Source organism: Malania oleifera, chromosome 1 (genome assembly GCF_029873635.1).
Source record: "Malania oleifera isolate guangnan ecotype guangnan chromosome 1, ASM2987363v1, whole genome shotgun sequence".
NCBI lineage: Eukaryota > Viridiplantae > Streptophyta > Magnoliopsida > Santalales > Ximeniaceae > Malania > Malania oleifera.
The window spans coordinates 41288599-41360687 of NC_080417.1; the positions used below are offsets into that span (position 1 = coordinate 41288599).

General features: G+C 35.8%; 1 protein-coding gene across 1 annotated transcript; it reads right to left on the bottom strand.

Moving 5' to 3' along the window:
* Window positions 1–19472: 19472 nt before the first annotated feature.
* On the bottom strand, window positions 19473–46230 carry LOC131157718 (probable serine protease EDA2). The gene is made up of 12 exons (XM_058112066.1): window positions 45782–46230; window positions 45135–45260; window positions 44292–44447; window positions 26587–26769; window positions 26095–26211; window positions 25015–25068; window positions 24859–24930; window positions 23706–23911; window positions 23445–23539; window positions 21453–21527; window positions 20751–20834; window positions 19473–19837 (listed from the first exon to the last, which is right to left on the bottom strand). Exons 1-12 carry the CDS (start codon window positions 45962–45964, stop codon window positions 19722–19724), a joined length of 1467 nt encoding a protein of 488 aa, XP_057968049.1. The 5' UTR covers window positions 45965–46230; the 3' UTR covers window positions 19473–19721.
* Window positions 46231–72089: the final 25859 nt, after the last annotated feature.

Below are 72089 nucleotides of genomic sequence, written 5' to 3' on the forward strand. Positions count from 1 at the left end.
AACATCTCTGAGAAAGATTTTGGAAAAGAATGGATATTAGATTCAGGATGTTCCTTCTATATGTGTCCATTGAAAAACTAGTTTGAATCCTTTACATGTTTAGAAGGGAATCATGTTGTCCTAGGAAACAATAAGTCCTGTAAAATACAGGGTATTGGGACAGTGAGGCTTTTAATGCATGATGAGATTGAAAGAGTGCTAAGAGATGTGAGGTGTATACCTGAGTTGAAGAGAAACTTGATTTCTCTTGGTAGCTTAGATAAGACAGGGTACACGTTTAAGTCTAAAGGAGGTAGCCTGAGAGTATGTAAAGGATCACTTGTAATGATGAAAGGGGTGCTAAAGAATGAGTTGTACACATTGGTAGGAAAGACAATGATAGGTGAGGCTTCACCTATCAATCACAGGGGGTAAAAGATCAGGTTTCCTTGTGGCACAAGAGGCTATGACATGTTAGCCAATAGGGCCTAAAGGAGTTAGAGAAACAGGGGCTGCTTGGGGATAGGAAACTTGAGGAAATGTCATTCTGTGAGGAGTGTGTCTTGGGTAAGTCTACCAGGGTTAGTTCTAAGAAGTCCACTTATACCACAAAACAGACTCTTGATTACATACATTCAGACTAGTGGGGGCTTACCAAGGTTAGTTCTCATGGTAGTTCTAGGTATTTTCTGTCAATAATAGATGACTTTTCTAGGAAAGTATGAGTTCATGTTTTAAAATATAAAAGTGATACTTTTGAGAAGTTTAAAGAATGGAAAACCTTAGTTGAAACTCAGGTTGGTAGAAAAGTTAAAATACTAAGAACAGCCAATGGATTAGAATACTTGTCAAATGAATTTTCTGAATTTTGTAAAGTTGAGGGCATTGCTAGACATAGGACTGTTAAGGAAACTCTCCAACATAATGGATTAGCTGAAAGAATGAATAGGACCATTCTTGAAAGGGTAAGATGTATGCTAGCCACTTCAGGTCCGCCCAAGACTTTCTGGGCAGAGGTTGTTACCACTGTTGTATACCTTATTAATAGGTGTCCTTCCTCAACTCTCAACTTTAAAACTCCTCAAGAAATTTGGTCTGGTAAGGCAGCTAATTATCAGGGATTAAAAGTGTTTGGGTGCATAGCCTATGCCCACATTAGAACTGATAAATTAGAGCCTAGGGCTATTAAATGCATTTTTGTGGGATACCTAGAGGGGGTTAAAGGCTATAAACTTTGGTTTACAGAACCTGATAAACAAAAATGTATTATTAGCAGGGATGTAGTTTTTAATGAAGCTGCCATAGAGGGGGGGGGGGGGGAACTATAAAATTTAGATGAATTTGCCAAGTACTTTGATACCAGTAACCTGCAGTTTGAGGTGGAGCAACCCTCTACTTCTCACAGCTGTTCAGAAACAGATGCTGTAGATTCTAAGTTGCAAAACTTAGAAACAAAAATTTTTGGATCAAGTAAAACCTACCTTCTAGCAAGGGATAGGGAGAGATTGTAACGACCTCAAATTTCTTATCATTTTTCATCATTATATATATATAAATATATACACCATAAACAGTCCTACACAGCGGAAACATATATCATGAAACCATTTATACATAAACTGTACAATACCAGATTCTAGAATATACAAACCATACAAAAATGCCACTCCAGTATCATTTATCCCAAAAACATACACAATTCTGCCAAAAACTCACCCTATAACCAGGGTGGCCAAACACTCTCTCTATCTGCAAGCCCGATCTGCTCGCCTATCTGGCTTACCTGAAAAATGTTAGAATAAAGGGGTGAGTCGACGCTCAGTAAGTGGAAATATGCTATCACTAGTGTGTGGCAACTAAGTTGAAGATACTTTTAAAATAATAACTGAACTGCAATGTAATAAATCATCTGTAAAACATATCTTTATTTCACAATTTAAAACATATTGTATCATCTGTTCTTCTACTTTTCATACTGGTAATATCATACTATTCTGTAAAACTGTACACACACACACACACATATATATATATATATATATATATATAAAACAGTGCTTTTATCCCTAGGACTTTGTACGTCATGATTTGACCCCTCATGATAGGATTGTGCGGCCCGTAGGCAGGACTCTATCTGGTCGGCCGTCCAGATAAGTCATCATACTCTACACTACCTCAGGCCGGCCAAACTGCATCCTCTCCTAAGCTCGGGACTGGCTACTACCTCATCAAACCGGCCCCCTCAACCCAGTGTACTAGGGAGCTGCATACTCTCCGAGCACGGCTGACGGTACCCACATACTATCTGAGCTATGTGGTTGCACTCTATCTTTATCTAGCAACGGTACCGTGCTCTGTAATCTGTATCTGTCTGTGTAACTTTCCTCAAGGATCTGATATTATATACATATATACATATATATACTTTTTTACTGTTTTCATCGTGTTTACAAAATTACCATAACTCTGTCTTTCTGTACTGTAAATACTGTATCTGTAGCATCTTGATGCTACCTCTGTATATCTATCTGTGTATTCTATATATACACTCTGTCTGTGTTCTGTATGTTATGGTAATAGGAAAAACATGGCATGTTATAACACTGTATATATGTATATACTGTTCTGTAATAAACTGTAATATAAAATACTGATCTGAACATCTGTATACATGTATTTAGATATATGTATATAACCGTTTCATGAACTATTCATATAAAACTGTATATGCATGTACATTTCTCTGTGAATATAAATATATCTCTGTATCATCTCATATGCTGGAAAACCATATTAAATGATATATACTATCTATATCTTTGTATTCAGTATAGTGTGATGTTTCATAACAACTGTATAAATTCATTCTTCACATGAAAAGTCTACTTAGGCCACACAAATATTTATGCTCATTTTCTATAAAAACAGTATAATAGACTGACATAAAAATATGCTTATGGAATCTCTATTAACTCTATTAAAACTCTTAGCATAACATATTTCCTTTACCTCAACTTTGAAAAGTCCCTATAAAAATCTGGTTCTATACCCGCAAGATTCCTAGATTAACCTCCTGAAAACACAATATCCTAGAACAAAATATTATTATTTTTCCGCCTATGTCATTTCTTATAACTACCATAAAACCAAAAACTTAATAAAAGACCTTACATAGAATTTGGGATGAAATCCAACTTCATTTTCTCGACGATCCACTCTGGCAAACTTGTAGGGAATTTCACCAGGAGCGTCGTGGTAGCCTCGGATCGTCGATCCTGCGACTGGTGGGGTTGGAAACGAAGAGAGAAGGGGGAGAAAGTCGTAGGGAGAGAGAGAGAGAGAGAGAGAGAGAGAGAGAGAGAGAGAGAGAGAGAGGAGAGAGAGATTTCGTAAAAATGAAAATTTTCCTCGGATTCCGTATATATATAAACGGGGGATTTCGTCGACGAGACCCTGTGTTCGTCGACGAGTCCTTCACAAATTTCGTTGACGAGGCCCTGTATTCGTCAACAAAATTCAGACTGCCTCAGAACCCCTCTCGGTATTTTCTCATCGACGAAGCCCTGTGTTCGTCGACGAAATTCTGAAGACATTCGTTGATGAGACCCTGTGTTCGTCGACAAAGTCTACGGCCTCCTTCTGTTTCTGTATCTATTTTCCTCTCTCTTTAATATTTGAATATCAATATTTTTCTAGGTCGTTATAGAGGAGGGTCATAAGGCCTCCTCAAAGGTATAAGGAAGTTGATATGATAGCTTTTGCTCTTTCTGTTGCTAAAACAGAAATTGAGGTGGAGCCTAAGACTTTTAGAGAGACCATGGATAGTAAAAAGGCTAAGAAATGGATTCTTGCAATGCAAGAAGAAATGAAGTCTCTAAACAAGAATAAGACATGGGTGATGGTGCCTAGACCGAAAAAACATAAGCTTGTAGGATCCAAGTGGATCTTTAAGAGGAAAGAGGGAATCCCTGGAATTGAACCACCTAGGTATAAAGTTAGGTTAGTGGCTAAGGAATTTACACAAAGGGAAGGGGTAGATTATAATGAAATATTTTCCCCTATTGTGAGACATAGTTCAATTAGAATTCTATTATCTTCTGCTGTTGTAAATAACTTGCATTTGGAACAAGTTGATGTTAAAACTGCTTTCTTGCATGGTAATTTAGAGGAAACAGTTTATATGCAACCTCCCGAGGACTTTGATACAAAAATAAATAAAAATCATATATGTTTATTAAAGAAATCTTTATGTGGGCTGAAACAATCACCTAGACAATGGTATGAAAGATTTGATTCTTACATGATTCAAAATAATTTCTATAGAAGCAATTATGATAGCTGGTCTATTATAAATCATGTGATGAATGTCATATATATATTATTATATGTTGATAACATGTTGATTGCTTGTGAAGGCTTGGATATGATAAATCAAGTTAAATGCATGCCTAAATCTGAATTTGAAATGAAAGATTTAGAACCTGCTAAAAGAATACTTGACATGGAAACAACTAGAGAAAGGGATAAAAATCTTCTTTACTTGTCTCAAAAGTCTTATATTTCAAAGGTGTTAAAAAGATTTAGAATGAGTCATGTTAAACTTACTTCTGTCCTGATGCACAACATGTTAAATTGTGTAGGAAATAGTGTCTTAAAACTGAAAATGAGTCACTGTTTATGAATAAAATACCTTATGGTAGTATGGTTGTTAGTGTAATGTATGCTATGGTATGTTCTAAACCTGATCTATCTTATGTTGTAAGTCAAGTGAGTAGATTTATGAGCAAACCTGGAAAACCACATTGGCATGCCTTGAAACAAATTTTTCAATACTTGTTTGGAACAAAATAACAAGGATTAATATTTGAAAAAAAAAAGATATGCATTGTGAAATAAGGTTAAAAGGATATGTAGATTTTGACTATGCTGGAAATTTAGATACCAGGAAGTCTTTGTCTGGTATGGTCTTTTCTTTTTTAGGTAATGCTGTTAGTTGGAAATCACACATGCAATTGGTGGTAGCTTTGTCTACCACGAAGGCTGAATATATAGCTATGACTGAAGCCTTTAAGGAGGCTATATGGATAAAAGGGTTGTGTTTAGAATTATGAATGTATAGTGGAATCGTCATAGTTTATTGTGACAATCAAAACACTATTCATTTGACTAGGAATCATGTTTATCATGATAGGTCCAAGCATATAGATGTTAGGCTGCATTTTGTGAGGGATATTATTTCTAGTGGTGAAATAGAAGTAAGAAAAATTCCAACAGAGGATAATCCCTCTGATATAATGACTAAGGTACTGATATAATGACTAAGGTAGTACCAAAATCTAAGTTTGAACATTGTTCAAACTTAATTAACTTAGGAAGTTGCTAGTGTTTGTTTTGCAGAAACTACCATAGGAGAAGCAAGGGTAGAGCAAGGATTACAAGCTTGTCAAGGTAGAGAATTGTTGGAGTGTCAAGCTTATTGGGACAAATCTGGGTCGTCAATTGCAGCGGAGATCTAATGGCTGCAATCTATTTTCATTTATGGGCATTTGTGTAATTTTTAGTCACTTGTATTTTATGTATAAAATACAACCAGCAGTGCTGGTTCTAGAGTCTTTGGCCAGCCAGCAAAATAGATTGTAAATTATTTTGGAGGGGATTTTTGGGAGAATCAGGAGAAATAAGATGGGGAAGTCGAGAGCTCTTTGGAGAAGAGGGTTAGGGTTCTTGGGATGCTTCTTGGGCTAATTCTTGGAGGAGATTGGTAAGCCCGAAAGGTGAGATCTGTATTGTGCAAGATGTAGTTCCACCATTTAATAAAGTTGATCTGAGGTGAGTTCCTGCCATGGATGTAGGCCAATTTTTGGGCCGAACCACATAAATGTGTTCTTGTGTTTGATCTTATGTTTATGGTTTATTACGTATATTTCCTTAAATCTTGTGATTTTTCGGTGGAGAGAAATTTTTCTTGATCATTTTTGGCAAAAGTAGATTTCAGTTGTGTTGTTTGTGGTTGCTGATCTAATTTATGTAAAGGATTTGTTTAGAATCTTTAAATAAAGAATCTGCAATCAGGTTATATCACAACATAGTATTTATTAATTCATCATTAACTTGAATGATATTTATGCAGGTATATCTTATAAAATGAAGTGGACGCAATACTCTTTTGAATAATGTACAGATAAAAGTTCGGATTGTCTCTCTCTTTCTCAAACCCAGGGGATTGCATCTATGGGGCTAGATTCAGCAGTTATAGCTTATTTCATTATTATAATGCAGGTTCTTTTGAACCTTTGGCCCCTAATGTTAGGAAATTGAATGGGCAGGAACAGTATCACACAGCTAAAATAAGAAATGAGAAAATAGGAATTGACACCAAGATTTACGTGGAAAACCCTCAAAAAAATCGAGGGAAAAACCACGAGTAAGAGTATAAGGAATCTACTATGAAAAATAATGATACAACTTCTCTCTAATTACAAGAGGAGAACAATGATACCTCTCTCTTGAATTAGGAGTACACAAATCTCACTAGAAACAATAGGCTTCAACAAGGACACTTTTTTAGGAGAGTACTTGATTTCTCTCTTTTTTAAGTTGGAGTTGGAGATGCTTGGGATGAATTGGAACTCCTAGTAGGCATCTCTATTTATATTAGAGAGTACTGCCCACCTTTGTTGAATTCTCCTTTCTGTAGCACACCTTTGTAGACTTAGGCAGCCACCTTTGTAGACTTGTGTGGCCACCAAATGAATAGTGCAACCACCATATAAATAGTACAACCACCATATGAATAGTATAGCCCCTATGTTGGACTTTGAATGCTAGAAATGACTTTAAATTTAACATTCTCCCACTTAAAGTCATTTTCAAACTTTCTTTTTTTCATCCTTTCTAGTCTTGCCTGTTCCATGCCACTTATGCTTCTGTTAGGCCATAAGAGGATCTACACCATATGAACTTGTCAGTGTTGATTGGTTTTTTCATAACATCTGCTAGGTTGTCTTTGGTGTGAATCTTTTGTATGTCCACACTTCCTTTTTCTATAACTTCTCGAGCGAAGTGATACTGTACTCCGATGTGTTTTGTCCTAAAATGAAAAGTCAGATTCCTTGCAATATGTAAGGCACTCTGACTATCACAATATAGATAAATTTTCTCTTAATTGTGTCCGAGTTCTTCCAATAGTATTTTAATCCATATTGCCTCCTTGCAAGCTTACATAGCTGCCATGTATTTAGCTTCAGTCGTTGACAATGCCACAACAGTCTGCAACTTTGATATCCAACTTACTGCTCCTCCTGCAAGAGTAAACATATAACTTGTAGTGGATTTTTTTTTTTTTTGTCAAGATCACTTACAAAATCTGAATCAACATATCCATTAACAATGAATTCTGATCCTCCATAACATATGCAACATCTGGGGCCTCTTTGATGTATCTTAGGACCCTCTTCACAAGATTCCAATGCTCTCTACCAAGATTCGCCATAAATTGACTAACCGTACCAATTGCTTGAGCAATATCTGGTTTTGTACAAATCATAGCGTACATTAGGCTTCCCACTACTAATGCATACGACACTCAAGATAATCCCATCCTCTCCGCTTTGTTGCTAGGACACATACTTGAGGATAATTTATAATTGACAGAAAGTAGGGTAGAAATTAGCTTACAATCTTGCATGTTGAAGTGTCGCAAAACTTTTTTCAAATAATTCTTTTGAGAAAGCCAAATCTTCTTGCCTTTTCTATCTCGGTTAATTTGCATCTCTAAAATCTTGTTTGCTGGTCCCAAATCTTTCATATCAAACTCCCTAGCCAATTGTGCTTTCAATTCTTGGACTTTTTCTTTGTTGGGTCCTACAACCAACATATCATCCACATACAATAATAAAATAATAAAATCATTATTACCAAAACTCTTCTAGTACTTACAATTGTTTGCACCGAGTCTATTGTATATGAGGCTAGTTATGAAGGAATCAAATCTCTAGTACCAAAATCTTGGTGCATGCTTTAAGTTGTACATAGATTTGGTTGACCTACAAATCAAGTTTTCTTTTCCTTTTTCTTCAAAACCTTCTGGTTGGAGCATGTAAATCTCTTCTTCAAGTTCTCCATGAATAAAAGCAGTTTTCACATCTAACTGCTCTAGATATAAATCAAACACAACACACATAGCCAATACAGTTCTGATAGTAGTAAGTCTAACAATTGGAGAAAATATATCATTAAAATCAATACCTTCTTTCTGAGCATGCCCTTTCACTACCAATCTTGCACGATATTGTTTCACCTGATCATTGCCATCTTGCTTGATCGTGTAGACCCATTTATTTCCAATGGCTTTATGTCCATGTGATAATGGAATAAGCTCCCATGTATTATTTCTGTACAAGGTTTCAATTTCTTCCTACATTGCTATCATCTACAAAGAAACATTAGTGCTACTAATAGCCTCATGGAAAGTTGATGGTCTCCATCTTCTATTAGAAGACAATTTGTAGTATTGATTTCCATGACATAATCTGAATGCCATGATGGTTTCCTTCTTTCACGTACTGAACGTCAAACTTCCGTATCATTAGCCTCATTTGGTTCTTGTTCCTCATACTCCGGTGCGGCTTCAGAAGAATCTTTATTTTCTTCTATCTGAACAGTAGTAGTCGTTTCCAAAGTGCTATTGTTTCTTTATTTTGCAATTCATTTTCTGCAAAAATCACATCCTTGTTGACTATAACCTTGCGGGCAATAGGATCCCACAGGTGATACCCCTTGACTTCGTTAGCATAACCAAAGAATATGCATTTCCTGGACTTTGGGTTCAATTTAGTTATTTCATGTGCATTATACATTACATATGTAGGACATCCAAATATGTGAAGAGAAGAATACTGGGTTGGCTTACCAATCCACATCTCTATTAGTGTCTTCAAACCAATTGCTATTAACGGTGATTGATTTATCACATAACAAGTGATTTTGACTGGTTCAACCCATAATGACTTGGCTAGATCTGCAGTCTTTAACATGACTCTAGTCCTTTCCAATATGGTTCTGTTCATCCGCTCTGCTATGCCACTTTGCTAAGGTGTATGCACAACAGTAAACTGGCTTTGAATACCCTCTTGCTTGCAAAATGAAATAAAATTGTCGTATTTATATTCTCCTCCATTATCTGTCCTTAAACACTTGATTCTTTTTCCAGATTCAAGTTCCACCTGCGCTTTGAATTCTTTGAGCACTAGAAACACATTTGATTTCCTCTTGATTGGATACACCCATAATCTCGTAGAGTAGTCATCAATAAATGATACAAAATAATGTGCTCCTCCAAGGGATGGAACTAGTGATTCCCATGTATCAAAATGAATCAAGTCTAGAATGTGTTTGCTTCTGGCAGTAGATCTTTCAAATTTTAATTTATGTTGCTTACTTATAACACAATGCACACAGGAAGGTAGACTTACTGATTTGAGTCCGAGAAAAAGATTACGTTTTAAAGGAATCTTCAGACCACGTTCAGACATGTGGCCAAGTTTGCGATGCCACATTATCGTTGATTCTTCCTGGGTCGATGCAACTGATGCGTCTCCCTATTGAATAGTATTTCTCAACAGTGTGTATAGATTTTCCATGATCTTTTCTACCTTCATCAATACAAGCGCGCCTTTGACAACCTTCAAGATCCCATTTTCAATAAAGGTCTTACAGCTGAGGTCATCTAACTGTCCAAGAGACAGTAAATTTTTATTCAAGCCCTTCACATGTCGTACCCTTTGAATAATGTGAATTGTATCGTCATACATCTTCAGTTTGATATTACCAATACTAACGATCTCTAAGGCATGATCATTGCCCATGAACACAGATCTGCCCGAAACAAGTTCATATGAGTGGGACCAGTCTCACTAAGAGATCATGTGCCAGGTTGCTCCAGAATCCATGATCCATACATTAGTGAGTTTCTTACCACCTTTAGAGACAGTTTCCGCTTCACTGTACAAGATTTCACCATCACTGGAAGTACTCGCAGTGCATCCTTGAGAAATGATCTCCTCAAAAGCTTTCCCTGCATTCTTCTTCTTATGCCAACAATCCATCGAGATGTGCCCCATTTTGCCACAATTGTAGCATTTAAAATTCTTCTTACTCCTTGACTTTGATCTACCATGATTGTGACTCCCACTAGAACCACGTTCTGTTGATGTTCCTCTTATCATTTGTTTTTGCGCCTGAATTCCTCTTCCAGAACAGCCACCGCAACATCATCAAAGACTAGATTATCTGATTGAATATTATTTGTAATGTTGATGATGAATTGATCATACGAATTTGGTGGACTTTGGAGTAGAAGCTTTGCTCGTTCGGTTGACTCAATCTTATGGCCTATCGTTGTTAGTTGGAATAACAACATATTAATATTGTTGATGTGGTATGTAACCGATGTGGACTCACTCATTTGAAGAGTATAGAGTTGCCTCTTTAAGAAGATCTTGTTATGAAATGACTTTACCTTATAGAGCTTTGTCAGTGCATCCCAAATTTCTTTTGCTGACTTCTTCTTTGCAATGCTTGATAACACCAAATTTGCTAATGTTAGATGAAGATTAGCCACAACATTGTCATCCATCTCGTTCCATTTTTCCTTAGTTATCTTTGTTGGTCTGTTTCTAATTGCCGCTAAGCAATTTTCCTTTCTCAGAACCGCCTTCATCTTCAATTTCCAAAGGGAGAAATTACCCCCATCGAACTTCTCAATTTCGTACTTTGCTGCCATTGCAGTAGATAAGATTTGCTCCTCCACTAAACCGGCTCTCACTTTTTCACCGTGATCAATACCGTATACGTGAATAGTATCGTAAATGAATGGAACCCTATACTTGAACAAATTGCGTATACGTTCACAATACTGTAAAATTATCCAGTGACACGTGTGAATAGTAACCCCAACCCAAAGGCCGTAACCCAAGGCTTTGATACCACTACTAAGAAATTGAATGGGTAGGAACAATATCACATAGTTAAAATAAGAAATGAGAAAATAAGAATCGACACCAAAATTTATGTGGAAAATCTCCAAACAAATCGAGGAAAAAACCACGGGTAAGAGTAGAATGAATCCACTATGAAAAATAATGATACAACTTCTATCTAATTACAAGAGAAGAATAATGAAACATCTCTCTTGAATTAGGAGTACACAAATCTCACTAGAAACAACAGGCTACAAGAAGGACACTTTTTTAGGAGAGTACTTGATTTCTCTCTCTTTTAAGCTGGAGTTGGAGATGCTTAGGATGAATTGGAACTCTCAGTAGGCATATCTATTTATAGTAGAGAGTACTGCCCACCTTTGTTGAATTCTCCTTTCTGTAGCACACCTTTGTAGACTTAGGCATCCACCTTTGTAAACTTGTGTAGCCACCAAATGAATAGTGCAGCCACCATATAAATAGTACAGCTACCATATGAATAGTACAGTCCCTATGTTGGACTTTGAATGTTAGAAATGACTTTACAATTCAACACCTAAGGCAGAATGATATGAACCAACAATATGGTAATCGTTTGTTTGTGCATGCCCTTGTCATATTACATTTCCTGCGGTGAATTTTTCACTCTTGAACTGCACTGTTCCCGCTCCAGAACAGTACTGAAGGGTGAAAGTGGAGATATTACTTGTTCACGCTTCAAAGAAAGCAACCATTTCCCAGACCATCTTAGTCAAATTATTGAAATAATCCAAACCCGTATTAGTAGTCGGGAGGATAAATGGATTTCGAATCTGACAAAAAAATAAAATAAAAATTATGAGTGAAATCAGCTTACCATTTTCTTCTTCCTGGGGAAAGCATGATTCTTGGCAATTCAGCAATGAGGAGCTGGAGCTGGAGCTGGAGCTGGAGCTGGATGATTTCCAAAGAAAACGGCTAAGCTATATGGGCTTGGAGAGCAAACTGCAGACCACAACTTAGCTTTTCCTACGGAAGTTGATTAGTGGACCTTCTGCCAACTAGAGTTAACCTTGATAAAATTACATAAAGTTTGTCAGAACATGGACATTTCTTGACCCATTATGTTCGATTACGTGTCAAAGTTGTGTAATTAAGTGTTTAAATGCATTAATTAAGTGTTATTATTTTAATTAAATATTTATTATGTCTAATATTTTAATGATTAAGCCCATTTGATAATTTTAAGATAATTATCCTATTTTTGTCGTAAATTTACTGATATTTGTGTTTTATTATTGCAAGATAGTTTTTAAAAATTAAAGTTGAAATTAAAATATACGTGGTGAGAGAAACCGTGTCTTGATGCAAAGAAGGTCGTGGACCATGTGACAAGGAAGCTGCATGCACGTGAAGAAGCATGCATTTAATGGGCCACTCAAAAGCATGCATGAAGAGAGGCCGTATACCATGAAATACAAGTAGAGAGGCCATGAGTGCATGGGCTTGCACTTCGTATGGGCTGGCCGTGTGAATCAAAAAGCAAAAGCGGGGCATGCGTGCATGGCTGGGCCGTGAGCTTCATATAAGGAGAGCCATGCACGTGAAGAGAAATTGAAGAGAGCCGTGCACTGTTTTTGGAAGCTGAGCCGAGCGTCAAATGAAGAACCGAGGGCATGCATGCAATGCAATAGACGTAGCTGGGCCGGCTGCTTCAAAGAAAGGCCTTGACAAGACCACATGTGGGCTTGTTGCATGCGCTGAGAAGCCGTGCGCTGGGTGTCTTGGATGCCGAATTGAGGGCCGTGAGCTTCATATAAGGAGAGCCATGCACGTGAAGAGAAATTGAAGAGAGCCGTGCACTGTTTTTGGAAGCTGAGCCGAGCGTCAAATGAAGAACCGAGGGCATGCATGCAATGCAATAGACGTAGCTGGGCGGGCTGCTTCAAAGAAAGGCCTTGACAAGACCACATGAGGGCTTGATGCATGCGCTGAGAAGCCGTGCGCTGGGTCTCTTGGATGCCGAATTGAGGGCAGCTGACCCAGAGTTTTTTCCGGTTTTATTATTAAAATGAAATAAAATATTAAATAATACTCTATTTGCGAAAAAATTTCTCAAACTAATGTTCACATAATCTCGCACTTGGTGCTGCGAGATTTAAAGCTGATGGGCAGTGGGAAGGTGACACGTGGCAGAGCAAATCTCCTACAAGATTTACCGGCTATATATATAAATTAAAATTTAAAATGCTTAGAACCAATTAAAAAAACAGAATATTTTAATTCAAAGTTAATAAAGCAAAATGTGTTTTAATTGTAAAAAAATTATAAAATATTTTCCAAAGAAGGCTTTTGAATGTACTCAATTTTTTCGATAATTGAATTAATAATTATTTGAAAAAAAATCAAAAAAATAAGTATTTTTTTAAAAATAAATATACTAAAAATAATTATAATAGATAAAATTATTTTTCTAGGTAAGTATTTTTTGTAAAAAATTCTTTTCATTGGAGCATAAATTATTTAAATCTCAAGGAGTTAAATTTTTAAAATAGTCCTATTTAATTTAGAAAATTTAAATTTTTAGAATTATTTATTCATAATGACAAACTATTATCGTAAAATTGGAGTATTAATCAAAAGAATGTGATATTTACAAAAATTTTAAAAAAAGAAATTAGAAGATATTGATAGATAATCACGAATCTAATTTTACTTACTGAATTGGCCCTAGTTAAATAAAAATGAAATAAAATTATTTCGACTTATCTGAGTGGGTAATATCCTTAAAAATCATACTTCACTCGATATAATATATATAACTCATACTCCTATTATTTTGAAAATAATTTTTTATCTATTAGCAGCGAGGTCGTCTCCGGGGTTGTGGTGGCTGCCGTCTGGGTCTGCCCTTTCCCTGTTGGTCATTTGCATCAAGGTCCTGTCCCGTTGTCCTGGATATGGATCATTTCCGCCAAGAGGTATTGTATAATCATCATACATGCGAAGCGCACGTGGTGAGAACTAATATGATGTCTCGGGACGAGAACAAGGCGGCATAGCGGGAGCATCGACCTCCTCCCCATCGAAAAGGTCGTCCAATAAAAATGACATCGATGGGGTAGCAGCAGAGTCGGATGGGGCGTCAGCCGGTCTACTTGACGGTCCGGTAATATCAGTTGTAGTGGAAGGTGCATACGGTGTTGACGGACCGAACACGTACTTCGCCTGTACAACCAATGGCGAGGATATGAGACTCATTGGATGACTAGAGGAGGCATGTCGTCCTCCTCGTATTGGAGCTGGTCGACCTCCTCGTGCTGGTACATAAGGTCGACCTCCTTGTGCCGGGATCCGTCGATCGTCCTCGTGGACGAGGTCCAGTTCAGCACTCATCAATCAGTGGACTGCAGGATCCGACGAGATCTGATCAACCTCAATCACTATGTCAACCTGCAGGATATGACAATATTTGGTTAACCCATGCATATCGTAACGTATACATAACAAAATGAATTATGGGTTAAAGTCTTCTTACGAGGCTCAAATATACAGCAACGGTCTTGTCGACGAAGTAGCATGTGATGGACCTATACCAAGTGAAGTATGGGTCATCTGGACGCATCAGACCATCCTCCGCCACTCCTGGTACGATGTAGTCTCGACGATGCTCCCAAGTAGTGTTGAATATCGCGTGCGTAGTCGACCAGTCTGTGACCCCTCAACTGCGCCCATCCATGCCATGGAGGTCATCTCCAACTATATCTACCCTCGATGTCAGAAATCGGTCAGGAATGCTCTATCGATACCCAAACTATTGCATGACTCAGTTGGGAAGATACCACTCGATAATATGAAAGCATATGAGTGGCACTTGGGGTACCCACAGGTCACTCCCGACTGCATAGTCAGGAGGCATGTCGGCTAGAATCTCAGCCGTGTAGGGCCTCCATAGGAACTGCACTTAGACATAAACAAAAGGTAAGCGAACTATAAATAACTGAAAAAAAGAAAGAGAATACCATGTGCTATATTTTAATTGGTTTGTACCTCATGCTCTCGGTGCATGTCTAACTCGAACCTATACCAGGGCAATGTGTGAAATACAACCATCGGTACCTTTAAGTCGTCGCTCCATCTGTATAAGATGAAACGTAAGTTTCCGAATGTAACGACTAGTACGTAGTACGAATTAGTATTCGTAGTACTTATAGAGTGAATGAGGAGGGATAGATGATGTTGGTACTAACCGGTACGCGAGTGGGAGTGGGTTAACCGGACGACCATCCTGACCCCTCTGAATCTGCAGGAAACCTCGCCGCGTATGAGCGAAAGAAGGAAATCTCTCCTAGACCCAAACCTGGAGTAGGCAAAGGGGGCCAGCAATCTGTGTCTTCGAGTAGTGAGCAGCGCGACACATCTCCCTGTATAGCCACACCAAAGTAGCTGACCGCCAATTGTACGAGCGACACGGTCCGAAGTCTACAAGGAGTGGAAGGAACATCAGACGCGCATAGCTGCCTGAAACATCAGAAAATATCACCCCATAGATCAAACGCCACAAGTGGGCTTGTGCGTGGCATGCTATCGTTCGTGCATATGCATCTACCGGGAGCTGACAAAATGCATCCCCCTCGAGGAACCGCATATGGATGCGTGTACCAACCAACTCGTTGTAAGGTGGAACAACTCCTAACAAACGTTCGCACATAGTACGCAGGGCGAGTCATCCCTGACGATCTGTAGGAACCTCCACTGGTCGGGTAGTACGACTAGTGACGGCTCGCCCATCAATCGGCAGCCCGAACAAAACGGCGACGTTTTGAGAAGTTTTAAGCCATTTATATAAACTCATTTCAAAAAATATAATTCAATTAGCACTTTATCACTTTAATCTACCATAGGATTAAATAACTGAATTGAGTTAAAAAAATTATTATCTCAATGCATGCTTCTTATTGTCCTATCCCCCCACAGGTATTTTTATATAATTTATTACTACCACTATGCACAATATGACCTAGAATTATGAATAAATAAAATAAATAAATTTTTCAGAAAATTTAAAACATATATTATGAAAATATCTAGCATATGATTTCAAGTGCTAAGTTAGGAAGTAAATTATAACAAAATTTAAATGATATTTAGACAAGTTCACTAATTTGAAGAGTACAAAAGATTACAAGGCAAAAGTTATACGGATAGTTATTGTCTATAATATATGAAAAGTGATGAATTTGGTTGTGATCAAAGGAGATACTAAAAATATGAAACAAAATATCAAACAAGCTATTCAAGAAACAAAAATTCATTGGAAATGGATATACATATACACAAGATATGACATATACATATACACAAGATATGACAATCACAGTATGTAATTCATACATATAAAATATGACAATCACATGTTAAATAAAAACATCAAGAATAAGATTATTTTTTATTACAAAATAATATATTTATTATTATCATTTAATAAAAACATTTTAATGTTAGTTAAAATAATAAGAACATAATTATCAATTAAAATTTTAATTAAAAATATTTTTAATTTTAGTGTAAAACATATTAGAAACTAATCATATATTTTAACATATTAATAATTATTGATGCAATATAATTCAATTTTAAAATTAAGAAAAAAATCATCTATTAATTATTGTATCTAAAATTATCAATATATCATCTCATGATTGTTGACCTATATGCATTGGATCTAAAATTATCAATATATCATCTCATGATTGTTAAATATATATATATTTAAATATCCAATACACTTATAATAAAAATTGCAATAAAAAAAATTAAATAGAAAATTGAACAAAATTAAAATACATACCTCAAATTTGGGAGTTTGAAATAAAAATCTTCAATCAACGAATTGAAGGTAATTCAGACTAAATACACTAACAAATCAACCAATCAATAAAAGAATATGTATTTTCAATTCAAAAAATAATGAGCTTAGGGTTTCAAAGGCCTTACCCCATCTCCCCCTTTTATAATCTTCCTCCTCAAGCAACTCTTACCAGCAACGTTCACAAGCAGCAACGGTAACCCAGCAACGCCAACAGTAACCTGCAGTCCAGTCTCTGCTCTCTGCAACGCGAAGAAAATTGAAGGAGGAAGGGGCAGAAGTATGGGCGAAGCAAATCTCGCAGGACCAACTTGTGAGATTTGCCACGCGTCAGCTCACGTAACTTCTGCGCAGCAAATCTCGCTGCTTGGTCCTTCGAGATTTGCTGAGCCCCGTGCCACGCGTCACCTTCTCGCTCGCTAGAACCTTAATCTCGTAGCTTGGTGCTGCGAGAAATGCAATTAAATAAACTTGTGAATCTTATTTCAAAACACCATTAGATTCAATATAAAATTAAAAACAAAAAAAAAATTGTAGCATGAGTTAGTACTTTGAGGAAATACCTACTCATACCTTTTATTAAACACATGGTGCTCAACGAGGAAAAAATAATATTTTCCCACTTTCCATTATTTGAGTACAATAACAATGTATTCGAACATTACAAAGGATAAAAAATAAAAAAAAAGAGTACAAAAAGTAGTTCCATTAGTCGTGCTGACAAATTAAAAAACTCAAGACTATTGCTTTCAATGTAATCAACTTGTTCATAACAAGTTTTTGGAGTGGAATAAAAGCACGAAAGGAGTCGAGGCTAGTTTTTGTGGTCTAACCCATACTATATGCTTGATTAATCAAGTAGAATGACCATTGAAAATGCATTTCTGATTCTTTTTCAAAGTTTGAGGTCCTTAAATGGTGGTTGAATAGGAAATGGAAAATAAAGACCAAAATGTTCAGCAGTAATGAAAATTAAACACTTAATTTTTTCTTGTCAAATCCATCCTAAATACTTGATTTTTTTTTTTTTCATGGAACTAAGCAAATACCATGACAACATTAATGACACCTCTGAACGGATTCAAACTGCAGACCACAGCTTAGCTTTTCCTGTGGAAGTTGATTAATGGACCTTCTGCCTCACCTTGATAAAATTACATAAAGTTTGTCAGAACATGGACATTTCTTGACCCATTATGTTCGATTACGTGTCAAAGTTGTTTAATTAAGTATTTAAATGCATTAATTAAGTGTTATTATTTTAATTAAATATTTATTATGTCTAATATTTTAATCATTGAGCTCATTTGATAATTTTAAGATAATTATCCCATTTTTGTCATAAATTTACCGATATTTGTGTTTTATTATTGTAAGATAATTTTTAAAAATTAAAATCGAAATTAAAATATACGTGAATCGTGCGTGAAAGAAACCGTGTCTTGATGTAAAGAAGGTCGTGAAGCACGTGACAGGGAAGCCGCACGCACGTGAAGAAGCATGCATTTAATGGGCTGTTCAAAAGCATGCATGAAGAGAGACCGTGCACAAGCCATGCATGAAATACAAGTAGAGAGGCCGTGAGTGCATGTGCACTTCGTATGGGCTGGCCATGTGAATAAACTCTGCAGCTGACCTTTGTTTTATTAGATAAATGTTTGTACCCGTACCTACAGATGCAATGACTTTGGAAGAAGAGAGAGTTGGTCGTGAGCAAGGTCCTAAATTCCAATTTCCACTCCAATTTTAAAGCTCCAAAAGTACCAAAATTCCAATAGAAATTTCATTTTTGATGTAAATTTCAATTTTAATTTGAAAAAATAGCGGAAGTCGATAGTAAAATATGAAATTTTTTTTTATGAAATTCTAAAAATGGTTGATAGACACAGTAATGTAAATTTTAGAACAAATATATCACAAGTGAAAAATACATCTATACTGTGTATGACGTTGTGAAGTGAAAAAATTATAATATAATATGCGCATCAAACATATATTTGTAAGATAACGTGCATTAAACTATTCAGTTAATAAAAAGGAATTTTATAAATAATTTAAATATTATTTATTATACAAATAATGATAATTTAGTCATGAATGGTTAAATAAAATGTTATTGTAAGTCTACTATTTTTTTATATACAACTTCAAAATCCCTCATAAAAATCTTTTGTTTCAATAAAAAAAAAAAGAAGATAAAATAAATTAAGAAAGAAATCCACTTCACTCCTAAATCTCTTTTTGAATTCTAAAGAAATTTAATTTTTTAGTTAAAATTTAAACAAGTTCGCTAAAATTTGAAATTTTGATAAGTTTCAGACAATTTTTTTTTTTGAGTTTTCATATTGTGAATAAATATAAAGAGGGAGGGATATCATATTTCTTTAACAAAAATCACGATGGTTCATAATGCAGATGCCTAATTTCATTTTTTTTTTAATCCTCGCAGGGGAAAAAATTTATCCCCGAATCCAATCTTTCAAAGTCTTCATAAACTGAATAATAATTACAGGTTCTTCATAGCTTCCGCAATCATCATTTTAAGATTGCAGGTTTTTCTTTTCACATTACCTTTATAAATTATTTTCTCCTTATAAAATTAATTTTAAAACAACACAAACGCCCTCACCAGCCCCAGAAAAATCCCCAGAGAAGGAGAATAAAAGAAGACAAGAAAACACAAAGGTACGATTGCATGACAGTAAACATGTTCTGTTTACTTTACATTGGGATTTATCTAATGCACACAACTACTCAAACAACTCATAGGAGCGACCTCTTTCAAATGAGCGATTACATGTGTCGTACGAAGACAATATAACTCGGACTCACGTTTCAAAGTACTAGGACAAATAACTCGGACTCAGGTTAGTGGACAGTACCATCTTTCACGTTATTATATGCAGCTATTTATCTCATGCAGAACTCCTCTTAGTGGCTTGGCACTCAGACAGCCACAAGTCTATGTGCTCTACAATCTGTTGCCTGACTTTGTGAACTGCATCAGGAGAGCTGCAATTCCGGGCATCGCCTGAAAAGACGAATCAGAGAGTGTATATATAAGGGATGAAAATATTATGTATAAACCCAATTGCCCAAATATTTTACGGGTACATGCTACTTTTCATCAGCAGTATATATATATATATATATATATATATATATATAAATGAGTCTCAAACGGCTGTTTATTCTTCTTGATTTTCATGCATCCATTATCACACGTGGTTCATGCCAATTGTTTTGAAAGGCAAAGCCGTAAAGCAAGGTGTTTTAACCCTTAAGAGGCAAGGCATACGTCTTAAGGGCATATTGGGGTATAGACCTTTTGAAAATTTCATTTTTGATAAAAATAAGTATAAATCACATATATTTCAAAAAAAATAATAAAAAATTAATAAAATCATAAATATAATGTGAAAAAATCAAATTGAATTTGCAAATTACTTGTCAAGCATTCAGAAATTGCATTAGTATATCCATTACGTAAATCATGACAAGAGATACCTATGACATTACTAAGTTAAAATTAATTTCAGGATCCAAGATACAACTCTAAATTATTTTAGAAAGACTGAGGTTCAAAACTTTTAGGAATCACATGCCCAAAATGTGTAAGCCTCAACTAGAAAAGCACAAAAGTTGTATCTTTTGTATAAATGCGTAAGCCTCCAGTTATAATGCATTAGCCTTTTTGGGATTTGGTATTTTAGATTGAGTCTCAAGCCCTTTAGGCATGCCATACATTGAAGCAAGCCTCAAGGCAAGCATTGGTTGAGCCTTTCAAAACATTGGTTCATGCCAATGAAACATAGCTGCAGAAACGCTTCTTATAATTAAATAATCATAATCAAGTGTAAGCTTTTCGGGGATTTAGAGGGCTTCATACTCTTGGCTGGAGTGCCTGTACTGGCACCACAAAAGCTGAAGTGAACTGCACATACCTTCAAGGTTTAAAGGAATTTGGGGACATCCTCGTAGGTCAGTTCCATGACCACAGTTATGACAAGAGATCATGTACGATGGCACTGGAAAGTTTCAGTCACAAGTCTTAGTAAATGAAGCTAAATATGAAGGAAAAAAAAATTATATCAAAGTCATATATAATCCTGAAAAATAATTCATTAAATCACATAGAAGTTAATCTACTAATTATATGTTTGGTACATGAGTAGAATGCAATCAAATTTATTACTTTGTGTATATTCTTCATTCGGCCTTTTCATTCTATTTTATTCCATTTTACAAACCAAGTGATGTGAGATTGTTCGAGTCATTGATGTATAACTATTATGATGGACCAAACACCCTAATTCTTAATCATCCCAATAGATTTATGGTCCTGAAAAATGCAAGGCGAGTAAGTCCCCATTATGTACATGTCATTCAAAGAAAAAATTGACCAATGGCTAAGAGTGTATCAAAAAATTATTTTCATATTTCATTGCACATGGTGCACATCGATCACCGCCCATAACTCTTAGGAACTGGCAAAAATGTCGGGTAGATGTTTTTTTTTTTTTTTTAAAATCTGAAACACAGGCACCATGTCTCAGTTGCCCCAACATCCATATACTAATCATACCCACAGACTAAATAAATTCCAAACATGACAATATTAATCAAAAAAGCAAATGAATACTCACAATCTGTGGATGAAGTTTGTTTGGATGCATGGCGCCAGGGATCTTGTGAGCCATTTGTAAAGACTATTTTTGAACCTGCTTATTCAAATTCCCATAAGAACACAACTTGCGGTTGAAATATCAATGATTGTTTTATTTTAATACTCAGGAAGAAATATATAGACAAGAATTTTGTTCATAAAAACTCAACCAAATCTTAGCATCCCTGAGTCAAGACAGTCATAATTTACCCTTCTATTTTTCTGAATGGACAATATAAGAAGAACACATGGAGAGAGAATGTGGCATGGTAACACTAAGCAATTAAACAATGTAGCAAACAAATCTTTAGAAAGTTGAGCAAACACAATGTACTTATTTAACAAATGAGTGAGAATGAAATAGAAGGTGAAAGAGGAAAATGTGTCCATGAAGTTTAAATAATATGGAAACATAAAATATGAGCAATTTAAAATGATAGCAAACCTCTTTTTCTTTTTATGCTAAAAGATGATAAATAAACACTAATAGAAAACAAATGAATCTTGAAAAGTTTCAAGTCCCCTTTAACTCTTTTACTTCAAATTTTCATCTTGATCAATATGCCACTCTCATATTACCTCTCCCTCACCCCTCTCTTGTTTCTCTTCACAAAAGCAACCATGATGCCCTTTTCTTATTCCACTGTACAATAGTGATTCCCTTACTCTTGAGCAAACAATTGTCCGAGTGCAAGCAAGTTCTGCAAGTTTTAAACGTATTTTCAAAATTTGATGCTTCTACTTTCAAAATCCCTAATCAGCAAGAAACCATAGAACAACATTTGCTAATTGTATCATCTTAATTGGCAAAATGCTCATGATATGTACAATGCCTAATTAAATATCAATAATCATCTAAATATGGCATTGATCATATGCTTCAAAACTTGCATACATATGTGCCAAGGAATTATGTATCTCTTTCTTACTAATCTATAAGCACTTAAACTACACATGCACACACACACACACTTACATATAAAGAGATGGTTGAACTATTTTCTTGTGGTCTAATTTTCATAATTTTGCCCTTATTTACTCATCACAACCAATGCCTTGGTAATCCTTGCATAGTCACAGAGAAACCTCAAGAGCACCGCTGAAACTAAAGCCCAAAAAGACAAGCAATAAAACTACTCTATCCCATGACAAGTGTAACTTGTCCATACAATTCTCATGTTTCCATGATTAAAATTTGCTTCCGCAAGTGAAATTATTTTTAAAAAATTTATTTATCACACAATCCCCATAAAGCACACAAGCAGCTTACTCATAGTAAGTAAACAGGCAGTTCTAGGAAAAGAAAGGTTTCATGGATACTTAAGTGGGAAAACATCCAGTTTTTAGGAAAAGAAAGAAACTTCGTGGAAGAATAGATGAAAGGGAGACCTGTACAAGGAGGACACATGGTTGGTATTTGAGTTTAACAGGAAAGATTAATGGCCCTGTGCTCCTAAGGGATCCCACCTGAGCCCATGAGGCAATTCTCTCTAATTCATCCCAAAGATCCAAGAACAACTAGGGATTATGAAATGAATCTGTCCTCCTACACCCTTGAGTTGCCGGTAGTCCATTGATTGTGGCAGATAAAATTCTTTTACAAACAAAGAATACAGATCAAATAAGATAGTAAAAAATGAGAATCAATATGGCTTCATTAGCAAGGGTTATGCAAATTGACTAAAAAGGCAAGTCCTGTGTCATTACCATTAATTTAATAGTTAATTAAAAAATTAAAATAATTATGGTAGTTTGTGGTCTACAGATACAATTATACTGAGAAAGTCATGACCCAAGATACTGGAGCCTATTTTTTTGCCAAGAAAAAAAGGACAAATATAAAGACAGATAAGGAGATAACCATCATGAGAGAGTAATCAATGAGCTAATATTAGCCAATTTTTTTCATTTCCTTTAAAGGAGAGATATTTTTTAGACAGGAAGATAAAAGTAGAGAGGATTCCATATGGACCTGCTATTTTTGTGCCTCCATAGTATATATTTGTTGCATCGACATCAGGGTAAATGCCCTCTTCAAAAACATTTTTGCAGAGGTCCAAGTGATATCTGCCACATTGCAATACTTTGTACAATAAAAGAATGTAAAATGCACAAACTCATACACTACGGAGAAATTTCTTCAATGCTCTTACCTTCAGTCAAGGGCGTGCATACAGGTGTGAGTGGTGTGTGTGTGTGTGTATGTGAGAGAGAGAGAGAGAGAGAAACATGCCTCGTGTTAATCATTGAAGAGCGGATGCTATCATTTGAAGGTGCTACTTGGAAATATGCAACCTCACTACAAACTTGGAACCACCACAACCGGTCAGAGCTGTCTTCCCCAACAGCAATGTCTTTCAGATGGTCTTGATTATATGTTTGAACTTTAGCACCAAAACTTCCAACATAGTAGTCTTTCACATATGTGGCGTATGCATCCTGCACAAAATATTTTGTTCAGGACATCGGCCCAAAAAACTGTAAAAAAAGCAGTAATTGCCTGGAAGCGAGCCAAAACAAAACCTATAAATAACAGTGATCATGATCATGATGCCAATCCCATATGTTTTTCTTCAAAACTTTTGGACAGATGAGATGGGTGAATGAATTTAATATCAATTAACGGTTAATGAAATTGTGAAACAACTTTTGCATTTGTAAGTTCATTATTAACATTATCATACTATGTTTAAAAAAATCCAAGTTTCAGGAGAATCAAATTGTGGTCAGATGTTTAAACCCAGTTTTCTTTCACAAAAAAACAGCGGTAGATTTGGGAAATATTGGCAATATTTCATCAGGAAAAAAAAATGTTCTAGAAATTGACATGCATGCAAGGAAAAAAAATATCGAAATTCTAGCAAGAAATATTGATTTTGGAGTTTGTCAGCATCGGCAGCCACATAAAATTTCCATGCCAACAAAATCATCATGTAGCTTTAAACCATTGGCCACTTTCAAACCCTTTCCAAGTGAACATTGTGCCATGACTGCAAAACATGGTTAAGTTTGTCTACTTTACTAGTTAAGACGTAGGATTGCTAATCACAGAAAAATCTTAGAACAGGGGATTATGCAACCAAAATATGAATAGCAGATAGTAAGTGTTGCTACTTTATTTGTCTCCACCAGCTGGATCATAAATTTCTTTTAGGACTGCTAATCACAGCATAATCTCTTCCCCACTCCCTGCCCCCCCGCCCCCCCTCCCCCCCCCAAAAAAAAAAAGGTAAAACAAAAAAAAAACCACCACCCGAACAAAAAAGCACAAATCAAAGTTAAAATAATTTATTAGTCAATCAGCTATTCCAACTGAATATACTCCCATGCCCTTTAAAACATCCTAATGATGAGAACCAAATGCATGCCTAGAAAGAGGAGCATACCACCAAATCCTGTCCATCCTTCTTTGCCTGACTAAGTGGGGAGCATAGTATGTCTGGATTTCCATACTGAAACTGCAAATTTCCAACACAGAAATCATTAACCTGAAAGAACAGGAAAATTGACAGCTGGAGGAAAAACTGTGCCAGTGTGCCTACCGCTGTAACTGCGGCATCTGCCAGAAAATACAGGAAATCAGCATCATTATCCAGCTGAAAAAAAAAAGAAAAAAAAAAAAAAAACACAGATAGAAGTCAAGAACCAAATAAGAATGAAAAAGAAATACCTTGTGCAGAAGTATAGTGCAGGAGTATAGTGATGCAATGCTTAGTAGTGAAGTTGGACATTTCATTATGATTTTGAAGGAAGTAAGCTGTCAATTTTCCTTCTTTTTTAGTTGAGGTCTTTAATGATTGATTACAGACATTTAATTCCAGGGACAAAAAGTTCCAGTGGTATATGGTTCAAAACACACTGCAAGCATATAGCCTTGAATATACAAGGTAGTACATATACATCATGGTTGCAGAGACATAATCTTGCACCATAAAAAAACATTAAACTACATTTTACAGGCTGCCAAGCTGCAAGAATACATGTTCAAACATAATGCCAAAATGATAGAGGAAAATTCTTAATAAAAAATAATTCTAGAAAACCATAATGAACGGGGACTCAGAAAATTCATTCATAACATCAAGTATGCACGGATTGTGACTTATGTCACTCTAACAATATTCTGGCCTTCTGTAAGTTTTCAAAGGGGCTAACTAATGGCGTAGGTACAACAATAAACGAATTTTTGTTCTATGATAACTTAATTATTAGGAACAAACATTATTGAAAATTTATTCAAGATTTTATGAATGATCAGCCTCGTCTTAGCAAGGCTTGAGCACTTGAACATGAAGGACCTTTCAACCTGCCATCTCAATATTTTAGCGGTCAGGGAAGAATACTATGACGGTCATCTAATCATGTTAGAAATCTATTCTGAGCATATTTAAGATTTTGAAATGTTTAGCACATGATTAAAACTAAAATAAACCTATTTCTTTTATATGTCAAGGAAGGCCAATTCTGTTTCTTGTCCTGCCTCATCCTTGCCCTAGTGGACAGAGAACAAGTAGAGGTTTGAAATTTTTTAAGCAGGTTGTAATAAAGGTAACCTGCACCATTTCTATCTCCAGAAAGCATACCATGATCAGTTGTTACAAGGGAAGAAAAAAATTCAAAACCTCAGCTGCACCAAAGGATGTCTTCAATGCTTTTCCATTTACTGCAAGCCTGTGCTCAACAAGTTGGTTAATCTCTTGCAGTGCAGCTTTACACTCTGTGCCAGCTGACTCACCAATCTGCATCAGAAAGAGATGGAGATGTCTTACTTGATAAGACACAGGAGGAGATTTGCAGAATAGGCAGGCTTTGCAGAATAAAACTAAGAGCTCAACAGGCATAAACTAAAAGTAAATGGCTTTTGAGGGAAATGAAACTTCACTTTTAGTAATTAAAAAGTAAATGGTTACACACACTACAGTTTGGGATTTGGGGTCAGCTTCCAAATATAAGTACACAATGTAGTCTATTTTGTTGATTTTTTGTCATGTAAATGAACTTTCCAGTGTACATGAACAGGCACACCCTTGGTGAATTCCTTTTGACCCTTCACATGAAAGCCTGGTGTTTAACTACAAGTTGAACTGTATTGATGTTCTTCAGATAAAATTCACCTGCTGGTCAAATTCAGTGAAGTTATAAACAGCAAGGACAACACCAGAACTTGCAAGACTTCCGCAAGTTAAATGAGGGAACTTTAGACGAAACCACGCACTAAGAGCTCCAGAATATGAAACACCAATGACAAACCATGGATTTTCAATGTCCGATTTGTTGAGCTTTGCATTTAAGGATTCCTACAAGACAAAATGTTATTAAAAAATGAAAAATTAGAACAGCTATATAACATCCTCCTGAAAAGAAAAAAAGGGTATCAACTTCATGTCATTGCACTGCTACAACTACTAGTATGCAAAATAAGACATAACTGCATGAATAGTATAACAAAAACTTTAAAAAAAAAAAAAGTTACCAAATTTAACAAAAAATAGAAAACATAAGAATATCCATAGTTATTGACTCTTAGAGATTGCATAACGTACACAAACAGCACACAGGCACGCGTACAAATGTAGAGATAAAAAGATTTCTCTAGATGTCCTTTTAGCAACACCATTCTTCTGAGTATAGAGGCTATAGACACAAACAGTTTGATGAATGATCACTTTTAAATAAAGAAGGAAATCCATTTTTGAATGAATTCAAGTGCATTGTCAGAACATTTAATAGTGATGCCATATTGGTTCTTTATTTCATCATAAAATTGGACAAAAACATTAGGGAAACAAAAACATTAGGGAACTCAGACCTGTATTTTAACAGATATAACTAAATCATAAGTCGTACAAAAATCATCCGCAAAAGATACAAAATATTTATAACTGGATGGGTTCTTGATTTTAGAATCCACTATTACCAACTTCTTAGCCCATGCAGGTTTTGTATGGAGATCCTAGTGACGATCAATTGTGTGATTTTGTCTTCTTCATAAGGAAACATACGCATCAAAATAATTATAACCAATACCAAAACAATCAATTCTTCAAGGACCACCCCCAAACAATTTAATGTTGCTAATTGAATTCTGCACATTGACACTATCAGTTGGCCCTTTATATGTGAAAGCCATAGAACCAGCCCACTAAACATTGCAGGACACAAAGAAAATGTTGTCCAGGCAAAGAAAAGAACACCAGACAGCAGAGAAGGAAACCTTGGCCAGAATACAGAGTAATAACAGCACACACCAAGTGGGACAATAGTGATGAATGGACATGAACTGAAAAATAAAAAAATAAGACTCAATGTGAAGCCCTAAATCCAGACAAGCAGCTGATGTCCCTGGAAGTGCTAAACAGTGTAGGACACAGAAAATATTGTCCAGCCAACCAAAAGAACACCAGAAGCAGGGAAGGAAACCTCAGCCAGAAAACAGAGTAATCACAGCACACACCAATGTGGGACAACAGTAATGAATGAGCAATGAACAAAAAAAGAAAAAGTAAGACTCAATGTGAAACCCTAAAGCCAGACAAGCAGCTGATGTTCCCTGCAGTGTTATTTTACTATGGAGAAATTTTTTGGACAATGAGCAGCACTTGGAGCAAGGGCGACCCGTGGCAAGACTCTCTAGGAGCAAGTGAATGGTACTCATTGTTTTAAATAGTTGGAAGTGGGTAGAGAATAACAGAACAGTAACAGCTGCAGCGGAAACTAGAGTAGCAGATGTTAAATAGTGGAAGGCTCAAGTACCATACGTTACAAGACAAGAAGTTGGTGTAATGGATGTGGATATTTTTAAAAGCATATATGACCTTCTCTATATTGGTATTTGCATGTTTTAATCCCTTAACCCTTCTTTGAAAGATTTTAATGTATTTTGGATCCTTTAGTGTAACTTACTAACATTATTAAGCAAATCAAATTTTACATTGGTTTAAAAATGCTATTACTCAAAAAATTATAATTTTTATTTTATTTTAAGATAATCATGTTTGCTTTGAATAAATTAATACAAAAGTATACATTAGCTTGTTAACCTATTAGGCACACAAAAACATGCAATGTTTAAAAGTTCCATTATTTTGTTAGCCATAGTTTAAAAAATCTAATAAATTTATACCACTCAGCTATACTACATAACTCAATATTAAATAACAATATAAAAAAGTTGTCACACTAGTGCGCAAGGCTTCCGTGCCATCGGGTATGATTATCTTATAATTTATCACAAATTTAATTTAAAAAAAATTATTACTAAAAAATAAATTATAAACACTTGAACAAGATTAAAACCAACTACTAATATTATCAAAATATTTTTAAAAATATTGCAAGAGGGTGGGCCTTGGATCTGTTGGCCTAACAAGGCTTAATCTCATTTCGATGATAACAAATTAAGGTTACTAAGTGTGCTTTTAAGTTAAGTTTCAGGAATCAAGTATTTGACAAAGTAAAGTGATCCTACTTGAAGAGATTGAATGAAGCTTAGAATTAAAGCTACAAGTCATGAGAAATATGAAGAATATTGAAGAGATGATCAAAGCACGAACAATTATTGAAGCAACATGAAGACTTAGGAATTTATTAGTATTTATCTTTTTAGAGTCTCATGTAAGTACTTCTAAATTTAATATTGTGTTTGAAGCTAGTAGGATTTATTCTGAACTTAAAGACTTGATTTAGAATATGGAAAATATTTTTATAAGGTCTAAAATACTATTCAAAGTTAACAAAAACAAGTTTTGGAAACAAAATGTGAAAAACACTAAGTAGTTTAGTGGTTAGGCAACTGATGATTCTTTATCAGGCGATTGATATGCTACTACGGTGTAATAAGGAAAAAGAACAGGATCAGGCGACTGAATTCTCAGGGTATATTGCATAAATTTTGAAAACTTGGTATCTCAAGAAGTTAAATGCTTCACAGCCTTAAATGAAGCTAGTTGGCTATGACATTGGAGACTAGGACACGCCAACATGGACCTGTTGTCCAAGTTAGCTAAAAAGAACTTAGTCAAGGGGTTACCTAGCACAAAGTTCATAAAATACAACGTCTATGATGCTTGCCAACTTGAGAAGCAAACCAAGACTAGCTTTAAGAAGAAGCAACATATCTCCCCTAGTAGGCCACTAGAACTAATTCATCTAGACCTGTTTGGCCCAACTAAAACACAACCTAGGAGGAAAGCAATACGCTTTTGTCATAGTTGATGACTATTCCAGGTTTACCTGGATATTATTCTTATCCTCCAAGGATGAAGTGCGTAAAATGCTGACCAACCTTTGTAAGAAGCTTCAAAATGAAAAAGGGTATGGTGTTCTACACATTAGGAGTGATAGAGGTGGAGAATTCAAAAATAGAGATGTCGAAAGGAAGGATAATGGAATTTCTCACAACTTCTTAGCACCACGCACACCTCAACAAAACGGAGTTGTTGAAAGGAAGAATAGATCACTTCAGGAAATGGCTAGGACAATGCTAAATGAGCATAACCTGCCTAAATATTTTTAGGCTGATGTGGTGAACATTGCCTGTTAAGTAATGAACAAAGTATCCATTAAGACCAACCTAGATAAAACCCCATATGAACTTTGGAAGGGTAAAAGACTAAATATATCTTACTTCCATGTATTTGAATGTAAGTGTTTTGTCTTAAATGATAAAAGGGACCTGGGAAAATTTGATGCTAAATCAGATGAAGGAATCTTCCTAGGATATGTGGTAAACAGCCAAGCTTTTAGAGTCTACAATAAAAGAACCCTTTCTTCGGTTGAATCCATTCATGTAGCATTTGATGAGGTAAACCCATTTTCTTCTAAACTTGCTGATGTTGATGATTTAGAAATAAGAAAGAGTTTAGAAGACCTAGCAATTCATGAAATAAAGGACGAGAGTAACCAAACCAACATACCATTGAATGATGACTCTCTAGATCAATCTGAATCGCCTAAGGAATGGAAATTCGTAAAGAATTACCTTAAGGACCAAATCATAGGTGAACCATCACGAGGGGTGTCCACTATATCCTCATTAAAGAATCTATGCAATCATTATGCGTACTTATCTTAAGAGGAACCCAAGAACACAAATGAAGCAATTAATGATGAGTCATGGATAGCAGCCATGCAAGAGGAACTAAATCAATTTGAAAGGAACAAAGTTTGGAAATTAGTTCCTAGACCCGCTGATCATTCAGTAATTGACACTAAATAAGTCTATAGGAATAAGAAGGATGAAAATGGCATTGTAATCCATAATAAGGCTAGATTGGTAGCTCAAGGTTACAATCAAGAAGAAGGTATAGATTATGATGAGACCTTTGCTCCCGTAGCTAGAATGGAAGCAATTCGAATGCTACCAGCCTATGCATCTCACGAGAACTTCAAACTCTACCAAATGGATATGAAAAGTGCATTCTTGAATGGGTACATCAATGAAGAAGTATATGCAGCACAACCCCCTATTTTGAGGACTTTCATTTTTCTAATCATGTATTTAGACTAACAAAAGCCTTATATGGATTAAAACAAGCTCCTAGAGCTTGGTACGAAAGATTGAGTGGCTTCTTGTTAGAAAATGGCTTCACTAAAGGAAAAATGGATAGTACCCTATTTATAAAATCTAAAAACAACAATATGTTCATCATATAAATCTATGTTGATTATATTATCTTTGGTGCTACAAATGAGGAATTATGCAAAGAATTCGCTAGATGCATGCAAGAAGAGTTTGAAATGAGTATGATGGGCAAATTGACGTATCTCCTTGGTCTTCAAATCAAACAAGTCAAAAATGGAACATTTATCAATCAATCAAAGTACATAAAGGACTTGCTCAAGAAATTTGATATAGAAGGTGGCAAGCCATTGAGAACTCCAATGAGCACTTCTATTAGTCTAGACAAAGATGAGCAAGGAAAACCGGTAGATGTTAAATGCTACCGAGACATGATAGGTAGCTAGCTTTATTTGACGGCTAGTAGACCTAACATTATGTTCAGTGTCTGCATGTGTGCTAGATTTCAAGCAGCACCTAAAGAATCTCACCAAATAGCGGTTAAAAGAATCTTGAGGCATTTGATAGGTACTATAAACTTAAGTTTATGGTATCCTAAAGATACAGTATTTGAGATTATCAACTATTCAGATGCGGATTACAATGGATGTAAAATAGACCGAAAAAGTACAAGTGGTACTTGCCACTTCTTAGGACGTTCTTTGGCTTCTTGGTTCTCCAAGAAACAGAATTCTATGGCGTTATCCACTGCTGAAGCTGAGTATGTTGCAACAGGTAATTTTTGTGCACAAACATTGTATATGAAACAACAACTCAAAGATTTTAACTTGGAATATTCAGTTGTGCTCATTAAATGTGATAATATCAGCGCCATAAATATCTCTAAAAATCCTATATCTCACTCTAGGACCAAGCATATTGATATAAGACATCATTTCCTTAGAGATCATGTGCAAAAGGAAGATATTATTCTTGAATTCGTAAACACATTTGAACAATGGGCAAATATTTTCACAAAACCTCTTTCATAGGACCAGTTCATCTCAATACGATGAGAACTAGGTTTACACTGTAGAGAAGTGATTTAAGAAGGAGAAATTCATTAGAATGAGTGTTCGAATCAAAAGAGCAAGTAGTCAAAATTTCTAAAGGATAGACGACTGACCCTTCGAGATCAGTCGACTGACTTGCAATTGACCTGTGAGATTTTAAAATATAGACAAGTCAGGCGACTGACTGCTTCAAGTTAGGCGCCAAAACTGCGTAGATATAATTGTGTTATGTTCGTAAAAGCCCTAATTCTTCAAGCCCTCAAACTACTAACCACGGTTCTCTCCTCTCCCAAAGGCTCTTCCTTCACTTCTAAGTGTTCTCTCACAAAGATTTCATCGATTAATCTTCATAAAGCCTCCATATCTTTCTTCTTTCACTAATTTTAACCGATTCAACCGAACATATTCTTCAAGAACCATGCCAAGGACTAAGCAAAGGGCAAACCGAAGCTCAACTTCCGGGAAGGATGACTCTGAGGATATTCAAAAGTGGTTGGTCTCCCCCCAGGCAAGGAGAATGTACCGCGAGCACATTAGATCCACAGAACCCATCCTCGATAAGGTCTTGGATGTTGAAATATCCTGCAAATGTTTAATTCTATAGGTTGGGAAAGATTCATTACGTATTAACCTAGGGGTGTATATCCTAACTTACTTAGGTTATTTTATGCCAACATGGTAAAGGGTGAAAATTTGTACACAACCACTGTAATGGATAAGGCTTTTGCTCTTACTTCACAAACACTTGCCACTAGATTTAGGATCCAAGCTGGTGAGTTTGAATGTCCACAACTAGGACAATCTAGGATCGTGGCTTAGGACTTCGATCTAGAAGAGTTCTTACCATTGATAATGAGCGAAAAACCTGTGTATTTTGGTCACCCTCCATTATACCGGCAGCTTAACCTTGAAACTAGGATTATACATATCCTCATTACTTACAATATTCTACCTAGGGTAGGGTCTCGTGACCATCTATCCTATTTGGATTGTTTTGTAATGTGGTGTCTATATAAAGGGAAGCGCCTAGATTTGCCAAGCCTGATTCTTAGATGGATGATTTCCAAAGAAGAAGCACGTAGGGTAATTCTTCCTTATGGAGGAATTTTAACCTTAGTCTTTGATCATCTAGGAGTTACCAACCCATCGACATTATTCATTATACACACACACTATGACTACTTTTCATATGGGATATGAAAAGTATCGGGACCTAGGATGGATCCCTAAGTATGGTAGAGCTCCTAGAGAAGATACAGGACTTCAAGCATATCAGCAACCAGCTCAGGAACCACAGCAGGATGCACCACCCACACCTTCAGTACACAATACTAATGCTCCTACCTGGTTTATCGACTATCGTCATCATATGGATTCTCAATTGCGCGAGTTTCATGGAGACATGAAGACGAAATATGACGCACTTCAGACCAACTTGACTTCCTTTGATCAAAAGCACAGGCGCATTAAAAGCTATATGGACGGTTCTTCCACTTCGAGAGGGAAGGCTCCCATGGAGACGAGCTTGGGAGATGGTGATGATGATGATGATGATGATGATGATGATGATGATGAGAAGGAGGAAGAGGGTACTGCCTCTGATGGTGGTGATGAAGATGCAGATTAAATTCATATTTTTAATCTCTTTCACTGAAAACAATTGGGTTGTAATATTTTGATACTTGTTATTTTTCTTTGCTGTTTAGACTTCTTATTATTTTCTTCTCTTAATTGCTACTTTCTCCAATTATTGTTATTCTAGATATTGTGCAATGCATGCTGAATATGGATATTATTGTGTATTATTGTGCACACTGAATGTTGGACATCTTACTGAATATTTGAGAATTGCTTCCTGAATTTTGGACCTCGTATTTGTGCACTGAATGCTGCTTATTGGTACTTTGAGGTTTTACACGTTATTTTCTAATTTATTCCTTTTTGTTGATGTCCAAAAGGGGAGAAGTTGTCGGCAAAATGAGAGGGCGTTATATAAGTTTTTCACATGTATAGGCAAAATGAACATGAGAAGTTGTAGGCGAAATGAATAATGAAAGGATATGAGTTTTTCATGATTATATGCTGAATAACGAAATTTATACATGCTGAATATTAATATTGAGTTCATGAGTAGTTCATACTGAATCTTGTGTTTATACATGCTGACTATTAAGTTATGCAGAACGTATTTCTCTTATGAATGCACTGAACGTTGAATGTTATGCAAGGAAATATTACATTCAGAAGGAGTGATACATGTTAGTTTAAAAGTTAGTATATAACTTTTTAGAGTCTCATGTAAGTACTTCTAAGTTCAATATTGTGTTTGAAGCTCTTAGGATTTATTCTGGACTTAGAGGCCTGATTTAGAACATGGAAAATATTTTTATAAGATCTAAAATACTTTTCAAAGTTAACAAAAACAAGTTTTGGAAACAAAATAAGAAAAACACTATGTAGTTTAGTGGTCAGGCGACTGATGATTCTTTATCAAGTGACTGATATACTACTGCAGTGTTAATAAGGAAACAAAACAGGATCAGGAAATTGAACTCTTGGGGTCAGGCGACTGAACTGCTACTGCCTGTTTTGAAGCGCTATTTTGAATAAGTTCAGGCGACTAACCTCATGGTTCAGGTGACTGAAGTTTATGTTTTAAACTTGTTAACAACACTGATTTCTTTCCAAATTCGAATGATTTGGTTTCCAAACTTGGGGAAAACGATAACAATCTTCCCTACTCTATATAAAGTTTACTTTTCGCAAATTAGGGTAACCAATACTCACATACAATTCAAATTTGTGTTATACTCTTGATATACTTTCTGAAAATCTGCTGTGATCTTTTGCTGAAATCCCTAGACGAAATTCTGATTTGATTTTCTTAAATCCTCATTCTACAATCAGAATTCTTTTGATATCTCTATGAGTTTCGATTTGATATTGATTTATTGAAGTATATCATGCTTTAACTTGTACAAACTCTGCTCTACTGAGAGTGATGAAAACAGAATGGAACTTCTTTATTTCTTCGATTGAATATTTTGTACATCCTAATCTTACAATATATAACACAATCAAGGATTCTAATCTCCCTACAGAATAATATACAATCTTCTACATTTACTACCTTCCTAATTTACTCAATATACCCAAGGATACTCGAGATTTCAACACTCCCCCTCAAGTTGGATCATAGATATTAATCATATCCAACTTGCCAATGAAATCGTCAAAGTTCTGTCGTGCTAACCATTTAGTAAAGATGTCTGCAGTTTGTTCCTTGGTAGGTACATAAGTAATATAGATGGTTCCTTCCTCAACCTTCTCTTTGATAAAATGTCGGTCCACTTCCACATGTTTAGTCTTGTCATGTTGAACTGGATTGAGAGAGATATTGATGGTTGCTTTGTTGTCACAATAGAGTTTGATAGGGAATTTCACCAAAATTTGTAACTCTTCCACTAGTTTCTGTAACCACAGTCCTTCACATATTCCTTGTGCAACTGCTCTGAATTCAGCTTCAGCGTTGCTTTGGGCCACTACATTATGTTTTTTGCTCCTCCAAGTTACCAAATTTCCCCATACAAAGGTGCAATATCCAGTATTAGACCTTCTGTCTTCCGCTGATCCTGCCCAATCCACATCTGTGAAGATTTCTACTTCCTTGCTTTCACATTTTTTGAAGAAAAGTCCTTTGCCCGAAGAACCCTTGAGGTACATGAGGATCTTATACACAACATCTAGGTGAGTCTTTTTCGGTGAATGCATGTGTTGGCTCACCAAACTTACCGCAAATGCAATGTTGGGTCTAATATGCGACAGGTAAATTAGTTTACCAACCAATCTCTGGTACCTTTCTTTTTCAACTGGTATTCCACATTCTTTGACCCTCTTTACAACTTCAATCGGAGTTTCACTAGGTTTGCAACCAAGCATGCCAGTTTCTGTTAGGAGATCAATAATATACTTTCGCTGAGAGACACCGATACCTTTTTTTGATCTAGCAATTTCCATTCCCAAGAAGTACCGCATTTGTCCCAAGTCTTTAACTTCAAACTCAACATCTAGGACTTTCTTTAATCTTTCCATCTCCACTGTATCATCTCCAGTTAGGATTATATCATCAACATATACTATCAAAATTGTTTTCATACCACTTTCAGACTGTTGGAAGAACATAGTGTGATCTGATTGCCCTTGTCGATATCCCTGATTTTTAATCACTTTTGCAAACCTGTCGAACCATGCTCTAGGAGATTATTTGAGTCCATACAAGGACTTCTTGAGTTTGCATACTCTGTTTTCTTCACCTTTCTTACTGAAACCTGGTGGTATAGTCATAAAGACTTCTTCTAGTTCGCCATTTAGAAATGCATTCTTAATGTTGAGTTGTTGTAGTGGCCAATCTAAGTTAGCTGCCAAGGACAGGAGTACCCAAACTGTGTTCAATTTTGCCACTGGTGCAAATGTCTTCGTGTAGTCAATGCCATAAGTCTGTGTAAACCCTTTTGCAATGAGTCTGACTTTATATCGTTTAACTGTCCCATCAGCTCTATATTTCACTGTGAAGACCCATTTACAACCAAATGGCTTCTTCCCTATTAGCAAATTTATAACGTCCCAAGTTCCATTCTTTTCCAGAGTCCACATTTCCTCCATGACAGCTTCCCTCCATTTAGGAATCTCCAAGACTTCTTGAATATTCTTTGGAATTTATATCCTGTCAAGGTGAAGTAAAAGCACGATATTCTATATACAGACTTCTGTAAGACATGTATTTTGACCAAGGATATTGAGTAAATGACCTAGTTTGTTTTCTAACTACAATGGGTAAATTGATGTCATCGGGTACAGGCTCATCAGATTGGAGCTCATGATCATCTATTACCTAATCGGGATTGAGCGTGGACTTATGATTGTTCGGAGCTATCACCGGTTCCAACTCTCTTGGTGCCTCAGGTATGAAATTCTCTCTATTCTTTGTATTTGGGTTTCTTGGGTAAACAAGTATTAATGTGTTGTTTTGCTTTTCTGCATCTCCCCCTAAGGTTAAGTGATCTTTTGTACATGGCAGGTCAGGAAATGATGCAATGGTAGACTTAGGAAATGATGCAATGATAGACTCAATGTATGGCACGGATTCATCAACGGAGAAATCAAAGAACCGATCTTCACTCCATTTCTCCCCCTGAAGAAAGGGCTTTGGGAAGTAAGGAGTGGTTTCAAAGAACATGATATCAAGGCTAACAAACAATTTTTTTGTGACATGATCATAACATTTGTAGCCTTTATGAGTAGGAGAGTAACCAATGAAAACGCACTTAATAGCACGAGTTTCCAATTTATCCCGATTGTGAGCATGAACATGAACAAAAGCAGTACATCCAAAGATTTTCAGAGAGAGATTGGAGTGGAGCCGAGTGTTAGGAAACCATTCCTGAAGTTTCTGGAGAGGAGTGACAAAAGAAAGAACTCGACTAGGCATTCGATTAATGAGATGTGTAGTTGTTAAAATGGCATCGTCACAAAAATATTTTTTCATATTTGTAGTGAACATTAATGCCCGAGCTACTTTAAGAATATGCCTATTTTTACGTTCAACAACCCCATTTTGTTGAGGGGTATCCACACAGGAACTTTGATGAACAATTCCATTTTCTTGAAGATAATGTCCCAAGATATCATTGAAATATTCCGTACCATTATCAGTACGTGAAATTTGAATGTGAGTTTGGAATTGTGTTTGAATCATGGAGTGGAAACTGGCGAAAATAGAACGAACTTCAGTTTTACCTTTCAACAAGTAAACCCAACAAATACGAGTATATCATCAATAAAAGTAACAAACCATCTCGTGTGAGAGCGATTAAGAGAGCGTGAGAGCCCCCATAAATCACTATGAATCATACTAAAGGGTTTGGATGGTTTGCATGTGGATTTTGGAAAGAAATTACGTTGGTATTTTGCAAGTTCACAAATCTCACACTGAAGTTCAGAAGACGTTCTATTTGAAAATATGGGAAGGAAATAAACGTCTTAGATATTGAAAATATGGATGACCCATCCAAGAATGCCATAACAAAATTTCACTATCCCTAAAAGTAGATGCAGAATTACAAATAGCAGTTCTACATTGTTCACTCACATTTGCCTCCTCAAAGTAGTAGAGTCCCTCACATTCCTTAGCACTGCTAATTGTCTTCCTCGATGATAGGTCCTAAAAAACAAAATGAGATGGAAGAAATTTAGCAAAACAAATGGAGTTTTTAGTTAACTAGCTCATGGATAGTAAGTTGCAGGATAAATTAGGAACATGAAGAAAGGACTGTAGTGTGATGGAGTCAAAGAGTCAGATATTCCCTTTGCCTGCGACAGACGAGAGTGATCCATCTGCAATTTTAACTTTCAAATTTCCAGCACAGGGTGAATATGATGAGAAAAGATGATAGACATCAGTCATGTGGTCAGAAGCACCAAAATCGATAATCCAAGGAGTTTTGGATTTAGAGGTTATATTCAAGGCTTGCAAAAAATTACCTCTTTGGGCTAAAGAACCTGAAAAAATGTTTGTGGAAGACGAAGCCGTACAATAACTAAACGAAGTCTGGTCCGCCGAACGACCCTACCTCAACATTTTCCAATCAATAAAAGGCTCTGCATTGGTGACTTTGGGAACGAGGATGGAGACGCGGCTGGCCTTCTTATCTGGCTTCCTCAGCAACTTCTCGAGGCTTTTCTCTTCCTGCTCGGCCAGGCAGCGAGCCTTGGCCTTGCGTGCGATGGCCTTGGCGTGCTTCTTGGCATCCTCCTTGCGCTTCTTGGCAGCGCGGGACTTGGTGCCCTCAGTGTCGCACCAGTACTACTCTTCCTCCTCGCAAGTCTCGCGATCCTTGCGGTCGGCCTCGGTGGCACTCTTGCGAGCTCTCACCGCTTCGGCTTTGCTATTCATGCCCATCTTCTTGAGATGGATCTCCGACCAGGAGTCCATTGTCATCGATTGGACGAAGCTGTTGTGAGCAACGAGGCCGCGGTGCTTGCCAGAGCACTCGAGACACATGAAGACGTCGTACGATCTGCGAGCAATTGACGCAGATCTTGTTTGCCGGCTGCGACAAGAGTTCTTTGAGTCGCCACGATGCCGCCATTGGACCCCATCTGAGAGACCCCACAATGGAGGTGGCGTCAGAGTCACCGTCGAGAGTTTCAAAGGAGCACGACCCTCTACTGTTGACGGCGCCATCAGCCATTTCTAACTAAGGTTTAGAAACCCTAGCTCCAATACCATGAAAACAGAATGGAATTTCTTTATTTCTTCGATTGACATTTTGTACATCCTAATCTTACAATATATAATACAATCAAGGATTCTAAATAAGTAAATAATCTCCCTACAGAATAATATACAATCTTCTACATATACTACTTTCCTAATTTACTCAATATACCCAAGGATACTCGAGATTTCAACAAGTGATTATCTTGTACGAATATTTTGTATTGCTGTTTTTGCAAACTTTGATGGTTCAGGGTTGTTGAATAGTTGCCTAGCGAGAAGGTATTCTTGTTAGAGAAGGGTCTCCACCTACCAACGGAGAGAGGTATACTTCACCTATTGAACGAAATGGTAAAGGAAATCCTCATAGCACGTTGCTTGAGGCAAGGACGTAGGCAGTAAGCCGAACCTTATAAAAAATCTGGTGTTTGCTCTTCTTTCCCTATCTCTTTAAATTCAGTACTTTATAATCTGCGTGCATGTTCTGAGTTTGTTGGAAAAATTGTTGAACGCTGAGTTTTGATTGTGGTTTATTCAAGCAAATAAATTGGTTCCTTGAAGAGTTGTATGATTTATATTTCTTGCTGAAAATTCAGACAAGTACTGATACTTGAATCTGATTGAGATTGGCTGAGGTAAAAGTTATGGTGATTGTTTAACTTGCTCAAAGCATAATTATCTAATTTATCTGATTTAGATTACTATATTCTTGTCATAAAAATTATTTGATTGTTGCAGGAAGTTCAGGACTGATTATTGATTTTGTTTAAGAAAAAAAAAATTAATTGTATTTTTAGTTTCATTTATACCTAGGATTGTCGATTGGTTTAGTACATTAGCTGATTAGTATATTGCAGTTGATATTGGAGTGAGGTTGTGATTGGCATAAATTAAAAGGTTTAAAATAAACTGAGATTCCGCTAAATAATTTTTAAATAACCAATTCACCCCCCCTCTTAGGATTACATCTTTAGTTTCAGGATCAATGGTAAGGTTGCTCCTTTGTGAGACCGGGTTAGTCTAAAGAAACAGTCTGTCTGTGTAAAAGTAGGGGTAAGGCTGTGTACACCGTGACAACGCTCCCCCTACCCTCGCAAAGCAGGGAGTCTTATGGCCTGGAGACACCCTTTTCTTTAACTAATGTGTCTTGTAAATACCATATGAAATAGTTTGTATTGTTATCACCTTCTTTATAATCTTCTCCTCTCCCTCCTCTTCATAAGGCTGGTCAAATTGATTTATCAAAGGAAAAATGAGAAGAAAAAAAATATAAAGATAATATATATATATATATATATATATATATATATATATATATATAGTTTGTAACAGTCTTGTAGCGCCCATAACAATCCTGTAACAGCTCATAGTGGCCACTGTAGCTGTAATTTTTATTCCCACCTATTAATGCATAATGGTATTGAGACCCTAAAAATCAGATACAGGTGTAACGCAACAGCGGGGAATGCTATAGAAAATCATGCCAATACCTCACCTGGGTGCAGTCAAACCAAAGAGAGAATAGCTTGTGAACTTGCAATGGAAAGTAAAAAAAAAAAAAGAGAGAAAGAATGCACCACAAACAATGGAAATGCTTCGATGAGATGAATAGTCAGGTTGCTGAAATGAATGATCACTTAAAAAAGTTATCCCACATTGGTGAAGAGTGTACTTGAGATGAGTATATAGATTAAGTTTAAATAAGTTATAGGTGAGCTTAACCTTTTAGCTCGACTATTAAGCACTTACTAGTAAGCTAGTTAAAGCTTCTTCAATGCTTTCGCTGTGAACTGTGAGATCCTAAAGCCAGAGAAGCAGCAGCTTAAGGCAGAGAAGCATTTGGTGTCGTCACCAATGTGATAACTGGTGATTTTTCACTGGACGAGGAGCGGAACTATGAGCAAGGCGCAGCCAATGACAAGGCTCTCTAAGCAAACAAGTTTACATAACCCTCGTTAGGACATGTGGGAGAAATAAGCTGGTGAGCTTGGAACCGAAGGAAAAATCAGAATGCAAAGCAGAATAGGCAAGCACCACAAAGATGAATGGTGAAGCTGCTAGAAACGAATCAAACACGAGAAATTATCCTGTATCACAGGAGTGTGCTTGATGTGGTATTAACACTACGGTTGAATAAGTGAAGTAACTTGAGCTTAACCTTTTAGCTCAATAGCCTCAATTGTCGAGTGCTTACATGTAAGTAAGTTACAGCTTATTCAACTCTTCCATGGTCAAGCAAGCCTTACAAATTTATGATTGGCATTAGAGTCAGGTTCCTCTAGTAGACTGTGACTTAGGGATGAGCCTTGCGAACAGCTGATGAGATTGTGACACCCTAAAGCCATACTAGTGACTGGTATTGAAAATGTGATCATTTTCTTGGGAATTCAGAGTGTCGTGTTGAATGGGCAAGCACCTTTTCAAGGTGAGTAATGAGGCTGCTGAAATGTATAGTCAAGCAAGTGAAAATTTGTCTCACAATTGTTGTAGGACTATGCTCGACACAGGTATATTGAGGTAGAATAAATTGAAATAATATGACCTTAAGCTTTTAGCTTGGTTGTTGCTAGTAGGCAAGTTACAGCTTATTCAATGCTTCTGCAGCTGGACAGGTTGCTATACTCGAGCATGGAGGATCAAAGCTTGCTCTGATGCTATGATATAACTTGATTGAGAGAATTTTAGAGTTATCATTAGAAAATAGAGGAGAAGAAAGACGAGATGATGAAAGAAGTTTTAGTTTGAAGACTACAATTCTCACAAACCATCCAGTTATTTCATCTGTGAAGTACTGATGACAAAAATAAACCCCTGAAACAGAAAGAAAGAAATACCCTACAGTACCACCATGGTCTTAAATTTCCACAAAATTGTCGAAATTTTCGATTTCCGTCACCCTCGAAATCGAAATGGCAGTTGATTTCCGTCTTGCATAATTTCCATCAAAATCTCGACAAATCATCTGAAATTTATCAAAATCTTGAAATTTTAGAGAAACTTGTCGAAATTTGAACTATGTATTGAAATTTTCTCAAAATTCAAATGAGGGACCTAGGAGTGAAATGAAATTTCTTTTTTAATTTATTTTTAGCAAAACAAATGATTATTACAAGTGCTTTTAAAATTATATGAAAAAATAAACTTACAACAACATTTTATTTAACCACTCATTTCTAAATTATCATTATTTGTATAAAAAATAATATTTAAATGATTTATAAATTTCATTTTTATTAACTGATTCACTAAATATGTTTAATGTGCATTATCTTACAAATATGTTTGACGCACATACTATATTACAACTTTTCCACCTTATACACAACATAGAAGTATTTACTTGTAATATATTAGTCCTAAAACTTACATTATTATGTCTATTAATCATTTCTAAAGCTTCATAAAAGTATTCCATGTTCTTACTACTTGTTTCCCTTATTTTTTCAAATCAAAATCGAAATTTCCATTGAAATATCCACACTTCTGGAGCTTTGAAATTTGAGTCGAAATCGAAATTTAAGACCTTGAGTTCCACCACTCTAAACAAAAACATATTATCAAAAGACTTGTACATCGAAGGAAAATGAAATACAACAGAATAAAATCAAAATGTTAACCGTATAAAGGGTGTAAAAGATCAAATAAAACGGATGCAATTAAGATTAAAAGAGTAGGTATCGATTGTTATCCTTTCATTATTGCTTTTGAATTTGCATTGAAAAGATAGTAGAGCAAAGTTAAAAAAGATCCTTATCTACAAAATTGTCTATATTTAACACTTCAATATAAAGTTGGCTTCCATAATGCATAACATTTGTAGCTATAGCAGTTTCTAAAGAGGACAAAAAAAATGCAACAGTTCTTTACATAATTCCTTCAGGTTTGCAGCAGAACTTAGTCTTCCAATTCAGTCTAAGTAATATCTTCTAATTTTTTTTTAAAAAAAAAAAGGATAATCCAGCTCTTCTTAATTCATCCATCCACAGCATTGACAATCTTCCCTCTCTTTTCTAGGCTTCCAGATAGTTATACTCCTACCAGAGTACCAGACCACCCCTCATCACCAATATCAACATTAATCTTTTTATCATTACTATATCACTGCAACAGTACTCCACTAGTCACCAAACTCTCATCTCATTCCTGAAAAAAAATTGTATCTCCTCCACAGCATCCTTATCTCAGATCCTATTATTTTAAAACAAGTCATTTTTAGTTACAGATTGCATTCTACGAAACATAGGCAATCTCTTTTTTTTTTTTTTTTTATTTGTTCATTTGTGGCAAAAGTAAGAAGATTATATTAGCATAGGGAACCAATCAAAACAGTTAAAAGAAATCCAGACAGATAAAACAAAACAGCTACATCAGGCCAAAGGCAAAAACAACTAAAGCTTGCAACAGAAAGAAGAAAATTCTAACTGAAAGGGACTACTAAGACAAACAAAGGATCTGCAGCAGACTAAGCAAAACAGCACCCTGCAACAGAAACCAAGACAGCTCCCTTCACAAGCTGCCACATCTGATATTAATATCATGAAGAACTTTGCAAATTATAGTTTCAGGATTAAATGCAATCTGTTCAAAGCCAAACTTGTTAGTTTACGGACACAGTTTGCATCTTTGGAATGCTAGCATGAAATTACTAACCCAAACCTCAGCATCTGTTCAATTTCTTCAGTTTTCCATCAGTCTGACCAATGCCTTCCCTTCATGCATGGTTGTTATGCATATTTCGTATTTTAATGAGGTCTGACTTCAGAATTTTTAGAAAAATTGCATATAACTGTCATAATTACCTTGACATAATTTACAATTAGGTTGAGGAAAATGAGACATGAAGATTTTCATGCATGCTAGATAATAATAATATATTCATCTTGCATTAGCAAATCAGAAGCAACAATTGTAGGTAAATAATATTGTATAATGAATAGCATATTATATAATAAATTCATAAAGAAAACTTACCTGGTAATATTGACGAAAAATCGCCAAATCAAAAAGTGCTTGTTTAGATGAAAGATATGCCAGATTCTTTGTTGTGAGTGATTTAAAGGGGGAACTCTTCCCATAATACCGATGCTCAAGAGAAACCACAGCTGCACCAAATTTCTTTGCTAAAACCTGTTAGACAAATGAGATTAAAATTTTCTACTTAATAACATCACATTTAGTTCACAAAATGGAATCAAAAAATTCAAAATGAAGAACATGCAAAGTCAAGTTACAAATTTGATTCTATTCTATTCCATTCCATTCCTACATGCCAAATGTATAGTAAATTCATTAGATCAACTAATCAAATATCTATAGAGCCTATAAATATCAATACCAAACAGACTAATACGCACCACACAAGCTTGCAATGTGTTGGGCCTAGGACAAGTTCAGCTACAGCGAATAAAGCAGTACTATGCTGGCTCAGGGCATACCTAAAAGCTGGAATGCTTTACAAACAAAATAGACCAGTACCCAATAATTCGCTCTTCCTCAGTAATCTTCATTGCACAAATTAGTCTCCACTTTGAAGGATATCAAGTAATAATGCTAACTGAATTCAGTTTGAAAAAAAAAAATGAAGATATTGGTTTAAAAAATAGAAGACTACTCAAAGATTCTCTCTCTAAACCCCCCCCCCCCCAACCCCGTTGTTTTTTCTTATTTTTAATATGAATCTAGTATTCATTCTCTTTCATAATTTGACATGCCTATAAATATCGTGCGTCCATGTTCACAAGACAATTAAGTCATTAATTGTTAAATGAAACTCCCCCATGCCTTAACAAGTCATGGCAAAGTAGCTAAACATACACTGATATAGTCATTGGCTATCCCATTGCACGAAGTTTCACCACATATTGTCAAAAAAATGGGTCCATCATTAGGTCGGAAATAGTCCATGTATTCATAGTAGCGCTGCTTAAATTGTCGTCGATCCTGCAAATGCCAGTGTAATCAATGACAGCACAATGATCAGCAATAAAAAATAAAATGGTAGTTTATGAAATAAAATAACGTTGTTATAAATTTACCTTTGATTCAAATGGATCGAGTTCATTAAATTGGCCTACATAAAATTTGAGGGAAAAAAAGAGACTGCTTCTATTCATATTTTTACCTCCATTTACCCAAAAAAAAAGCAAAGTAAAAAATTCCTTTCATGAAAAGTTTTATGCCACTTGGAGTTCAGGGGCGTCACTTGGCCAAAGACCTCAAGATTGAACATTTCACTTATTGTTGTTTTTTTTTTTTTTCAAAAGCAAGATTAATTTTATCGAAGTGCCCACGCAAAATGCGCGCAAACCTTAAATGCACTGAGGTGTATATTAACTTCAAAATAAATCAGCTTAAGTAATCAACCGATTCGTCAAAATACAAATTGGGAAAATTGTGTCAATTGAACTGCCAAGCAGAATTGGGTACGAGGGAGGAATTAAAGACATGGATAGAGAAATTACATAAGGGGAGAAGTGATCGAGAGTCTGATTGAACCAGAGTTCCTCCTGGGTTAAGTAATAGGAGTCAGTCGCGCGTTGAAGCATCCGAGACGTAAAGGCGCCATCGGTGAAGGAAATTATCAACAGGATCGACGAGACGATTAACGCAAGCATCATGTTCACGCTCTGCTCCTTCTTCCACATCCTCTGTCTCCCAACCCTACCTCCACCTCCACCTTCTGCTCTGCGTCAGCCTTCAGCTTTCAGTTTTGAAGACAGAGAGCTTCGTAGCAATTTCTGTTTGTTTACTTCGGTTCTAACGTTACCCATTCGGGCATTTATCTGCTGCCTGCTGGAAGGGTAGGACCGCACCCGGCACCTCCTTGCGGTGGCACCACGCCACCACCGGCACCTCACATTTATAATGCCATAGTTTATTTTTGTAAGATCGACTCTGTTTCCCTTTTTTTTTTTTCCCACCTTTCTTTAGACACACGTGTTGCTTGGGATAATTGTTTGTTATTTATAAATATAATATAATAAAACAAGTAAATAAATAAATAATCTTTCAAAAAATAGTAAGTAAATATTAAAAAAAAAAATAGAAACACAAAGAATTTAAAAATAATAATTAATGTGAATACTTAGGCTATACAATGGATAGTATTTATAGGGGATGAATGATACAATTGTGATATTTTGAATTTCATAAGTTCGGTTCCTTGAAGATTGGAATCAGATTTTCAATAAGTGTGCAGCAACGGTCATGAATTGTGATAAAAATCCTTAACGGTTTGCTTTGAGATTGCGTACTGTCTGAAACCGTCGATGTTACTATTGATGGAATGGTGAAACTGTCAACGATTTGATGAAACTGTCGACGACTTCTGTCGGGTGTCAAAGGTGCATATTGATTAGGAGCGTCCTTTTTTGGATTGATTTTATGGCCGTTTGACCAATCTTCATGCGGATTGAATTCTTCTTTATTTGGTGAGAGATTTGTTAAAGTGTTTTCATGGATGGAATTGATTGACGAGAGATCATCTTCATGGATGGAATTGATTGAGGGGAGATTACCCCTCAATGGCTCTCGTGCGTTGCTAATACCCTCTCGCAAATCTTGTCGAGGTTGGAGGCAAAGTTTAGCATGAAAATAATGAAGAGCTGACTTAGACATAGGCTTTGTAAAGAGATCGATGATCTATTGAGTGGTTGAGACATGTTGAGTGATGAGCAGACCACGTGCAACACGTTCGTGCACGAAATAATAATTCAACTCAATATGTTTGTTGCAAGTTAATGGTCATGTGAAGTGCACTGAGGTTGTCACAGTAGAGTATGGACGGTGATGGTAATGTAATTTGAAGGTCTTAGAGGATAAAGGTGATCCAAGTGAGTTCAACTGTTGTGTTGGTCATGGCACAGTACTCAGCCTCCGTGTTTGAACGGGAAATAGTGTATTGTTTCTTTGAACACCACGAGATGAGGTTCCCGCCAAGGAATGTACAATAGCCCATGGTTGATTGTCTCGTTGTAGGACATCCTGCCTAATCTGCATCTGAAAAAGCAACTAGATCAAGTGGAGTATGTGAAGAAAAATGTAACCCATTCCAATTGATCCTTTGACATATCGTAGGATACTGCGAACCATTTGTAAGTGTGTGTTGACTTTTGAGTCTGATCCCGTTTTGATAATGACAAACCACTTGAATCTTATGTGTGTATTTAGTACATGAACATGTTCATAATTCAGCACACATAAGGTAAAGGAGAAATGAAAGCCAAGAAATGACTTAAAGCTCATTTTGTCTGGCGTATTCCATAGAGTTTTGAAGAGCAAGAAAGGAAGATATGTTTTTATTTGTAATACATTTAGTTTATATTTGGACTATAATATTGCATGGCTTATATGATATGATGCTAAGCTCAAACGACCATAGACTGACCTTAGGGAAAAAACTTTTCATGAAAAACCTTTTTATAAAATGCTAAAACCATACGAAGGTTTAAATTGTTTTTAAAGTAAAAAAGAGGGCTAAAATTAAGATTTTCAAAAGGCCCAAATGACCAGCCTTGCCATTTGGCTAGCTTAAGTAGAGCCCAGTTGACCGGCCCCGAGCAAGCATTATTGGCCTAGTTAATCGGCCAGTCAAAATGCCTGTTTTACATAGCCTTAGTCGACCAGCCCATTTAAACCTGTTCAAGGCCCAGTCGACCAGCTTTACCACATAACCAGATTTTTAAAGCCCCAGTCGACCAACCCTAAAATGAACATGAAAGCCCCAGTCGACTGACCTGATGATCCGACTGACTGGATCTTGTGCCCTAGTCGATCGAACCTCGGGAATTTGAAAATCGCCTTGGCCCAATCGACCGGAGAAAGTGCCAGTCAACTAGACCTCTCGGGTTCAGGCCAATTTTGAGCTCAAACGGTAGGAAAAATTTGAAATTAAATGTTATTTTAATCCACAACAGTTAGAAAACGGTCATATTTCAAAAATCTCTATAAATACCTCACACAATGCTTTTAAAAGGGTTGTTGATCATATCATAATATATTTTTCATTGTTTGGGCATTTCATTTTACAAATCCAAGCTCTCTTCTAATCTTTTATTGCAAAAAGCTTTTGAAGGGAAAAAATTCTATCTTCTCCTATACTTTATTTTGAAAATTTTTTTGTTGGAGAAATCTTTTATTGAGCTTGAATTCTTGAGTTTAAATTTTCACTCATCCTTTCAAAAACAAGAATAAATTTACTCTCCACTACCCTTTATTTGCAAAATCTTATTGAGAGCAAATTTATAGTTTCTCCCACATCTTGTCTAGGGAAATATTTTTTGGAGAAACCTCTTGTGGCTTGTGAATCTTTGAGCATTTCTATTGCAAGATTTAAGAGCTCATTTTATATCTTCTTTGCAAAAATTATTTTTGAGCTAAACCCTAACTTCTCCTACACTCTCATCTCAAAGAACATTTTTGGGAGAAATATTTATTGGGTTTGAAACTTTGAGTATTTATCATATATATATAATCTTTTTGAGAAAAATACACTTACTCTATTGAGCTTATTTCATATCATTTGAGAGTGTATATAGGATTTAATTTGTACATCTCTACTTATTTAAGAAGCATTATCTTGTACAAAAAATTTATTTTTGTATCTTTGTATCACTACGGTTCTGGTAGTGAACCGTATTCTAGGCATGGGGTATTGCCTGAGGGGGAGGGCTCCATCCTATAAGGAGTGTGCCAGGCATGTGGTATCGCCTGAAGAGGGGGATTCTACCTTGTAAGGAGATTTGTAAATGACATTACTATGCTTGGTTAAATGAGTAGGATAGTGGAATCCTCAAGCGGGTTGGCTTGAGGCGAGGATGTAGGTGGGTACAGCCAAACCTCGTAAAAATCTTGTGTTTGCGCTTTCTCTCCTTTCTCTCTTTAATTTCAGTACTTGCATGCTTACTTTTAGCTTGTTATAATTTCTGTATATGTGATTGAATATTTGCATGCTTGATTATTTGGGGGATTTGCGATTGCTTAGAAAGACCCTACATTTGTGTAATACTAGGCGTGGTTCTAAAAATAGGACATACTTGACCTTAGAATTTTAAAATACCCAATTCAACCCCCCCTCTTGGAAATACACCATTTCTCATAATTGGTATCAAAGCGTCGTTGCAAAAAGCTTAAACGCCTTTGTTAAAGATCGTAATGGCTCTTGTTGGTGTATCCCCATTCAGTGAGGGAATATCTTGTTCTAGACCTCCAATATTCAACGATGAATATTTTTTGGTTTGGAAACTAGAAATGAGTACCTTTATAAAATAAATGGATTGGAGAGCTTGGCAAATGATTGTTAAAGGAATTTTTATGCCAATGAATGAAAATGATATTAATTTAATGCATGCATATTCAAATGTCATGGATATATTATATTGCGCCTAAGATTCTAATATTTTTCATGAAATTATGGCATGTAAATGTGCAAGAGACATTTGGGAGGAGCTTGATAGAAGATATGGAGGAGTCAAAGAGAAGGAAGCCACCACTCTGGATGCTTCAAGTTCAAATGATCAAGAAGTGGTAAATCAAGGGCAAATTGCTTTAATAGATGAAAAGGTTGAAGAGGTACATGCTTCCCCTTCTACCTTAATTAATGATTCTTGTGTTGAATCTTACAATATCTCATGTAATGAAATCATTTGATAGCCCTAGTGATAATTTTGTCAATAATTCATGCATTGATTCATATGATAATTATTGTGAAAATTCCTGTGATGAATCATGTGTTGAATTTAATGAAGAAAACACACCTTCGCATGGAGAATGAGAAAAAGTTTCATTTAAAATACATTAGTTTCTAGTTAGGATGTCTAAGAAGAAAACATTTTTGAAAACTGAGAATAAAAAGTTAGCAAAACAATTAGAAGGATTAAAAGATTATTATGCTATTCTAGAAAAGAAAGAGATTGAGAAGATCTTACAAATCACTTGCTTGGAAAGAAAAATGGAAAATTATTCTGGAAAAATCTCCAAGGTTTCAAGTGAAAAGAATAATTCAAATAAGTCCTTAAGAGTTAAAAGAAATAATTCTTTAAAAAAGGATTCATCTTTTAAATTCCATAATCATTCTCATGCCTCATCTAGTAAAAATAGGGCTAATAAGAAAAATCTTTCACTTGCATATAAAACTTGCTTATTTTGTAAAAAGAAAGGGCACATTAGACACTCTTCTCCATTTAAAGGTGCCAAAGGCAAAGATAGGAAAACGATATGGGTAGTCAGGATAGTAAAACCCCTCTGAACCAAAGGAAAAATGGATTTCAATAGGAATTACATAATTGTTTAATTCTTCCTTAGATTTTAGGTTTAGTTATAGGTGGTAGTGATGACTATAGGCTTGGGAAGTGGTCAGTGCTTAAAATGTTAAATCTTAGTAGCATTCACTATACACTATGGTTATACCAAAAATATTAGAGAATTAAACCAATATGAAATCTCAAGTGAAATATCCAACCTAATCACTTAACTTGATTGGTTAAAATATGGAAATATTGGCTATAACATGCTAACTTTGAACTGAAAAGGAATAAGTCAATCTGTGCTTGAATGGGATGTTGGTCCCCACACAATCCACCTAATTCCTCTGAAATGTTCAAAGTAAAGGTTAAGGGCTTAACTGAGTAAAATATCTGGAACCATGTATTTCTAAAATGAATAACATTAATCATCATATCCTGAATAATATCTCAGAAGCATGCTTAAGTAAAATACACTTCCAAATTGTTGACTTTTTGAGTCTGATATCTGGTTTTGATGTTGACGAAACACAAGGATTTTATGTGTGATATAATTTATGTGCAGGATAAATTAGCAATATCATATGGTGCACATGGACTTGAAGAAGATAAAGACCCAGAATATTTATTTGTTGTAATTTATATTCATTCATTTAGGGTCTATAATATTATTTGTCTATGGTTTGTAATAATGCATTTGCATGCATGATAGGGAATAAGCTCAAAGACCCTAGACTGGCCATAGGACACCATATTGCATGAAAAAGTCTCCCACAATCCTAGAATTGATTATCATATGAATAGGGGCAGCTACATAAGAAGAAAAGAACCGAAATGCCCAAAATTGGCATGTTCGGTCAACCAAACTTTAACGTTTAGAGTTCTTTGGTCGACTGAACCTCCCTAGGGTCAACAGTTTGACCCTTCAATCGATCGACCTTAAAATGAGCGGCAATGCTTTGGTCAACTAAACTGACATGTGGGGAGATTCTAATGCCCTAGTCGACTAAACCTTTAGTATAAAATTGACCTAGTTGACCAAACACCCAAGTTTAGTCAACCAAACTCATGTTTGGTCGTTCGAACCTCGGAGGGTTCAAAATCGCCTTTGGATGGTTGACCGAACCTGTAGTTCCAAATTTCCCCGGTTGACCAAACTTAGTGAGATGGTCGACTGAACCTTAAAAATAATCAACCGATCCTCTCAGGTTGTCAAAATTTTTATCAAGTTAAATGGGGCTAATTTTCTTAAACAATTTTAAAACAAATTTTATAATTACCCTTATGTCCCCAACGGTCAAAATTTTGGGCATCTCTATATATATGTCCTCATTTGCCCCGATTAAGTGTTAATTAGCAAATAGGATTAACCAAAAGTCCTCTCAAATTTCTTAAGCTCTATTTGTTCATTCAAACCCTATACACTTATATACTCCCACTCTTTTGAGAAATCAAGTGTTGTGAGTATTTATACATTATTTGTTATTGCTTGAAACTCTCATTGCATTTGTTGCTATTTGTTTTTCATATTAAGAGTTAAGCAAAGATTTTTCCCCTTATTTTTTTTTGATAAATCTTTGTGTGGGAAAAATCTTATAACTAAGTAAGTCTTTTAGGGCTTGTATTTTTGTGTGTGCAAAAATATTTTTACAAGCTCTTACTTGAATATCTCTTTGTACTTTGATATTGAGAAAATTATTTTTGAGATATTCTAAATTTTCATTGGTACAAATCTTTGAAACCCTAAACCTTGATTGAGATTTATCTTTACTTGGTTTCAAAGATTAGCTTGTTAATACACTTTTGTGTTTGATTGAACATTAAAATTAGATTGAGTGCCATTGCACACGTATTGCACTAAGCTTATAGTTCCTATTTGTTTGAGGTGCATTGATTATATTATGCATAGTGGTAGATATCTGCTTGTGTAAGAAGTATTTGTTTGTATGTAAATTTTTATGATATTGTATTCCAGGCGTGGGTCTGAAGAGGGAGACTAGTCTTGGTGAAGAGTCCTGGATTGGCTTAGACCCAGTTAAGAAAGTTAGGTGCACCATCCTAGTAAGGTGCAGTTGTAGGTTGAGATCAGCCCTGTTAATTGACTTGGTTGTAACTAGTACCGCTTCACCCGTGAAGTAAGCTTATAGTGGAATCCTTGTGCTTGTGAGCCAAGGTGGGGACGTAGGCAGTATTGACCGAACCCCGATATCATATCTGGTGTCAGTTTTATTTATCTGCAATTCATTTTTAGCATCTGTATGATATTTTACATTACTCTGATTATACTGCTTATATATTGACTTGGTATATGTTTAGAAAGGCCCTAGGTTGTGTAATACTGATATCTAATTTAACCTAAGAGAAAAGTTTAAAATTCCAATTCACCCCCTTCTTGAGAATACACCAAAGTCAACAATTGGTATTAGAGTCTCGTGGCATTGACTTAAACGTTTTTGCTAAAAGATTGGGATGACTCACATTGGTGTATCCCCATTTATCGAGGGACGATCACCTTTCAGTCCTCTAGTGTTTTGTGGTGTTGATTACACTGCCTGTAAATTTAGAATGAGCATATTTATAAAAGCAAGGGACTAGAAGGCTTGGGAAGTGATTACTAAAGGAGGTGGAGGTAACATTTTTTAACATGATTTCAACTTAATTAATTCTAATGTTATGCATATGCTATACTGCTTGTTAGATTCTAACATCTTTCTTGAGATCATGACATGTAGAAGTGCAGAGGAAATATGGGATGAACTTGAAAGAAAATATGAAGAATCCTAGGAGAATGAAACCACCACTCAAGAAGTGGTAAATGATAGGGTAATTGCTGCATAAGACATTGAGGTTTATAATCCTATCTTAGCCTCTATAGATGATTCTGTTACTGAATTTTGTGATATATCATATGCTAAATTATCTATTGAATATAACTATAGTTTTGTTGATAATGCATGTGATGACTCATATGAAAAATGTTGTGATATAACTTATGATGAATCATCTGTCATTTCTAATGATATTACTGCATGCGATGATTCATGTAATATTGATTATAAGAATTCTTGTGATGAATCATGTATTGAATTTGCTGTTGAAAGCATGCCTTCAAACAAAGAACTAGAATGTACTTTATCTAAAATGCATAAGCTTCTAGTTCAAATGTCTAAACAGAAAACAATTTTAAAGAATGAAAATAAGAAAGTGGCAAATCAGTTGAAAGAATTGAAAGAATATTATGCCACTCTTGAAAAGAAAAAGATTAAGAAAATATTGAAAATTATCTGCTTGGAAGAAGTAATGGATGATTATTCTAGCATAATACCCAAAGCTAAGAATGAAAGAAATAATCATGGTAAACCCTTAGGAGTTAAAAGAAGTGAGCAAAACATATTGTCATGCCTCGTTGAGCAAAAACAGAATAAATAAGTACAATCTTTTATTTATATTCAATGCCTGCTTATTTTGCAAAGCTATGTGGCACGTATGGTTTAACTGTTTACTCAGAAGTGCCAGAGGCTTAAAAAAAAGAAATGAAATGGATAATTAGTAAAGCAAACCCTGTAAGACCTAAGGAAAAATGGATTTAAATTAAATTTATCAAACTAGTTAATTTTCCCTTAGACCTTAGGATTAGATTTAGGGGTTAGTAATGTCAATAGACTTGGGAAGTGGCTTTGGTTCAAAATATAGAAGCCTAGTATACATATCCACTTCCAAATGGACAGGGCAATTATGCCCAGTATATATTTCCCACTACCCAACTCACACTTAAATATAAACATCTTAAGTTAAGCATACTTTGTCCATTTCACAAGGATGAGGTTTAGGGTTCCGTCTCACACTATAAATCCTTTTCCCCTAAGCTTATCTTCAAACCTAAAAGCTTGGATCAAATTTTAGTCATCATATCCTCTATAGGAAATCCTTACCAAACCATGATCATATTCGGTAGGGTTTCTCCCATTCCCTGGTTCATATCCCTATTCTAAATTGATCATATCTAAAGGATACTTTCTATCCTCCCAAGTGCACTGTTCCATAAATAATAATATACTCCTAGTTGCTCTTGGTCTAATTGTTAGGACATATTAGCTAGCACGAATACTTCTTGAACAATGTCATACCTGGACATGATTACTAAGCACGAAAATATTTTGGAAAATGTCCACTCATTCTAAATACTCTTCTGAACTAAATGATAATTTAATTGTTAAGAGTATCTACTCTTTTTCGCTTCATAAGCTCTCCAACATTAAATCAAATCCATTAGAACTACGTTTCCTTCATGATGAGTTGAATGGCTAAGTTGGTTGCAGCAGATCTCAATCTAGATGAATGTATAAAATTCAAGTAGATCTATGCATGCACATTTTGAATTGAAAACCATTCTAACTTGTGCCTTTCACGCGTTGAAATTCATAAGAAAAGAGGCAAGACAGGCTTATGACCTTAAAGAAATATTCATTGTGACTTTTTGGTCTAATAAGCCTAAAGCATTCATGCCAAGTCTAAATTCATTGAAAATCTTAATAACCTTGGCTAAAGAAAATAAATAATCAAGAAAAGGCATAAATTGAATAAGTGCATAACTCAAGGGGAGCATTTCTCTTTATGACTATATAAATTAAATGCTCTCATTACCTTATAACATCTATGCCAATATGCCTTTACGAATTACAACATTGCACTGAACTCAAAACTATACTCAAAACTATCCACTGTTCTTGACTATTCATATTCTTTGATGGGTAGATTTTATTTCTATGAATTGTTGATTGCTACCTAATTGCATGCTTAGTTTAAAATGCCTCCTGCATGACGGATGTAGTAGATGTGAATTGCATGCTGGTAGTGGATTATAGGTTGTTGCATGCCTTATATGAATATTTTATTGAAAACAACGATCTATCAGGTAAGGTTTTATGGGAAAACGTCCAATTTATAGACGACATACTGCCAAAATTTCGGTAGTTTTTTTCCCCAAAGCAAAACCTTGTCCAAAGATGATTATGATTAAATAAATGTTAAAATATTTTTGAAAGGATGAGTGAAAACTAATTGAATATTAAATTTCATCCTTACATAATCATAAAAAATGTTTAGGGGAGCTAAGCTCCATCCCTAGAGAAAGAGCATAAAGAACTCATATGCATCATGCTTTACTTTTTGAATATTGAGGCTCTTCTAAGAACCCTGAACATCATATCCCACTTTTAAAGTTCTATGTTTTGATATGGATTGTTCTCGGTCATGTGTTTTATTGCATGCCTTAATATATATTCTCTGATGCATCTTTGGCCTATAGGGACAACTATACTGATAAGGATAAATATAGTTAATTAATAATCAATATGGTTGGTTTGAAAGTTTCAAAATGATGGCTTATACTACTAGGCATAAATTCTCTATCTGGTATAAGCAGTTTGTTGCATCTAAACTAGAATTTAAATTGATAAGGGGAACATCTAAAATTAAAATGTCTATCATATTATGCTCACAAACATTTTAGCTTAGATTTGTTATTAAATCAAGTGTGGCATGTGATTGAATGAAATGTTTTATTGAAAATCATAATTTGAAACATGTTGATTTGCCATAGTCATTTGATTTATCATATGATCTTGCATGTGATTGTTAAATTTTTAGGATCATTATGGTTGTGGTTTTCTGGTTACATCTTAGTATGTGCTTAATTGACAAACCAGAATGTAAAAACCCCAAAAAGAGATATAAAAGATTAATAGAATGATTCCAAAAATAAAAAAATAAAAAAAATAAAATAAAATAAAATTAAAAATTTTTTTAAAAAAATATTAATTAATTAATTAATTAAACGAATTTAAAAAGAAAAAGAAAAAAAATTAATTAATTAAAATTAATTTTTTTATTAAAAAAAAATATTATTAATATTAATTAAATATTATTATTATTATTATTATTATTATTATTATTATTATTATTATTATCCTCCTAAAGCTTCAACAAGCTTCAGGAGATTCAAGTATTATTATTATTATTATTATTATTAGTATTCTTCTTCTTCTTCTTCTTCTTCTTTTCTCTGTAACTCTCTGCATCTCTCTCTCTCTCCTCACGTTCTCTCTCCCTCTCTCCTCGATTTCGTGACGGATTTTCGCCCGATCGAAAATCCAAAAATACCACTGGACTCCATTCGCCGCTGCCGTCATTTCTACCAGAGCGGATCGGTGGTAGGAGCGGCATAAGCGTATTCCCTGGGGTAAGCCATTTCCCTCTTTTTCTTTAATTTCTTGCATAATATAAGCCCAATTGACGAACGGACACCACCACGAGAATCTAGGGATGATTCTCTACAAGTCTAGTAGGACGGAATTCTCGTGGGGGTGTCGGGCCAAAACTCCAAATTTGGGGTGCGGCGATTATTAAGGGGCTTATTTTTAATTAATTAGCATTAATTTAGAAATGCTAAAATATTGAGCATTTTGGGTTGAAGTAGGATTTTTGGAATTTAGGGCCCGGGTGAGCGCCGCGGGTGTAATTTTGGGATCCGCAGGAAAAATTTAGAAAATTAAGTGGGGGTGTTAAATAATAGTTTAAATATTAATTTGAGGTATATGGAGTCTAGGGAAGGCTAGATGGGTATTATTTTGGAGAAATAGATTAATTAATTTGGGAAAAATGTAAATTGCAGGAGTTGAATTTCAGACGCCAAGGATGTAGAATTTGGGATTCTAGGGAGACTCTCAGTAAGTCAGGTAAGGGGAATAAATTATAGTAGTGTTTTTAGAATTATTATTTGAATGAATATGTGAAATTGAGCATATGATATTTTGTCTGAAAATTATTATAATATAAATATCAGATAAATTGTGTGGCATTTGAGTAATTGTAAATTGTGATATTTTGGAGTGTAAAATATAATAATGTGTAATTTCTGAGAAAATATTGAAATGAGAATTACTGATCTGATTAGTGAAAAATAATGTAATATGGTATTATTATATGAGTATAAATGTTTTGCCTGGAAAATGGGATTTTGTGAATTATTGATATTGGAAAATAATGAAATGTGGTATTTATTTGTGAGTGAAAATTATTTGCATGAGAAATGAGTATTTTGGGAAAATGTGAAAAATACATGAAATATGATATATGATATTACGAGATGATGAAATGTGCACAGAAAATGATGAGAATATTTATATTGAACTGAATTGTGATATATTGGAATATAATTGATGAAATGCCAATACCGCATAATGATTGCGGGTATGTGGTGGTAAACCCTGTTGGATGCTTATGATATTTAGCATGGTACCGTTGCGAGTAGTGTTAGTGCAACCACACGGACTCTTGGAGCGTGTGGCGTGACAGTCGATTGTGCCATTGTGTAGGGTTGTTGGGCCCCCTGAGTCCGGATCAGGGTATTAGGCCGGCCAGTCGTACTACAGACGCGATATGTGATATAATATTTGATCTAACCGGGTCGGCCAACCGCGGTTAGATCCAGCCTTCGGGCTGCACAACCTTGACCATGGGGGGAAGCATGGCGTGTATAGAAAGATCCTCAGGGTGGCCATGAGTTACAGACGCGATGTTGGTATTTGATACCGAGGATACTCATGAGCCGGAAAGTAAAGTGGAAATGAAAAGTGAAAGAATGATAAAATTGGCTAAAATGAGAAATGAAAGAAAGAATGGAAATTGAGAAATAAAGAATGATAAAATTGAGAAATGGAACAGTGTGAGTTAATAATATAAATAATTAAAGCGAAGTGAAACTCTCCGCTTGAGGGCTTACTGAGTAAGGTGAGTGCCCTGATGGGTATCAGATATGGCTATACCCGGCTGCATAACGTGTTAGGGCAGAGGGAAGCTACCTGTATAGGCGGGTAATCTTCCCTATTCTCAGGAACTTCGCGTGTAAATATGTGTTGGAAATCATTAAATTTGATAAATGATTTTTAAGCTTATAAAAGCTTGTGTTGTATATTTATATGATTATGTGTTTGTGAATATCAGTGTATTTTCTCAAATGAAATGGTGATTTGAAAAGTAAAGTGTATTATAATTTTACTCATTTGGCCACACACTGTAAATAATCTATTCCTTCTTACTGAGATGTGTCTCACCCAAATTATCTAAATTTTTCAGAGAACAGAGATAGGCCAGGTGGTAGAGCTCCGTGATCATAGGGAGCTGGGATACTGAGATACAGGGTGAGTTTTGACTAGGGAGGTGTGGTTTCCTAGGATTGTATTATTTTTGGGTATGAGATAGTGTTGTGTATTTATGTATGTTGATACTCTGGGTATTTTATTCTGACTGATGTGTATATACTGGCTTCCGCTGTTAGGTTGTTTAATAAAATACTTTTTACCCGGTATCCAATGCGGGTCGGGTCGTATGAATGGTACTAGGATTGTTGACGTGGCCGATTTGTGGATGTTGTGGATTTATGACGTGATTATTTATTTATTAAAAGAAAAAAAAATTGTGCAAAAATCGGGGCGTCACACAGAAAATTTGTGCTTGCTTGATCTTTAAAATTTCTTTTTTCAGCAAGCACCCCCCCTGTATTCTTGACAACATCCAAAGGGGGATACACACACACCCACATCTATGTTTATTTGCATATACTCTTTGGCAAGAAATATTCTCAAAACTTAAAATTTTTATCTCTAGCCTTATTATTCTTATATGCATATATATGTTTAAATTGTATAACTGATTTGATAACTACACATGAAAATGCATACGAACTAATTAGACCGTTTTATGCTCAAATCTTCTACTTGTTATCATATGTCGTATGTCTTAAAATCAAATCTTTTATGAGTCTTATGATATGATTTAAATTGCTATGGCTTGTGGATAATTCTAGTCTAATCATGTTTATTATGTCATATTGATTTTTAATAACCAGTTATATTACTTGTGTGCTTAATTGCCATATTTTACAAAAACAATTATATTTGTTTTCATGCCCTTTTTGCTGTTGCCAAAAGGGGGAAAATTGTTTGAGCAAAATGATTGCATATCTTTTATATATTTCATACTCATTAACTAAATATTATGCATATTCTTAGGGAGAACCTTTCTAGGCTAAATCTCATTTGCTCATACGTGTTTGTCATCATCAAAAATGGGGAGATTGTTGACTTTTTGAGTTTGATCTCTAATTTTGATGTTGACAAATCACAAGGATCTTATGTGTGATCTAGTTTGTGTGCAAGATAAATTAACAATATCATATGGAGCACATGGACTTGAAGAAGATAAAGACTCAGAATATTTATTTGTTGTAATTTATATTCATTCATTCAGGGTCTGTAATATTATTTGTTTATGGTTTGTAATAATGCACCTGCATGCATGATAGGGAATAAGCTCAAAGACCTTAGACTAGCCATAGGACACTATATTGCATGAAAAAGTCCCCCATAATCCTAGAATTGATTATCATATGAATAGGGGCAACTACATAAGAAGAAAAGGACCAAAATGCCCAAAATTGGCACGTTCAGTCGACCAAACTTTAACGCTTAGAGTTCTTCGGTTGACCAAACCTCTCTAGGGTCAACAGTTTGACCCTTCGATCGACCGACCTTAAAATGAGCTGCAACGCTCTGGTCGATTGAACTAACACGTGGGGAGATTCCAACGCTATGGTCGACCGAACCTTCAATAGAAAATTGACCTCGTCGACCGAACACTCAACTTCGATCAACTAAACTCAAGTTTGGTCGACTGAAGTTTGAAGGGTTCAAAATCGCCTTTGGATGGTTGACCGAACCTGTAGTTTAAAAATCACCCGATCAACCGAACTTAGTGAGATGGTTGACCGAACCTTAAAAATGGTTGATCGATCCTCTCAGGTTGTCAAGTTTTTTACTAAGTTAAATGGGGTTAATTTTCTTAAACATTTTTAAAACAAATTTAATAATTACCCCTATGTCCCCAACGATCAAAATTTTGGGCATCTTTATATATATATATGTCCTCATTTGCCCTAATTAAGTGTTGATTAGAAAATAGGATTAACCAAAAATCCTCTCAAATTTCTTAAGTCCTATTTGTTCATTCAAACCCTATACACTCATATACTCCCACTCTTTTGAGAAATTAAGCTTTGTGAGTGTTTATACATTGTTTGTTATTGCTTGAAACTCTTATTGCATTTGTTGCTATTTGTTTTTCATATTGAGAGTTAAGCAAAAAATTTTGTCCCAATTTTATTTGATAAATCTTTGTATGGGAAAAATCTTATAGCTAAGTAAGTCTTTGCATTATTATTGCAAGACTCATTAGGGCTTGTATTTTTGTGTATGCAAAAATATTTTTACAAGCTTTTACTTGAATATCTCTTCGTATTTTGATATTGAGAAAATTATTTTTGAGATATTCTAAATTTCCATTGGTACAAATCTTTGAAACCCTAAACCTTGATTGAGATTTATTTTTACTTAGTTTCAAAGATTAGCTTGTTAATACACTCTTGTACTTGATTAAACATTGATATTAGATTGAGTGTTATTGCACACGTATTGCACTGAGCTTATAGTTCCTATCTGTTTAAGGTGCATTGATTATATTGTGCATAGTTGATTATATTGTGCATAGTGGTACATATCTACTTGTGTAAGAAGCATTTGTTTGTACGTAAATTTTTATACTGTTTTATTCCAGGCGTAGGCCTGAAAAGGGAGACTAGTCTTGGTAAATAGTCTCGAATTGGCTTAGGCCCGATTAGGAAAGCTAAGTGCACCATCCTGGTAAGGTGCGGTTGTAGGTTGAGGTCAGTCCCATTAATTGACCTAGTTGTAACTGGTGCCGCTCCCCCCATGAAGTGAGCTTATAGTGGAATCCTTGTACTTGTGAGCCAAGGCGGGGACATAGGCAGTATTTGCCGAACCCCGATATCATATCTGGTGTCAGCTTTATTTATTTGCAATTCATTTTCAGCAGTTGTATGATATTTTACATTACTCTGATTATACTGTTTATATATTAATTTTGTATATGTTTAGAAAGACCCTAGGTTGTATAATATTGATATTTGGTTTGACCTACGAGAAAAGTTTAAAATTCCAATTCACCTCCCCTCTTGGGAATACACCAAAGTCAATATAAATGGTCAATGGTAGCTATACCTGATAAATATTTCTTAATGCTTAACTCATGCTTAAATAAAAAAAAATCTAAAGTTAAGCATACTCTGTCCATTGCATAAGTTTGAGCTTTAGGAAGTAAATCTTACTATCTAACATCTAGTCCTAAACTCATCTTAAAGCCTTAAATGCTTGATCAAGTTTTAGTCATCATTCAGGTCATAAGCACTGATTACCATAAAATTTCTATTCTACAAGTGCTTATTTAAAAGACATCCTTTATGATCAAATTAGTGGGCATCCACTAAGGGATTCGAGTCTTTCATTTAATCAAATTAAAATATTCCCTTTTGTGCTTAAAATGTAAACATTCCCTAATCTTGATTCATGTATAAGCTATCTCCTTCATAGGAAATCTTCACCAAACATTGATCAAATCAGATAAAGATTCGTCCTTTCATAAGCTCGTATCCTTGCTAAAAATAATGATCATATTTGAAGGACACCTTCCAGTAGTGGCAAACTAGAAATGGCCAAGAGCAATATTCAAAAAGTTCATATACTCCTAAATGCTCTTTGGCTAATTGCATTGTCCACTCTTAAATCACTTAGGGATTACATATTTATTTTTTAAATTAGCCCTCGAGCTATACTCATGTGTATCCCCTGCCAAGAAATACATGTCTATGTGGGTTGGTCCTTGCAGTAGTAGGGTTGTTTAAGGTCCCTACAATTTTGGCCATTATTCACCACAACCCACTTTGTTCATTCAACACCTGAGGTTCACCATCGTCGGGTGCATGACATTTGACTTGTTCTGACCCCATCACAGAAGCCTACCGGTCAATTATACATGGATGGGATTGAAACACCTTGATGCACAGTTCAGTTGTGAACAAATGAACAACTCCTCAGGATTTATGTCACGTACATCCTTTACACTGAGGAGGTTGGATAATAATGAAGGAAGTTGTAGGCTTATGACCCTGAAGAAGTATTATTTGAAAATTTTTGGTCCTTTAAGCGTAGGTGTTCAAAGTCAAGTTTAAATCACTGAAAATCTAGAGCACTTGGCTAAGAATTTGAAGAATGAAAAGATGAAAAAGGCATAAGATGGTTGAACGCATAACTGAGGGGGAGCATTTCTCTTTGTAACTTCATAGCTCTCCAAATAAAATGCTCTCATATGCTTATATGCTTTATAAGAATAGCAATGCAGCATACTATCCATAATGTATTAAGTGATTAAATCCCTTTGATGGATGGCAATTATCTCCTAGTCTTGATTATAACATGAACTGCCTTGGGCCATTCAGAACTATCAATTCCATCTTCTTTCACGATTAAGTACTTATTGAATGACACTCACAATGATTATTGTAAGGAAGTTGTCTTGAGAGGTAGCAGCACTGGGAAGAACTGGCTGGTAAAGATGAACGCTTCGCATCTGAAAAATGGTTGGTCGGAGTTTGCCATATACCATGACTTGCATGTGGGCTATTTCTTATGTTTAGGCATGAAGGGAACTTGGTGTCTCATATTATGGTCTTTGACCTAACTGCCTGTGAGAGGAAATACCCGCCGTCTGATCATCATCATATGAAATTAGGAGATGATGATCAAAGCCAAGATAATGATCAAAGTTTCAAACTAGGCCCTTTGTGCATGTTTGTGTGTACTGCGTAATTATTGCATTACTTTTTGAGTTTAACCTTGCTGGCTATTGAGTGCTAAATAGGATGCAATATGCAGTATCTGTGAATGATAAAAGTTTTTGATAAATAAACTTCATCCTTAGTTGAAAATGCTTTTTCATGTGCATTCAAGGGAGATGAGCTCCATCCTTAAGAAAAAAGCATAATTTTTAAATATCTTAAGGACTTATATGCATCATGTTTCACTTTTTGAATATTGAGGCTTTTGATTACGCGCTCAAACTACGTAATTAGGTAGTTTAATTCATGCATTGAGGCACATATTTTTAATTAAATACCTAATTACTCTCAATATTTTAACGTTGTGTCTTATTTATAATCTCTAGATTTTATTGAGTAATTTATGAATTTTTGGCATTTTTAATCACATGAAAATTATTGGAAGCTAAAACCAGCACCGCTTTGTAATTAATGCATAATTTTTCCATATGAGCTCCGATCGAGACGACTCGAAATTTTGGAGAAAGATGATAAGATTATCTACAACTTTCCTGTTTGAGCTTTGAGATAAACGGACTCTAGGATGGTCAAAATCATCCTTGTTCACTAAAGAAGAAAAGGAAGATAAAGAAGAAAAGGAAAAAAAAAGAAAAGAAAAAAATACATTTACCTGATGTGACTCGGCTATGTAGCCAGGTTCGGACCTTCTCTTCGCACACATTGGTAGGGCATTCCCCCCTTCTCCCTTTAAATCTTCTTTTTTTTTTTTTCTCTCAAGACCCGGTGCCGCCTCATAGTCTCTCTTCTCCTTCTCCCTTTCCTTGCTTCCCTTCTTCTTTCTTCCCTTTCCTTTAATCTCTCTTCTCTTCTCTTCTCTCTTCCTCTCTTCCTTTATTTTTTTTTTCCTCTGTCTGTTGCTGCTTCTGTTGTGTTCTTCTCTTTCCCTTCCTCTCTCTTGGTTATCTATAGCAACCCAAGCGTTGCCCCCTCTTCTTTTCTCCCTTCCTCCCTCTTCTCAGTCTCTCCCCTATTTTCTCCCTATCCTTCTCTCCTTTCTCTTCCTTATCCTCCTCTGTTGCTTGCTGCCTTCTTCTTCCTCTGCTAAGCCCAAACTCTAGCTGCTGTGTAGCCTTTCCACCCAAGCCCCTGCTGTTGGTCCTTACTGCTGCTGCGTGAAGGAGAACAACCCGCGACTGCCACTGCTGTTGCCTTCTTCAGCCACACCAGCTGCTGCCTACTCTCCATCTTCTCCCCAACCTGTTGCAGCACCCGAGACCTACAGCTGCTACATCAACATGGCCAGCCACCATTGTTGATCCCATCTACTGCAGATTTGCTCTCTCTCTCTCTCTCTCTCTCTCTCTCTCTCTCTCTCTCTCTCTCATTCTTTCCTTGAATAATGTTAATTGTTTATTGAAATTTCAATTAAATTCATCTTTTAATTCCATATTGAGATATTATTATTTAAGTCAATTTAATTTCTTCCATTTCTTATTTAGTATTATCATTAGATTAAATTTGTTTTTTTTGCTTGAATTATTTTCTGTTTGATTTAAGTTCGGTTTGATTTCTTAAAAAAAAAAGAATAAATACAAAAAGAAAAATATCTTCTTTATGATTTAAATTTGTTGTTGTCTTTCTTAGAAATTAAATTTTGTTGAGTTCGATTTAGTTTAAGTTTCAGTAAAGTCCTATTATTTTTTTTTATCGTGCTCCATTTACTGTTTAATTCTTAAAGTTTTGAATTTCTATTAAGTTCTTGATTGCACTAAAATTAGTTGTTATTTAAATTTTTGATTGGTTGAGTTTTTAGAATTGCGTGTTTTTATTACGTAGGAAAATTTGTGTCTTTAATTTTTGTTTCGAAGTTCAACGCGTGTTTCAATTTTTCCCTGGTTAATTATAGGATTTTTGTTTCTCGTTATTTAATTCAGTGCATGTTAGGTTTTAGAGTTTAAATTGCATGTTCGTTTAATTTTTCAAAAGAAATCTCAAAAATCCAGAAAACTCGAATCTGAATTGTGTTCAGTGACTTTTATTTTCGATTGGAAATATGTAAAATTTGGAATTTAACTACATTCCTTGAGGAGACGATCTGACCTTTGGGCTGAATATAACACAAAAGAACTCCTGATTGCAAGCATTTTTTCTAGACCATGTGCAATGGAGAACTCTTCAGCAAGGAACCAGATCAGACACTATCATTCTTTGATTACCTAACTGAAAGTATCCAACAATGGAATACACAATACAATCAAACACCCATGACAGTACAACCTATCAGCGCAATCAGTGGTGGAGATAAATATGAGCCAACATATTATCCAAACACTCTTCCACCTTAGTATTAGCCACAATAGATCCCTCAGAGTCATGCGCCGTTAGGATTTCAATCTAATGCAGCACCTACTCCACTGAGGATGTCTCTTGAAGATGCTTTCTAGTAGGTCATTCAGATTCAAATCAATTAGTATGCTTAGACCATAAATGAATTGCGGGACACCTCTAATGTGATGAGCACATAGTTAGACATATTAGAAAAAAAGGATTTTCAGGTAGAACCTCAGCCTAGTCCTCAAGAATACCAGCAGCAACAACAACAACAAATACATAATGTTTCTCTTGAGACAGCGGAGGTCGTCATTACTTCGAGAAGCAGGAAAGAAGTTTCCAAACCTGAGATGCTTATCGACAAAAAACCAGTTGTCCCGACACCTAAAGTTATGGTCAAGACAGATGAAGTCAAAGAAAAACTAGAGGAAACATGCCTAGAAGTGAAGCAGTCAGTTAATGAGGATGCTGATACTAATAAGGAGTACCAACCTATGGTACCTTATCCTCAGAGCTTGGTAGCCGTGGAACTGTCACTCCCAACTAGAATAAATGTCAAGGAGTCCAATGCTAAAGCAAACCCCTGCAGTGGTAAGATGATTGGTATACCCGATAAAGAGGGTGAGCAGAATGGTGAATGTTTAACTTTCAAGGAACTAGGTAAAACTTTTAATGCTAATGTTTCTAAAGAACTAAAGGTAACTGTTCCAACAACTTTTCCTCAAAAACCAATTTGTAAAGAAGTAAATTTCCTAGAAAATATGCTGAATAAAGATCATTTCTTGTTAAAGCAAGAAAGTCAATCTGCATATGTACTGTCTGGTATTTTGAAGAGTATTAATTCATTTGAGGTTGACTTTCGTGCAGGTATAAAGACTGATTCATTATGACCACTCAAATTTAGAGACCCTCTAGTTTAATTTATAGACCTGCACCCATCAAACGAAATTCCTCCAAAGCCTCTGCCAGACAACTGTGATGTTTTTCTTTCCCTTCTTTTCATTTTGTTTTACCTTATTTTATTTTTAGTTAATTTTTAGGTACATTTTTCCATAGTTTCAGTTTTTCTTTTCCATTACTCCTCCATTCAGGTATGCTCTACTTCTCCCATGCACATCTTTTCTATCTCCCCTATGCTTTCACATTGAGGACAATGTTCCACTTTAGTTGGGGGGTGACAATTTGCATGTGACATTGTGCACGTATACTTGCTGGATTTTATATTAATTAATAAAAAAAATAAAGAAAGAAAGAGTATTGAAGATAAACGATTATGTCATGATTAACACTAACATATACCCTTCACATACTTGCATATAACCTAAGAGTTACACACTCCTGTCATTTATGCGTAGTTTCTCTTTATACGATTTTGTAACTTCATGAAGAATTGATTAGTAGTACACTTGTGTTAATTTGGTTATATAAACTCTTGTATTTACATGGTATCTCATGAGACTGAAAATACACGTTCACATGACTTGTAGCACTTAGAGTTCCTTGTGAGCACTGAGAGAGCGCTTATGGTGACTATGACACCTTATGAGGTATTGTTGAGCCCTTTATCATTCTTTTGAGTTTTTGACGTCAGCTCAGAGTTCATGGCACTCAAATTTCCTTTTTTTTTTTTTTTTTCTGGATATTCTTTGTACACTAGTCTCAGTTTTGAATTGCTAGCCTAGAGGTGACATCTAGTGGAGAGATAGAAACCTAGGTCTTGTAGTCTACTCATGATGTGAAGGCTGAATCACCCCGAGAGATAGACTTAGTTCATGGACTACTATTCGAGATTAATTCCCATTGGTGGTATGAAGACAACAAAAGAAGTGTAATGATTGTCCTAATTGACTAAGAAAAGACAGAAATTGAAGAATGAGCAGAAGAAAGAATAAGAAAATTAGAAATGCACATGAAATGAAAGATTAATACCTGCTCCATAGAAATGCATAAAAAGTCATGGACATGACACATGTTCTCCATATATGAAGACTCTTCAATCACTTAATGCTTCAGAGGTATTCACGCCTGGTTTTTGAATAAGTTGATCTAGGGTTGTCTCGGTTGGATATGGCAAGTAGGTGAGAAGATGCTAAGATGAAGGACCTGACACCTCAAAAATAGGCTGGATCCTTTTCAGACTAGTCCACTCCATACATGTAGCGTTTGTTCCTTGCAATATGTAGGATGTTTGATCACGACACTCCTCCTCACATATGACAAGCGAACCCATTTTTTTTTTTAGTGTTTTTGAGGGTATACTAGTTAGGCCGAGTCAAAACGACCATTCTGTAGGTGTTTACTAGTATCCTAGGTGTAACGAGTCACACACATTGCACATACCTTGAGACTTCACCTTATTTATACTTGGATTTATATAACTACATTAACTCTAAATTATACTGCTGGTTAACTTCATGTGAGTATACTATTTTTAATTGCTATACAACGATGAAACATACATGAATGACTTACTTCGGAGTTGTGTGCATTGTATATGATGAGCTTGTGTGAAATTCGATTATATTCCTGAATGTGAAATGGTATGATTGTGTTGTATGTGCATTAATTTCATGTTTACTAGAGTTAGTATTTGTGGATACCGCCCTGGAATTCATTCACGTTATTTACTAGAAACTAGCAAAACGTTAGTTGGGGGAGGGGTGATTACGTGCTCAAACTGCGTAATTAGGTGGTTTAATTCTTGCATTAAGGCGCATATTTTTAATTAAATGCCTAATTACTCTCAATATTTTAACATTGTGTCTTATTTATAATCTTTGGGTTTTATTGAGCAATTTATGAATTTTTGACATTTTTTATCGCAGTGAAATTATTTGAAGCTAAAATCGACACCGCTTCGTAATTCATGCATAATTTTTCTGTCCGAACTCTGATCAAGACGATTCAAAATTTTGGACAAAAATGAAAAGATTATCTACAACTTCCATGTTTTAAACTTTGAGACAAATGAGTTCTAGAATGGTCAAAATCATCCTTGTTCACTAAAAAAGAAAAGGAAGATAAAGAAGAAAAGGGAAAAAAAAAGAAGGAAAAAATACATTTACCTGATGTGACTCGGCCATGCAGTTAGGTCCGGACCTTCTCTTGGCGCACGTGAGTAGGGCATTCCCCATTCTCCCTTTAAATCTTCTTTTTTTTTTCCTCTCAAGACCCAGTGCCCCCTCCTAGTCTCCTTTCTCCTTCTCTCTTTCCTTGCTTCCCTTCTTCTTTCTTCCCTTTCCACTAATCTCTCTTCTCTCCTCTCTTCTCTCTTCCTCTCCTCATTCTATTTTTTTCCCTCTGTCTGTTGCTACTGCTGCGTTCTTCTCTTTCCCTCCCTCTCTCTCGGTTACCTGTAGCAACCTGAGCAATGTCCCCTATTCTTTTCTCCCTTCCTCCCTCTTCTTTGTCTCTCCCCTATTTTCTCCCTATCCTTCTCTCCCTTCTCTTCCTCATCCTCCTATGTTGCTTGTTGCCTTCTTCTTCCTTTGTTGAGCCCAAACTCCAGCTGCTATGTAGCCTTTCCACCCAAGCCCCTGCCGCTAGTTCCTATTGCTGCTACTGCGTGAAGGAGAACAACCCGCGGCTACCACTACTACTGCCTTCTTCAGCCACACCAGCTGCTGCCTGCACTCCATCTTCTCCCTAGCCTGCTATAGCACCCGATACTTGCAATTACTACACCAACATGGCCAACCACCATTGTTGATCCAATCTGTTGCAGATTTGCTCTCTCTCTCTCTCTCTCTCTCTCTCTCTCTCTCACTCTCTCTGTGTGTAATGACCTGCTTAATTTTCACACATTTTTTTTATAATACAATAAAATCCAGCAGATCATAATCCACCTAACCTGTGGGTACCAGGGATACATTAGAAACACATAGCGGAAGCCTAAGAAGTAGGAAACATACAATCATAATATCATAAATACAAAACCATTCATCACAATACCAGAGTTACTATATCCATTATATTTATATACACATCCCAAAAGGAAAGACCTAGGGATATTTCCTTAAAAAATCCAATCGTTCCCACAAAAAATTACCTTTCAGAAAGGGCAGATCAACAGCACTATATCAGCGGAGCTTTACTCGCTCTCCTATGAGGGGCTCCTGAAATGTTTATGAAATTCGGGGGTGAGACACCTCTCAGTAAGGGAAATAAACTAATACTAGTGTGTGACAACATGAGCATTTCTAAGGTATACATATAATTATAAACATAACTAGTAAAATTGTATATATATATATATCATTTCTAAGAAAAACATATATAACCAAAACATGACAGAACATAATAGTTTCCACAGGATAATTTATCTCATATGAATAATAAAACAAAAGCAATCCTAGTAGGCTAGCTGGCTGTTGTCATGTATTACCCCCACATGACTGGGTTGTGGCCCGAAGGCTGGACTTGACAATGGTTGGTCGACCATTGCCAAGTCAAGAGTACAATTTGTAAGTCTGATGGGTCTACCATACCTGGTCCATACACCAGGGGCGCTCACACACTTCTTATAACCACATCGACCATCCAATCTCACACCACTCCATATAGCGACATTAACACAAATATCATGATGAATCATGAACACATAGCATCGGTACCGTGCAAGTGCTAGCCTAAACCAAGCCAACCAGGTTCTGATAACATATAACATATACTAAAACTGTGATACATGGATATTTCATACCATTAATTATCAAATCAATCATATCATTTTACATATGTACGTATATTATGAAAATCCTCGGCCCATATGCCGGTATTTCACATTTTACCATAGCTCGGCCCATATGCCGAAAAATCATATCCATAACCCAACCCGTACGCTGAAAAATCACACTCAGCTCATATGTCGGCAAATTATATACATAGCTCAGCCCGTACCCTGGCAAATCACATCCATAACTCGACCTGAACGCCGACAGATCATATACATAGCTTAGCCTGTACGCTAGCAAATCATATCCATAGCTCAGCTCGTACGCTAGCAAATCATATACATAGCTCAGCTCGTACGCCGAAAAATCATACAAAATCTCGGCCCATACGCCAATTTTCCATTATAAAAATCCATCTCTTTATCATATTCCTAGAAAACAGTATTTCATAATAACTTCCAATTATGCCACACGAAATAAGTTTTTCGTATATTTAACATACCATCATTTTTAGTAGTATTTTCCAAATATAAATCATAGAAAAATATATTCATTTTTCTGAAATCAGATGCTGTAATAACATACATACAATTTCATAAAAATAACTAGTTTAGTTTATTCCTTTACCTGAGTCTTGAAAAGCCCCTAAAATAAACAGACCCGTACTCGCAAGGTTTCCCGTTCAACACCCTAAAAACAACATTCCCCATAACTAAAGTTCAGTATTTCTACGCGTACTATGCATTCTACAACTATCAAAAATCTAAATATTGAGTAAAAAGTCTTACCCTGGATCTGTGATGAATTCCGAACTCGACCCACCGATGATCCGCTTCGGCAGACATACAGAGAACTTTCCCAAGAGCGTCGTGATGGCTTCAAATCATTGAACTGGCATAAAAATGGCCTGAGATCTTAGAGAGAAGGGTAGGGAATCGAAGGATGAGAGAGAGAGAGAGAGAGAGAGAGAAAGAGAGAGAGATTCCTGCGCACAAATGAGCTGAAAAATCACATTTAGAACTATTTATACTATGTTGACCTTATAGGTCATATCCCTATTTTTATTATGACAAATACTCTGGTATTTAATGTCTGCCGAGTTGATGTGCAGGTTTATCTTGGCGGTATCATATGATGGCACTCGGAGACCCTTGGAGGAAAATGAAGACCCTAGTTATAATTTAATTGTTGTATTTCTTTGATGTAAAGGGTCTGTAATAGTAATGAGGGCTTATGGCTTGTAATAATTGCATGCATCACCTGCTTCTTTTATTATGTAAGCTCAAATAAACCGTAAACCAAAATGACCTTAGGGTTTACCCTTCGGTCGACCGACACCGGACTTTTTCGGTGTCTTCAAATTGGACCCCAAGTGACCCTAGGACACACACAGTTACACATACTTGCTAGGCATTTGAATAGGGCTTGTATGCTTCAAAACGGGACCGAAATGCATACTTGGTGCTCTTTCGGTCGACCAGCACATTCAATTTATTTTGGCCTGGTCGACCGAAACCTCCCTAGGTCAAAAGTTTGACCATTTGGTCGACCGAACTAAGTAGTTTAAAAATCCCTAGTCGACCGAAACCTCCCTGGGTCAAAAGTTTGACCATCTGGTCGACCGAACCAGGTAGTTCAAAAAGCCCTGGTCGACTGAAACCTCCCTGGGTAAAAAATTTGACCATCTGGTTGACCGACCCTTTTTGTACTCCAACTACCTGGTCGACCGGAGGGTCCTCAGGAGAAATCTCAGCGGTTTGGTCTACCGAACTAGCCAGTT

Excerpts from the sequence above, each read along its gene's own strand:
- LOC131157718 (XM_058112066.1), bottom strand. The coding sequence starts at position 45,964 with ATGTGGAAGAAGGAGCAGAGCGTGAACATGATGCTTGCGTTAATCGTC. Across the intron at positions 45,261-45,781 it reads TCGATCACTTCTCCCCTTAT|GATCGACGACAATTTAAGCA; the intron begins GTAATTTCTCTA and ends TGGCATTTGCAG. Across the intron at positions 23,540-23,705 it reads TCTTCAATGATTAACACGAG|ATATCACTTGGACCTCTGCA; the intron begins GCATGTTTCTCT and ends GCAATGTGGCAG.